A 72,089-nucleotide genomic window follows, 5' to 3' on the forward strand; every position below is an offset into this window, starting at 1 on the left:
TCTGAAACCATTTGCTCACTTTCCAGGAGGGAAAAGGAGTTTTCCATAGACAAGGTGGTTTGGTCTGTGTTTGTTGTGACCGGGTTCTTACTTTGTTGTTGATAATTAGAGGATTCTTTAGGTTTATATTGTAATAATTGTGTATTTAAGAATTTACTTGTATTAGCATTAAAGAGATTTATAGAGATACCTGGGCCTTTGGGATAGTTGGTTGGATTCGTGAGAATTGAACGAGGATTTCTTGGACCTTGTTTTCTTCCTTTGCTAAATGAGACAATTTTCCATTCTTCCTCTGAGTTTTCTGTTGCTGTGATGACTTGGTCCTTGGATGGATTTGTTTTTTCTAGGGATTTTAGGATATTGCTACAATGTCCCATCGTGTGACCAAATCTTTCACATTTTTTGCATAGAAAGTTTTCTCCCTAGTAGTAAATATATTGTTTATGAAGGCCAATATAGACAAAAGGCTGGACTGGGATTTCTAATGGAATTTCCACACAAATTCTTGCATAACGTCCCCTTAGAGTGGCTGATGTACAAACATCAATTTTTAATAAACGTCCAATTGCATTTCCGATTTTTTCTAGAATTTTTGTATCGTAAAATTCTATTGGTAGATGGGCAGCCTAATTCATATTGCTGAGGTTGTTAGTTTCTCCTTTGTAGCCATAAAATTTGATTTCCATTTTGAAACAGATAGGAAATGACCATTGATGAACCATGGACCTTGATGAATTGCTTTCTCCATATTTTCCCTCTATTTGAATTTGATAATGTAGTAGTCTTCTCCAAGATCTATTAGGGAAAAATCCTCCGTTGGATGCCAAAGTTCCTGAATTTTCTTTTTTAAATATTGGTGTAACATACGTTTTCCTACCAATTTAATGATGATAGAGCATTTCCATGACTCATAAATACGCTGTATGTCTTCTTCAGTTAGAGGAATCTGTTTGATGCCTCGTGCACTAGAGATTGATGAGTGCATGAACGTTTCCCCTTCTGTGGAAATCTTTGTCAGGTCCATATCGGACTGTCCTAGGTTTGGGGCAAAACTCATTGGGTCAGAAGCAATTAACATGTCCTTGAAGGAAGATTTGCTCATTAATTCGTTTGGAATAGTTTTGTCATGCTCAATGTCTGAGGGTTTTGGTGGTATTGAGTATTGGGATTCATAGAGTTGTGGATCCATGGTAGCAAATAGAGAGTGTCTATTAAGGAATCCGCTTAAATTTATGTAATTATTATTAATAAGAGATTCAAAATTTTAACATTTTCTTAATTTGGTTGTACAAATAAGTGAGTAACTAATAGTAATGAGTGAGAAAATCTTAACATTTCCTTAATTTAGTGTAAGTATTTTGTTGCATTATCAGTGTAAGTTAACTTTTTGTAATATATGTAATTACTATTTTATCAAGTTACCAATTAATGTGTATCATAAAATTTTAAGATTTTTTAATTAGTACTATTTACGCAACTTGATTGTGTAAGTCTTTGTACAGAACTTAAATTCAAAATACAAATAGGTGGTATACAAATTTAAGTAGATCAGGACCACACAAAACTAAATTTTATAATAGAGAAAGCCAGCCTAGATGAGTAGTTAACAGACAATTATGTTTAGCCACGTTCTTGCCATAATGTCAATGTAGGTCCATTTTGCGATAATCCAACATATATATCGAAATTTAAAATTAAAGGGTATTAACTATTAAGGCCAACAGAGGAAGAAAAAAAGTGGAAATGATCAAACCTACTTCATTCCACAGAAATATTTCTTCTATCTTGAGTGTTGATGCAATATTATGATACTTAACAACTGAAAGATTTCATGGTTGAAATCAATTGATATGGGATCAAAGGCGGATCCAGGATTTGAACTTTATGGGTTCAAATTCAAAATTCTATCGCGTCGCATCTAATTTACTGGGTTCAAACTCTATTTTTGCACTTCTTCAACTGGATTTTTAACATCGGGGCCTAAGCCGAAGTTACTGAGCTCAGATAAACCCGTAACGTCTTCATTAGCTCCGTCCCTAATGGGGATCAATAAATGTTGTTTTTGTATGATGAATTGGAAGAGCAGCAAAACTAAGCAACAAAGCTATGAGGCAACACCAAAAGGAAGAGCTTCACCATATTCAGCGCCAACTCACAAAAGTAGAGGTAATTTTAACACCATGACTGCTGCTGATCACACTGATCAGATCAGCCATGGTGAAGCTGATAATCATGGTGGAAACGACGCGGGAGCAGCTGCCGCTGCAATCATCGCCATCGGTCATATGCATGGCATGGATGGTGGTGGAGGAGAATAGGAGGTAGAAGCGGTAGCAGTGGCAGATTTAGAATTCAAATGATGTGGGGCGTGAGTCGAGTTCTGAAATATATATATTTAACTCTACTTTTAGTTATTTTCGGGTCATGTATATAAAGTTTGACTCTGAAACGAATCCGTGAACTTATTGTTGGATCCGCCACTTCAAGTGTTGAGGTCAATGGGGGTAACATATGAATCGGTTGTTGTTGTTGTTGTTGTATTTTTTTTTATTTTTTTTTGTTGAGGTTGTGGGGTTCTTTTATTTTCCTTATTTAAGATTATGATCTTTTTACAAATAATTGTGGGGTTTCTCATCTTTGTTTGAGACTGAGCTTTAATTGATGTTTTCTTCAAATAGCAAAAACTTATTTCCATCTTCATTTACTAGTGGAGCGGAAATAGTAGACTTGTAGGACAGAAAAAACACAAAGGCCAGACCATCATTTGGCTCATATATGCATTGCTCTACAATTTGAAAGAGAAAAGATCTAGTCTCCAAATTCTTATTGCATTATAGGAGTCGATTGCTTAAATCGTCATCCAACTAATGAAAATTATAGGGTGAAGCCATTTTCTCCTTTATATTATAACAAAATCACATAATCATGGTAGCAACTAGGGGTGGACGCAGATGGGAGGAAGCGGTATCATCCGACACTGCTTCGCCAGAAAAAAATATAAAATTATTTGTACTAATATTCTGCAAAAATAAAGAAATATATAATAAAGACACTGGTCTATTGCAAAGAGTACTTCTTGGTTCATTGATCAAGCTCATATTTTTGCTTGTAAAGATCATCGGTTCAAGGCTAGACCTGACATTCTATTTATAGACTAGATGAAGCATGCTCGTGCTGAGCACGGACCCAACAAAGTGGTGCTGTGACAACCAATAAAAAAACACAAAAACGTACTGCAGATGTATGTAGTTGTGTACACTACATACGGACAAAATTTCACATCCAAATTGACAGGTATATAGTACATTGCAAGAACTTTGCATTACAAAAAAATGTTTCCTCTGTACTTACCCTCAAGAATCAGAAGAAGATACATCATAAAATAAAAACAAAGGAGAAAGTTTCACTAAACAGAAATGTATAATTATTTTAGTAGACATTTTTTAGTTTCTTTCAAGCGTCGCAATTACCCCGAAAACATTTCCTTGCTTGGAGGCATTTGGAGGCTCACGCAGCACAACCGGGATGCATAGCCAAGCCCAACCATTACAGTCAGGAGGCTTGTGGGTGTGACATCCTAGACATGTAAAGCGTATTGCTTTCGCATATCAATTTCCTTGAAGAATCATATTGGGTTCTCTCCATCTCCAATTCTGCCTTAACAAGAAGAATTAAGTTAGGATTTATCAGGATAGCTAATATAGAAATTATGTAAGTCCGGATTAAGTTTGAGCAATAAATACTACAGATCAGTAAGCTAAAGTTGAAGAGTCAACCATTAATCTTCCTCTAATGCAAAAGAAGTTGCAGATTTTTCTAATATGATGCTCTTTTGCATGTCAAAGTTTGAACTATGAGCTTGCTACTAATTGCTATAGCACCTACTAAATTGAATTTTCATTTCCCTTTATTACAATAATAGTGAGAGAACTACTTCCATTTATTTTCCAAAAAGAAACTAACAGAAATCTCAAGTTTTATACCACAAATTGATACCAAAATTTTCTTAAACATTGAGATGGTACAAGATTGATACAACCAAGGAATCGTATGCAAATCTCTAAGAAACCAATGAAGAGAATGGTTCCGAACAAGTATTTGTAGAAAGTAAATTGAGAGTTCTGAGAATAAAGAGGAAGAAGAGTAATTTCATTCGATAAAATCCCCAATCTACAAAGCCCTCAACTATATATTGTGATTAGGCTATTAACGACTCTCAACAGACTAACCCCTCCCGTAACTGACTAACTAATTTGTTATTAACGCTGCAGTATTTGATAACTATACCCCTTACTTATTACTCAATTGACAAGTATACCACCCAGTACAAGATTGAATATGACCATTTATCTAAATACTGCATTGGTAAAACTTCAACTGCCAACACATAGTTTGCGGGAAGAAGTGTCCAGTCCTTGCAATTATTAAAAACAAATGTAGTGGTCCTATATGTAGCACATAAAAGCAGCAGTCTAGGCAACTAATCATCAAATATGAAAAATGAGAAGCAATTTTGTTTCTTTGCTACATATTGTTGAGGTCTGGTCATTCACACAGGAGCTATTATATTAGCGGAAACCCATGGTGCATCAACTTTGGGCAAGAGAAGCAAGAGTTGACATGTCCATATAAATGACTTTGTGTCAGCTGCATTCTCTGCACAAAGAGTATATCCTGCTTCTTTTTTAAGTGTCCTATGAGAAATCTGATACTGCTTGCAGAACATGATCGGTTAATGCATCTCCAACACTACTGATATCTTAGAAACTGTAAGCAAAACAAAAAATAACCATAATGATGCCTAGATCAAGATGTGTGCATGTAAAATTCCATTCTGCACCAAAAAGATTGTACCATTTTTTCCAATTATGTCCTTCTCAACTAAGGCTAAATCATAATATGAGCCGTTAGAAATATCTAAAAAATTTGGGAGAGAATTGATATCCTTCTAGCAGAATAAGCCATGTCCTCTTCATTTGACACCAAGACAAATTCTAGGCACCTAAATTGGAAAATTAACATTATGAAATTTCATAACTTTAGGAGAAAGAGGCTAGATAACGTTCTTGACATCTAAAGTGAAAGAAAATCTTAAATTAACAGATTGCAGTTCCAAAAATAAGATATGCTTACTTTAGTAGTTTAGAGAGCCTGGTTTCATGTTTCCCATAAATAATACCGAGGAAATATACCATTTTCAATGCTCTAGTATTAAAACTTAGAAATTAAGGTAAATTTTTAGTTTAATCAAGTTAAAGTGCACAGTTGGGAAGACAAAACCATAATTTGCAATTTTATAGTACATGAGAGTTCTTTGAGGGAGTCAACTACTTATCGTAGCTGGAATTATTTCACTTGAATCCTTTTTACTTTTATGAGGCAAACAGAGTAGAACAACATTGAAACATGATTAATAAGAAAGTGCAATACTTGCCTCTCTTTTTTTACTGTTTTGAGGCAAACAAAGTAGAAAAATAAAATGTTTACACTAAGATGCAGCACGGAGTTATCCATACAACAGTCATGAAAATTAAGATAACTGATATAATATGTTAATAATGCATTCTTGCTATTCATAGTGGCAGCCACATAAGCAAGTAGGGTGAAAAAGATAACCAAATGAACAGCTCAGTTCAAGATGCATATCTATATCTTACCTCTAGGTGAGCCTACAATAGTGCTATTATTTCCACTCTAATTAAAAAGGTAAACCATAAAGCAAAAAATAAACAAAAAATACAAATGCAAATATAGAATAACGAAACTATAATAATCAAAGTATGAATTTAAGATAAAGACCATGAAGCTAATAGCTATTTCAGTGCTAGCAACAGTTGTCATAGTCATACATTGGTATATTCCTTGTCCCTTTTGTTTAGCTTCTAACAACATTTATTTTAGTTATATATTTTTTTACAAGTTAGCTTCTACTACTGTTACTCACGGCATATCACCAAAATTCCCAAAAATCTCAAATGTCCAATCTTCAATCACTAAATAAACTATTAAAAATTAAGGTCCCTTTGAATGTACAGATATTAATGAATTACTGATGAATTTTTGTGTGCTTGCACAACTATTTTTCTTTGACCCATATATTCATTCTTTTAGGCTTTTTTTAGAATGAAAGATTCATCTGACATGCAAAATTTATTTAATAAAGAAGATCTTCAATTAGTGAAGATCCACAAAACATAAAACAAACTAAATGGAGCAGTTTTGCATAAAGTTTAAAACAAATCAAGCAAAAATACAAGAGTGGAATTCAACCAAAAAATTAAAACATACACAAAATAATACAACTCCAATGATCGTAAAAGAGATGCAAAGAAAATACAGAAGAGACTAACTACACTAAAAATATTTAACCAAAAAATAGAATTTCAGTCAAAGTTAGAATTTAGAAGAACGCGGGTTATTGATAATCAAAAGAATATGTAGAAGAAAGTAATTTAGAGTAAACAGAGTGTAATCAGGAGAAAAACAAGTGAATCAAAGTATATTCCGATTGTGTCTTGTGTTTACAAGTGACCAGATTCCTCCCTTTTATAGGTATCTTGAGGATATGCCTTTTCTCCAAATCATAACGAGACTATTATGAATAATTAAAGACATTGAATGCTACGTTACACAATCATTGTAATCAATACAAATTCTCTAACGTATCTAGTATTTAATGCCTGCCGAATTCCGTATCTGCGCTCTTTATTATGGTCAGATCCATTCCTTTTGATAAATGATTTAAATAGGTACGGGCGCTGAATCCTTCAAATGTCCTCCCGTGCCTCTTCCTTTGCCTTTGTTCGTTTCTACTGCTGTCCGTGCCTCTTGACTAATTATAATTCTTTGACTATTTGACCAGTCCACGTGTCTCAATATGTCACTTGCATATATAAATGCAGTTTTTCCCAATACAGATAGTCTCCCCACTTTCCATTTATTCATCAATTGAATATTTGAGAAGTGGATTTCATTAAAACGAGAATTTTTGTCACCATTAATGCTATGACAAAATTGACGCTTCAATTGTCACTTCCATTTAATATTTCGTATGCGTATCAATTTTTCATTGGCTCTGCAGTTTTTGTAGTCTTTTTCAAGGTTTTTACGGTTTCACTATTAACGAAGTGCCAGTTATCATAATTATGGTCTTTCCACCTCCGCACTTTTACCTTTGGCGGTTGCTTATCGGTATAAATATAATTTTTTCCCCTTGTCTTTTATCACATAAAGCTTATTGAACACTTATTTCTCCAAATCTCTGTTGACTTCTTCCTTAGATCATTCCTCTTCGATATGTCTTCTCCAAGCCCTAACCCTGAGAGAGTTTTCATTACTGACTCCTTCCCCAATGCCCCTGTTAGGCACAAAAGGGGAGGTAGACTTCGTAGTTTAGGATCTACTCGAGGTGGTTCGTCTATGCCTTCTTCTGATTCTGGTCCTTCCTCTAGAACCAGAGGTTCCCTTTCTCACAAATCTTCTTCTAGAGGTAAAGGTCATTCTGAACCTTTACGCGAACCTTTAGTAGATGAGATAGTCCATTCAGAATTTTCTTCTTACCATGACATGGAATCTCTTAGAAACCAGGTTTCCGCATTAGATCGTGTCGATGCTTATCCTACTCAAATTACAGAGGTTTTGACTCCTGTGGTTCGTAAGGACTGTCATTGGAGTAATGATTTTTTCATTATTATCCCTAATCCGAATCAGAGAATTACTTCCTATTTAACTGGGTTCTCTTTTGTTTACACTTACCCTTTTACTTTAGGGTTTAGACCAGCAATCGATCCAGTCATTCTTGAATTTTGTTGTTTCTTCAATATCTGCTTGGGTCAAATTGGCCCAATCATATGGAGGGTTGTTGCCTGTTTAAGGCATTTAGCCACTAAATCTGAAGCTCCTTTTACTTTCCCTCACTTGATTCATCTTTAGTCACCTAGGCTTTTTCGTAATGGTGTTTTTACACTAGTAGCCAGGAGTAAGAGGGTTTTAGTGAGCCCTGAAGATGACAAGGATCGTGGCTGGTATGCCCGATTTGTTGCTGCCCCCACTGTTAGTTTAGTGGGTGAAGATAATGTTCCCTTCCCTGAGAAGTGAAATTTTGCACGTAGGTCTTTTATCCCTCTCGTACCTTCTTCTTTCAAGTTTAGCAGCTTTTCTAATTTTACCCCCCCCCCCTCCTTTTTTTTAGCAACCATGAGAGTTGTGGGGGATGTTACCAATTTCCGTGGTTGGGTAGATAAATTGCTGAAGATCGCGCCAATGGACGGTAGATCTTGGAAAATACTTTCTAACCGCTTTGGTTGGAAGGTAAAGACTCATGGTAAGAGTTCACATTTTGTTCTTTTCGTGCCTATATTCTCCTTTATTGTTTTAACTTTTATCCTTCTTTTTGTCAGTATTTGCTATTCGAGGGGTTATTGCTGAAACAGTTGCAGCCTCTCGTGTCTCTTCAGGGACTCGTACTCCTTCGGGAACCCGTATCTCTTTAGAGAGAGCCCGAGAAATAGTCTTGAGTTCCTCTTCTGCGAAAAGGAAGGCTGCTGAAGAGGAAAATTCTGAAGAAGAGGAAAATGAGAGTTCCTTGGTAACAAGGCCACGAGTTAGGAGACGCATCATTTCCGATGACGAAGCTGAAGTCTCGGTTTCTTTTACCGAACCTGTTGAAACCCCAATAATAATTCCTGATGATGACGTCTCTCCCCACGATACTCGTGAGTCTATCGACCAACTTTTCTTTAGTGGATTTGGTCGTGAAGATGTCGGGCCTGTTTTAGACGAAGTACCTTTATCATCTTTTTCATTACCCATGCCTGCGATTCCTTCTTTACCTGCCCCGGCTATTTATGTTCCTTCTTCTACTGCTCTTACCTCTTCTCCGGCTCCTCCTTTGACTATTCCCCCTCCTATAGTTCATCATACTGAAACAGGCTCTTCAAGTAAAAGTGCTGCTATGAGGCGGGTAACTATTGAAATTCCTGCTGAAAACAGCCTTTTGAGAAAGTCAGATCAGGCGGATGTATGGCTGGAGCCTCTTATTGGCCCAATTGAAAAAGCAAAGCTGGAGAGCCACAGTTCCCTAACTTTAATGAATGATATCGTGCATGCCACTCTGAAGGTATTTTCCTTCACTCCCTTTTTTTACTTTGCAAAATTTGTCATCTTTGGGATTCTTACTTCTTCTCTTTTTTTAGGCCAATCTTATCGGTACAGAATTGATGAAAAGAATTGCTCCTTTTGAGAATATAGCACATGACTCTGAATTGGAAGCAACCAATTGGAAGGGGCAATTTGAGAGTGCTCAGCTTGATATAGAGAGCTTACAAGAGAGCAAGAATACCTTAGAGCAGCGAATACGAGCATTAACTTCAGAATTGGCAGTTACAAAAGCTTCTTCACACCAAGCAGAGAAAGACAAAGAGCGTCTCGAGTCCTCCTTCTCAGAGCAGCTATCTAAAGCTAGTGAAGAGATCAGAGAATTAAAGGCTCTTTTAAATCAAAAGGAAGTTTACGCTGGGGAGCTTGTGCAAAATTTGACTCAAGCACAAGAAGACCTCAGAATATCTGCTGATAAGGTGTGTGCTTTAGAATGCTCCCACGCCTCTCTTAAAGCTTCCCACAGCTCCACCTTGGCTGAAAATAAAGAGCTAAAAAATGAGATCGCTGCTTAGGAAAAGGATTATGAGATCCTTGAAGAAAAATCTGATGTTGAGGCAAGTTGGGATTTTTTGAATTCCCGTCGTGATACCCTACTTGAAGCTGGCCAAGAAAACTTCAACCTGGAGTTGGAGTTAGCTAAAATCAACGAAACCATTGAAAAAGCTCAACAAACTCAGGACTTCCCTTCTCCCGTGGATGAAGTTCCCGTGGCTGAAGCTCTCATGAATGATGAAGTTGATACGAGTATCATGACTATTTCAAACCAGATCGAGCCCATTGCTGCAAGCCAAGTTGAAGCCGCGCCTGCTGGTGCACCTGCCCAAATTGAGCCTGCTGCTATCGACATTCCTGCCTCAATACCACAAACTTCTCAGTGACCAGTTTTAATCATTCAAATGATTTTATTTTTGTTTTGATTTTGGAAGATTGTAATCAAACCCTTAACTTCATTTGAGGGTTGATTTTAGGAACATCAATCCCCAAGTCTTTTAATGGGGTAATCTAAACAATTTCGTAGTTTTATGACTAAGTTCGAACTTAGTCTTAGATTTTTTTTTTTACATATTAAGAAGTTTTTTATCTTAACCTTCTGCTTGCTTTATTCTCGCCTTTATTTTTAAGGACTTACAGAATAATTTGCATTTTTGTTTTCCAAAAAATGCTTCTGTTAACCTCATGATTAATTTAAACATGAGTTTTATAAAAGAGGGCCCTTTTATATTCCAATACTTAATGAAGAAGACGTCTCAACTTCATAATGGTATTATCATACGACAAAAGAAATAGGAATACACATATTTCTCTGAAATAACTTTGACAAGTTTTTATTTTTGAACCTTGTCTAGTTTCGAATAAAACTTAACATGTATTTGAATTACATCTATAACTTTCTCGTAACTGTTTTTCTTATAACAGATTTAAAAGAAGAATAACAGACACAAGGTTTTTCCTTATAACCCGTTTTAGTACATAGACTTTACCCTAACTATAGTGAGGTTTTTCTTTGGCCTTAGCTCGTGGCTTTATGACTTTTACTCTACACTTGACTCTTTCAGGCTTGATTTTTCCTTAATCTTCTTTGTCTTCTTTATACACATGTCCGTGTATATTATGTAGTCCCCCAAGTGTTTGAGTGTTGAAGTATGAAGCCTCGAGCACTTGATAGTTTCTCTCGTTTGGTCCTTTTCCTGAAAATGAAAAACATATGGGACTCGGAGGGACGATTATAGATGAAGACTGCATAACCCGTTTGCATTTCTATCAGAATAATTGGAACCTTAGGCCAGGAATTTTAGGTTACTCCATGTGCCTTACAGGTCATGACTCATCATTTAGTACGGGTTAGCGTTTTGCCTATCATCTAAAATCGTTAGTAAAATTTTAACAATTCAAAAATAAAATTTAAAATGGTTATACCTGACCGTGGGTTTTCCTTAGAAATAGTATCTCTTTAAATGAACAGCATTCCAATGCGAAGGTAGTATCTTGCCATCCATTGTCTCCAGTTCATATGCTCCTTTTCCTGCAACGTTACGCACTCTGTAGGGTCCTTCTCATGTTGGACTTAATTTCCCTATGTTAGCTACCTTTCTAGACTAAAAAACCTTTTTAAGCACGAAGTCCCCAATTTTGAAGAATCTGAGGCGTGCTTTTCTATTGTAATATTGTTCTATGACTTGCTTTTGTGCTGCCATTCTTATTAAAGCAGCTTCTCTTCGCCCCTCGAGTAAATTTAGGTTGACCCGCATCTCCTCGTCATTAGATTCTTGTGTCGCCTGTGTGAACCATGTACTTAGTTCCCCTATCTTAACTAGAATTAAAGCCTCAGCTCCATAAACCAATGAGAACAGTGTTTCACCTGTACTTGTTTTTTCAGTTGTGCGATATGCCCATAAAACTCCAGGTAACACTTCAGGCTAGTTTCCTTTTGATTCCTCTAGTCGTTTCTTTAAATTGTTGATAATGACTTTGTTCGTTGATTCTGCCTGTTAATTACCCACTGGATGATAGGGTGTTGACGCAATCCTTTTAATTTGCCAGCTTTGAAAAAATTCCGTGATCTAAGCTCTAATAAACTGAGGACCATTATCACATACGATCTCATTTGGTACGCCAAATCGACATATGATATTTAGCCAAATAAAGTCTCTGACTTCCTTTTCTCACACCTGTTTGAATGCACATGCCTCTACCCATTTAGTAAAATAATTAGTGAGAACAAGCAAAAATTTTACCTGTCCTTTTGCTTGCGGTAATGGACCTACTATATCCATTCCCCATTTCATAAATGGCCATGGCACAATGACCGGATGTAATAATTCCGCAGGTCTATGCATATTGTTACCGTACCTCTGGCATTTATCACATTTGGCCACGAAACTTTCTGCCTGCTCTTCCATTTCAGGCCAGTAATAACCTTCCCTAATTAAGGTTCTTACTAGTGATCTTCCACCTGCGTGATTCCCGCAATGACCCTCGTGTATTTCTCTGATTACATACTCTGTTTGCGAAGGTCCAAGGCATCTTGCTAAGGGTCCACTGAACATTTTACGATATAGATTGCCTTGTTTTAAGCAGTACCGAGCGGCCTGCCTTCGAAGCGCATAAGCCTTTTTCTTGTCATTAGGGACGGTTCCACACTGCAAAAAAGCAACAATTTCGTTCCTCCAATCCCAGGTTAAGTTATTAAAATTTACCTCATTCGAATCAGGATCAAGAACTGAATGAAATAAATGAATTACTGAGGCATTTGCATCGTTTCCCATGTCGGCCGCAAATGCGAGATTTGCCAGGGCGTCTGCTTCAAGATTTTCGTCCCTGGGTATTTTTCAAATTTTCCAATCTTGAAACTATTTTATCAATTCCCGTACCTTTTTCAAGTACTGCTGCATCCTTGCTTCCCTGGCTGTATAAGTCCACAACATTTGATTAACTATGAGTTGTGAATCACTCTTGATTATAATCTGATTTATGCCAAGTTCCCGTGCCAGTTCTAAACCTGCAATCATAGCCTCATATTCTACCTCATTGTTAGTTATGAAATGACATTTAATAGCTTGCCGAATGGTTTCACCTGTAGGTGGTACCAATACTATCCCCAAACCTGCTCCTCTCACGTTAGATGAGCTATCAGTGAATAAAGTCCAAGTTCCTAGGTTAGCTCCATTGAATACCTGTAATTCTTTTTCTGCTTCTAACTGTATTCCCTGACTAAAATCAACCACGAAATCAGCTAATACTTATGATTTTATAGCAGTTCTACGTTGGTATGCAATTTCGTATTCACTTAACTCTATTGCCCACTTAGCTAACCTACCTGATAACTCATGCTTATGTAATATGTTACGTAAAGGGTAGATAGTTACCACAACTATAGGATGACACTGAAAGTAAGGTCTTAACTTTCTAGATGCCATGATTAACGCAAGTGCAAGTTTTTCTAACTGAGGATACCTTGTTTCTGCATCTAACAAAGATTTACTTACGTAATAGATAGGTGATTGTTTACCTTGCTCCTCTCGGACCAAAACAGCACTTACCGCCACCTCCGAAACAACAAGGTAGAGGAGTAGCTTTTCTCTAGCCTTTGGTTTTGCCAATAAAGGTGGATTTGATAAGTACGTTTTCAAATTCCTAAGTGCTTGTTGACATTCCTCATTCCATTCAAAATGATCCTGCTTCTTAAGAGCTGAGAAGAATTTAAAACACTTCTCTAATGATTTAGAGATGAATCTTCCCAAGGCTGCAATTCTCCCTGTTAATCTTTGAACTTCTTTCTTGTTTGAAAGTATGTCAGAGATTTCCTCAATGCTTTAATCTATGCAGGATTTACTTCAATTCCACTGTTAGAAACAAGAAAACCCAAAAACTTGCCTGATGCAACACCAAATGCACATTTTTCGGGATTTAACTTCATATTGAATTTGCGCAAAATTGAAAATGTGTCAGATAAGTGTGATATGTGATTTTTTGAGTACTAATTTTTAACAAGCATATCATCTATATATACCTACATTGTCTTTCCTAAATGTTCCTGAAACATTTTGGTAACTAACCTCTGATACGTTGCACCTGCATTCTTTAGACCAAAGGGTATTACTTTATAACAATAAGCCCCTTGTCTGTTATGAATGAAGTTTTTTCTTCATCTGCCGGATCCATTTTAATCTGATTATAACCTGAATATGCATCTAAAAACTTAACAATTCGTGACCTGCAGTTGCATCAATCAATTGATCTATGTGTGGTAGTGAAAAAGAATCTTTAGGGCAGGCTTTGTTAAGATTTGTATAAACTACACAAACCCGCCACTTACCATTTATCTTTGGAACCACAATAGTATTGGCTAACCAGTTAGGATATTTCACCTCTCGAATGGAACTAATTTTTAGCAATTTTTGGACTTCTTCTTGAATCACCTCATTCTTGAAAATTCCCTGCTTTCTTTTCTTTTGATTCACAAGAGGATATAACAGATCTTCATTTAGTTTATGAGTCATCACCTCCGGTGGTATTCCTGTCATGTCAGAGTGGGACCAAGCAAAGCAGTCCATGTTAGTTTTCAAAAATTCAATTAACTTACCTTTCATTCCTTGGTCAGGATTAGCTCCGACATAGACTTTTTTTATCAGGCCATTGAGCGAATAACACGACAGGTTCTAATTCCTCTATCGTTGTTTTGATATCTTCATTCTCTTCTGGTTCTTGAATGGTATCAGGCCTTGAGTCTACATCTGTTCGCGCTTGTTCAGTTGAGGTTTGTGTTGTGATGTCCCCAACTGCCTTCTGTGATTGTTGTTTGCCTCCACTTCTCGTGCTTGTATCTGCAACAGAGTTAATAGCCTGGACATATGTTGATCTCCGCGAATTTGACAAATTCCCCATGGCGATGGAAATTTGATAACTTGACGCAAAGTTGAAGGAACAACATCCATTTCATGGATCCATGGTCTCCCCAGAATCATGTTGTAAGCCATCTTCATGTCTACTACCTGGAACTTTGTATCTTTGACGACCCCTTCAACAAAAGTGGTGAGTGTTACCTCTCCTTTTGTGACGACATTGGAATTATCAAATCCAGATAGAGTATGTGCCTTTGGTATTACTCCATCTTCAGCTTGCATCTCACATAGCACTCTTAACAAAATAATGTTCACGGAACTACCTGGATCAATCAAAACTCGTTTCATATTAGTATCATGCACAATTAAAGATATTACCAGTGCATCGTTTTGAGGGATTAATACGCCATATGTATCTGCATCATTGAATGTAATATTGCCTTCTTCTAGAACATGCGACACCCGTTTCCCTTGGATAATAGTTACTTTGGAAGTTTTGTTAGCTGCAGTATATGACACACCATTGATGTCTTCACCCCCACTTATAACGTTAACAGTTCTTTTGGGAGAAGGTGGTTTTGGAGGCTCCTACCTGTTCTTCATGTAAGCTTTCTTGCCTTTCTCGCTGAACAACTCAGTAAGATATCCTTGTTTTAATAAATGATCAACTTCACTTTGTAAAAATCTGCAATCTGCTGTTTTATGCTCGTGATCATTATGAAACTCGCACCAATGGTCAGGGTTGCGCCTGTTTGGATTCGATCTCATTTCCTTGGGCCATCAGACCTTATCTCCCATGCTTCTCAAAATAGCTACGAGCTCGGAGGTGCTGACGTTGAACTTGTAACCTCCGAATCTCGCTTTTAAATTTCTATCATCATCCCGTGACTCATAGTTGTTTCGCTCGTTCCTAAATTTTGATGAAGAACCTGATTCTCTGTTTCTTGATCTGTGATCATGCCTTTGATTATCCTGTTTTGACCGCGAGTCTTTCCCCGCAGGTCCCATATAGGGCTCGTACCTATTTTTACCGGATCATTTTTCATTCTCTGCACGTCTTAAACGTATACTTTCCTCTTTTTGAGATCGGGGAATAATATCTTCCTCAATCCTCAACTTCGTGCTATACCTGTTATAAACATCATTCCACATTGTAGTTGGGAATTCTCGAAGGCTTTCCTTGAGTCTCCTCGTAGCTTTCGAGCTTTTTTCATTCAAATTGCTTGTGAAAGCTATAGCTGCCCAGTTATTGGGTACACGCGGCAATGTCATTCTTTTGCATTGAAATCTGTCCACGAATTCTCTAAGCAATTCTGAATCTCTTTGCTTAATTTTGAAAATATCCTCCATTATTTTTTCCACTTTTTGGGCTCCCGAGTGTGCTTTGATGAAAGAATCTGCAAGCTCAGCAAAAGAATTTATAGAATTTTCAGGCAAAAGGGAATACCATGTTAGTGCTCCTTTGGTGAGTGTTTCACCAAATTTCTTGACTAATACCGATTCGATCTCCTGCTTAGTCAAATCATTGCCTTTTATGCCCGTTGTGAATGCAGTCACATGGTCTCATGGGTCTGTTGTTCCATCATATTTTGAAATATCAGGCATTTGAACTTTTTTGGAATTGGAAGTGGGGCAACACTCGGCTTCCAGGGTTGTTGCGAATATCTATCCATGTCTACCCCTTTGATTATGGGCGGCACCCCGGGTATCTGCTCTATGCGTTCACTTTGCTCCTTGAGTTGTTTCTGCAAGGTTAGTATTAAATTTTGTAAATCAGAATTAATTACATTACCTGGTTCTCTCTCCTGCGATTTACTGGGAGTTCCACCGCTGCCTGTGTTAACAAGCCCGGAACGAGGGTTTTCTATAGTGTTATTATTTGGAGAAGGTGTGGGTGTTGCAATAGGTAACTGGTTAACAAGCGCCTCAACAACTTGTTGACCTGAGCAGTAATTAATTTCTGCAAAGCTTCATCAACAGTTTCAGCATTTTCAAATTGAGCATACTCGTTTATTTGAGATCCATCAGGAGTACCCTCAAGAGATTGCCGTGGAGAGTCCTGCGAAGTAGGAACTTGAATGTTAATATTTTGTGGGCCTCCCTGACTTTGTTGGTTCTCTTGGTTTCCTAGGGTGTTGTCATTGTTATTCGACATAATTGATGTAACAAGGAAGATCAAGTGAAAAGAAAATAGATTATCAGATTCCCGGTAACAGAACCAATTTGTTTAACCAAAAAATAGACTTTCAGTCAAAGTTAGAATTTAGAAGAACGCAGGTTACTGATAATCAAAAGAATATGTAGAAGAAAGTAATTTAGAGTAAACAGAGTGTAATCAGGAGAAAAACAAGTGAATCAAAGTATATTCCGATTGTTTCTTGCTTTTACAAGTGACCAGATTCCTCCCTTTTATAGGTATCTTGAAGATATGCCTTTCTTCCAAATCATAACGAGGCTATTATGAATAATTAAAGACATTCAATGCTACGTTACACAATCGTTGTAATCAATACAAATTCTCTAACGTATCCAGTATTTAATGCCTGTCGAATTCCGTATCTGCGCTCTTTATTATGGTCAGATCCATTCCTTTTGATAAATGATTTAAATAGGTACGGGCGCTGAATCTTTCAAATGTCCTCCCCCGCCTCTTTATTTGCCTTTGCTCGTTTCTACTGCTACCCGTGCCGCTTGACTAATTATAATTCTTTGACTATTTGATCAGTCCACATGTCTCAATATGTCACTTGCATATATAAATGCAATTTTTCCTAATACAAAAAAGTTAAGAAAAGCGACAATGGAAAGAAAGCAACAACACCAACTAGGTAATGATGAAGGAAAACAAAAGAAGAGAAAACTAAAAGAAATATAAAATACGCATAACAAATAAAGGGGGAAAAAGAAGCAAAACTCCACTGCAACAAGCAACAAGCAACAAAAAATGAAAAACAAATTAAAAAGAGAGTAAATACTAACATGAACATTGTGAGACCCAACAAAGAAGACAACGAAGATGCTAGAGATGGGGAACTGAAGTGAGGGAAAATTCTAGTTCTAGTTCTAGATGAAGAAGAAAAATAAAGAATTTGAGAGTTCGATGAGTGGCCACGTCTATTATAAGCTATGAAAAGTCAAAAATGCCCTCAGATGGTGGACCATCTTCGCTTTTCAATATAATAATAATAATAAATATAAATATAAAATAGAAAACATCTTTGATTGAACATTTTTGCTTAAAAATATTGAGGCTGAGGAGAATTAAACCTACACCTCCCTTAGCAATAATCTTCAACTAAACCATTGCACCAAGGCTCTTCAGCTTGTGGAAAAAATGCTACTCCCTCTGTTTTAATTTATGTGAACCTATTTTTTTTTTGGTCCGTGCCAAAAAATGACCTCTTTCCTTATTTGGAAACAATATACCTTTATACAATGATTTATAGCCACACAAAATTTATATACCTCATTTTACACCACAAGTTCAAAAGTCTTCTATCTTTTCTTAAACTTCGTACCCAGTTAAATGAGTTCACATAAATTGAAACGGAGAGAGTATTAAATAGTACTACTTATATTTTTTTTTATGTAAATACGATATCACTTACGAAATTTTTTGTATATGCCCCTGGTAGCAATGACACGAGAGTTGGTGCTGCGATCATCGCCACTGCTTATATACATGGCATGGATGGCGGTGGAGGAAAATAGGAGACGTAAGTGGCGGAATTAGAATTTAAATGATGTTAACTGTGATATGAGAGAGTTCGTTCTGAAATATATGTCTGAATCAATTTATATTTGTTTCTTGTTAATATATAGAAAATTCGACTTTGAAGCACTCTATTCCCATATGTACTAACTTTTTAATTGAGTGACATATTTACAACTTTTTCTGTTAAAGATTGTGGGGTTCTTTTCTTGTTTGAGCTTAATTGTGAGATTTTGATGGGATTTTTCTGTGAAATAATTGTGGCGTTATTTTCTTGTTTGAGATTTTGAATTAAATTTGATGTTTTTGAAGAGAAATAGACTGATTGTAGCTTTGCCTATGATATTCAAATAGCAGAAACTTAATTATTTTCTGTATTCATTCACTTGTGGAGAGGAAGGAGTAGACTTGTAGGTCAGGAAAACCACAAAAGCCAGACCATAATTTGGTAATGATATTAATTGAGAGAGTCTTACAATGACATAAATGATTCCACCAACCCATGGAATAATCTATAGACCTAAGTGATGATACCTAACCCAATCCGTTAGGTAAGTCAATTAATAATTATTCATTTCCATTTAACTTAATAATACATTAAACAAAGGAATTATTCAAATCTTATATATTTCCCAAGGACTAATAGTACAAATCATGACTTTCTAAGGGTAGAGATTTCAAAACTGATAGGAAACAAATACATCTTCTATTTGAAAAGTACATAAACAGGGTTATATAATCTAAGGCTACCGTGAACAAGAGGCAGCTACAGCAGGAACGCAGGTACACCTTCAAATCCAGCAACCATCGAACGCAGCAACACCGACATCCGAGATCTGCACGCAATGTGCAGGAAGTGCAGTATGAGTACAACCGACCCCATGTACTCAAAAAGTAACAAACCTAACCTCAGGTTGAAAGCAGTGACGAGCTGGAACATAGGGTCGGGTCCAATAAAAATAACCAACAGCAGTTCATACAACGTAAAGCATATAAATAAGGAAATAATTACAGAGATAAGAAAATGTTCAGCTTTTGCACAATTTTCCAAAAATAATTTTGCTTTTCAAGAATAATAGTGAAAACCCAAATTCTTTATTGAAATCATCGAAATTTTTTGAGATAATTTGAAACCTGTAGTTTTCTTGAAAAATACTTTCCACGGTAAATAAAAAATGTTTCATTTCCTTTCCAAATAACAAGTGTGAAATACCACTCCATGCCCACATATGAATGTGTGTAAAAAGTCACGAATGATGTGATACCGTACATCATCATGAGGAAAATGCGTCTCTATGCATGTATGCTAATACCATATATCTCATAGATGAATCATGTACTCACACTCTCAGAGTACTCAACCTGACTATATCAAATTTTCAACTCATCATAATCAACAACTCGATGTTGTATATGGCTCATACGGCCCAGGAAAGATCCATCCCGGAATATATAAATCACTGACTATAAGTCATCCAGTACCAAGAAAACTGGCCAATCCAGCCTCATGGAGAAGATCCATCTCTATACCAAGGGAAGATCAATTATTGAATATAATCAATCGCGCTCACTAGGGGGTGTGTAGACTCCGGAGGGACTCCTTCAACCCAAGCGCTATAGCAAGCCAGTTATGGCATAAATCAATCAGGCCCTCGGCCATACTCAATAATCAATAAAACATGCTACGGCGTGCAGCCCGATTCCATAACTGTCACTCATAATCAGACTCTCGGCCTCACTTAGTCATCAATCTCTCCAGTCTCACCCACGGGCTCACAATGTCATAAAAACTGACCCGGAATAATGATATGATGTATCAATAAGTAACAACTGAGACCGAGATATAATATGAATGTATGAATGTGACTGAGTACTAAATATCAATAAATTCAATGAGATGACAGCAAGAAACGACCACTATGGATCCCAACAATATCAGCATAAAGCCTAAACATGATATCTAGCATGATGTACATCACATTTATCTTATCACATGGTGAAAACACATATATCAATAAAATAGGGCCACTATTCAGTGCCCTTGAAACAACAGAGTCACAACTCACAGGGTGCACGCCGACACGCCCATCATCTAACATGTGCATCATCTCAACATCAATCACGTAACATATAATTTAGGGTTTCATACCCTCAACACTAAGTTTAGAAGAGTTACTTATGTTAAACAAGCCAATTCCGACACCGAGCAAGCCAAGCGATGCTCCAAGAATGCCATTACGCGTGTTCCAACTTCCAAACGACTCGAAACTAATTAAAAACAACTTAAATACATCAAACAATGTTAAAGGAACCAATCCCAATCGAAAAAAGTCGAATCTTTAATCAAAAGTCCAACCTGGGACCGCACCTCGGAACCTGACAAAACTCACAAAATCTATCAACTAATTCAATTACAAGTTCAGCCATACTAGTTTCACTCAAATCTGACTCCGAATCAGCGTTCAAAACTCAAAAATTCATATTATGAAACTTTAGGCCAAAACCCCAATTTCTTCTTTAAAATTCATCAACCAAATGCTTAAATTGAAGATAGATTCAGAAAATATAATCAAATCCGAGTAAAGAACACTTACTCCAATACATATGCTGAAAATCGCCTCGAACATTGCCCAATTCCGAGCTCCCCAACTCAAAATATGTTAAATGAACAAAACTCTTGTTTAACACTATTATACCTCGTTTCTTATGCCACAAGATCTCAAAACTTACTTTTGATACCTCCAATGGATTTCTTGTAAAATTCTAGTCAAGTTAGGCTTTTGAATCACTCCATTTGACCTTATATTGAAGAAGATATGTTGGTTTCAATATTTGAAAATAATACAGATTTTTAAATACGCAGCAATAACAATTTCGTAATTAATTTGTAAAAATCTATCAACCCAATACTTAGTAAAATGACCATAAAATCCTCATACGATGTCCAAATTTGATGATTCTTTTTGCTATGGATCCGTAATTACGATACGGATCTAATGCTTCAATCAAAACAGAAACCGGAGCTCATTTGTTAAATGTGATACCATTTATGCTTGAAGAAACGACGTCGGAACATAAGAAAAACAAGCGCAACACAACCCAAACTTATCTGAAACTCACCCGAGCCCCTCGGCACCCCGTACAAACATACCAACAAGTTCCATAATATAATACGGACCTACTCGAGGCCTCAAATCATGTATAACAACATCAAAACAATGAAATACACCTCAAATCAAACTTCATGAACTTTCGACTTCCAAAACTCATGCTGAAACATATCAAATCAACTCGAAATGAACTCAACTTTTGCACACAAGTCCTAATACATCATATAGAGCTACTCGTGCCCCCAAACTATCGAGAAAATTGTAAATTTTCAAAATGACCGGTCGAGACTTTACATTCTCCCCCACTTAAATATACGTTTGTCTTCGAACGTGCCAAAAGTTGTTCCTAAGCCATCAAACCAATGTGTAACCTTACCATGCACATACCCCGGGGTAATCCCATGTCACCCTATACTATATAGGCCTGACAAGATGACATAACTGAATATCATTACTTCAATCTTAGTCCGTAAACCACAAAATCCAATTTTCGTCATCCGAAATTTACTACAAGACCCGAAATTCGCATCTACACACTATATAAGCCTCAAAAAGTTATATCAAACCATAACCACAACCCAAGATGTAATCACCCGATATACCACACGACTCACATACTCGTAGCAAAATTTCTAATCATAGTAGCTGTTCAAAATAACCCAATACCGGTAATAAACCTCATGTCAAACAAAGCCTCGTTCTAACACCTTCATATACTGCCAATGATGAAACACACATAAACTCGTAACCATTCGTTAGACCAACAAGTTGTGGAACTCCCTCTCCTTTGATAGGAACTATAGCAAATTTCTAAGCCGACTTTCGATATCATCCTTCCAACCATGCTGTAATCAAATTCTGATAGTATCCATTCTAGGTCTAATGACCTCATCTCATCCAACACGACCACTTTGGTGACATAACATATCAATACAATCTAAAACCATAACCTGTGCAATCCGTGCACCCAATAGCAACATTCCAAATGTACTAAAACATGAAAAAAGGACAACAAACAAGAGAACCATCCCACCAGCTTAACAAGTACCATCACAACACCATGCTAAGAGCCTAGCACACACCGTAGAATCAAAACACACGAATCCAACACAAAGGATCATATCTCAACATAACTTCGCTGCAATGCGCGACCCTATCCAAACGCTGCTCCATATTATATACCTCAAGCCACCTGCTCAAAAATCCATAACCACTCGAAATTCGACATCAAGTACCCAAAGTGCATTACCATAACCACAGAGAGAAAATAACACAATACCACCATCCGCAAAGAACATAGCCAACGCGCAATCAATCATTCAACACCCAAATACCCATCTCGCTAAAATTCCGCTATAAATCCTGAATAAAACTGCACCGTGTGTGTATGTAACCAACGAATCACAATTCCTCGTAGCATAGTAGAGTAACTCACAGATCATTTCAGAACAAAAATAAGCTCAACAACAACCAAATGGCACATCCCTCAGCAACAGCTGTATGGAACCAACCAATCCGACCCGGTGTAAAACACACATCCTCATTGGGCCTACTAGTGGACTTTAAACCAACTCCGATCACCCAAAAATAGATACATAACACTCTGAAAGTCCACAATCACTGAACCATAAAGCATACTATCATCTATCTAGCTTTGGAAACATCCTCACAATCCACAACCACGAAATAATATGTTTCTAAGAACTCCCGTTCTGCAAATTCATAGAACACACGAATCACCTTATCCGATCCCAACTACACCGCTCGAATGTCTAACACATCTCTCACACGGTCATCCCATGAGGAATACCTATATAATTCCTTCATGCCACATAGAAAAATATGAATATCAGCAATCGATCTACCAAACGAGTGCCACAATACTAATGAAGTATTCATAAATCAAAATAGAGTGCCCCTTCTGAAATTTATACTCTCATCAAGCCATATCTAATAGTAATATCATTTATCTAGTCCTCTGAAACCGTCCATGCTGCTTAAGGTTTCATGACCTTCCCTTTAAAATTGAACCGTGACCTTGCACATGTCAATCTCAATCCCAAACAAAACACTGCACATACCATGCCATTATATGAAAAAAATACGAGAACTTCATAATCCGCTCCGAGTCACAAGCAACTACTCACTCAATCAGCTAAGAGCTTTCCATTTGATTTCATCTAGAGAAAATCACTATACATCACATGCTCCTTACGCCAATAGAAAATACACTCCCCTAACCATGGTAGAAACTATTGAGATCTCTTCGTAAGCCATTTGCACATAATTAAGCCATCAGGAGTGAATCTCTCTAACTCAGCCAATCTATGCAGGCCGTCAAAACTCAAGAGTATCGCCATAAAACACCTGTAGAAACTCACTACATCATAAGAATCAGAAGAGCCAATCACATCCGTTACTATGCTGATCGAACCGGTTACCAAGTTGTCCTAATTCTCCGAGTTCCTTTCGACTTGCCTTCAAATTGATACATTTCCTTGCTAGAACACTACTATCCAAAACTTGCCCCACGAACTCTAGCATAGAATCACACCGCCCTAAGGCTTATAAGCCATTGAATTCCCTATTTAAGTATCCCAAAAGTACACAACCAAAATACTTACTCTGAAGAGACTTCCTCCGAATCTAAAGCCATTACCTTCTCCTTTCCCGACATTGATATGTAGAATCCATAATGATATAGAAATGCCACAAGTCTTGACACCATCCAATGTAAATCTCAGTTTCTAGCCGAATAAACATCCTTAAAATTTCCAGTTGTTCCATATAAATCTTAAATCAATTAGAACCATTCTCGAGAGTCATCCACTATACTCAACTCTCAATAACACCGCCCAAATGGACCGAACGACCTGTGCCCTATTAGCACACCAACCCTCTGAGAAGTAATCCACACCTCTAAGCAACCGAGCAAATTTCTACTCCATGAACACTACATCCTTCATGAATAACCAATCAATCATTCCATGATTTTCATATACCCATAGAGTGTAATACAACCCGTATCTAGAAAGTCCCTTACTCGAGTCATCCTCGACCTCAAACTCTATAAGCCATAGCTAATTTACATGTATACCTCAAAATGAACCCAATACAACACACAACTATGCAATCAACCCATCGATAACAGACTCCCCCACTTGGGGCAAAGGCAAGGAATAAAGCATAGGATAACTTATAGTACCCTTACTCTATTGCTGCCAAAACCCCGCACTGAAATTCAACTAAATCCTTCATAAGCTCATGTAACACAACCCATCTAATATATCAGATCATCTACAAATTCTCGCATTCACCCTTGTAACAGTCAAGCCAACTCTCATAATGATCCAAACTCAAATTGCAACACGTATAACTCACTTGTAAAAGAGAACTCGCTATAGAACAACATAGGTATCACACAACCTTAGGACACCTCGCAGGAGATAACCCACATGCTTAGCCTCAAATCGATATCTTTCCACACCATTCCACAATCACAAATACTATGCAATTACTTAATCTTCCTGATTCTGAACTCATCAACAAGACATGAGAATTTAATTCATTCCATAATTAAACAACATGAAAGATCCTCCAATATGCTCATAACTCGATATTATACATCATATCAAGGCAGAAGTCAAGCACCTAATTCACATCTCAATCGCTCTTTTGGTCCAATTCAAACCATATGAACACCTCGCAGCCACATCATACCCATCACGTAGCCATCTAGCCATAAATCCCACTAATAGGGACACTATCAGACATATAAATGCAACACACATGCTTACACAATTACCATGTCTGAGCTCAAGCTATAGTCTAAACCCGACCTCAAGTCCTTGAGACTAGCCCATCATCAACACACAGAAATCACATCTCGCACTTCATCCAGGGAATCACAAGCCGTCGTTGCACAGCAGATACCAAGCGCTCAAGTGAGCATACTAATGCGTCAAAGGAATTCAAAGTATTACGCTTCAAACTAAATCAATGTCACACGATAAGGAAAGAAAGATGGGAAGTATATCCAAAATTCCCTATAGCCTCTCGAATATAGGTATGGACATCATCATACCGATTCGCGAGACGCTACAAGACACTTGCTCATGACATGTACAATCTATGAACCTATAACTCTGATACCAATCTATCAAAATCCAAATCCATTAGTCGTGATGGAACCTAACCCAACTCGATAGGTAAGCCAATTAACAATTATCCATTTCCATTTAACTTAATAATACATTAAACAAAGGAATTATCTAAATCTTATATATTTTCCAAGGACTGGTAGTACAAATCCTAAGCTTCTAAGAGTAGAGATTTCAAAATTGACAGGCAACAAATACATCTTATGTTTGAAAAGTACATAAACAAGGGTTATATAATCTAAGGCTACAGTGAATAAGAGGCAGCTACAGCAGGAATGCAGGTATGCCGTCAAATCCAGCAACCATCGAATGTAGCAACATCGGCATTTGGGATCTGCACGCAATGTGCAGGAAATGCAGTATGAGTACAACCTACCCCATATACTCAAAAAGTAACAAACCTAATCTTAGGTTGAAAGTAGTGACGAGCTGGAACATAGGTCGGATCCAACACAAATAACCAACAACAGTTCATACAATGTAGAGCATATAAATAAGGAAATAATTTCAGAGATAAAAAAATGTTCAGCTTTTGCACAGTTTTCCAAAAATAGTTTCGTTTTTTAAGAATAACAGTGAAAACCCAAATTCTTTATCGAAATCATCAAAAATATATGAGATAGTTTGAAACCTGTAGTTTTCTTGAAAAATCCTTTCCACAGTAAATAAAAAATGTTTTATTTCCTTTCCAAATAACACGTGTGAAATACCACTCTATGCCCACATATCAATGTGTGTAAAAAGTCACGAGTGATGTGATACCGTGCAACATGAGGAAAATGTGTCTCTATGCATGTATGCCATATATGTATGCCAATTCTATGTATCTCATAGATGAATCATGTACTCACACTCTCAGAGTACTCAACCACACTATATCATACTTTCAACCCATCATAATCAACCACTCGGTACTGTATATGGCCCATGCGGACCAGGAAAGATCCATCCCAGAATATATATAAAAAAACTGACTATAAGTCACCCAATATCGAGGAAATAGGGCAATCCAGCCTCATGGAGAAGATCCATCTCCATACCAAGGGAAGATCCATCCCTGAATATAATCAATCGCGCTCACTAGGGGGTGTGTAGCCTCCGGAGGGGCTCCTTTAGCCCAAGCACTATAGCAAGCCAATCATGGCATAAATCAATCAGGCCCTCGGCCTTACTCAATAATCAATAAAACATGTTGCGGCGTGCAGCCTGATCCCATAACTATCAGTCAAAATAAGTCTCTCGGCCTCACTTAGTCATCAAACTCTCCAATCTCACCCATAGGCTCACAATATCATGAAAATTGACCCGGAACAATGATATGATGTATCAATAAGTAACAACTGAGACTAAAATATTATATGAATGGATGAATGTGACTGAGTATGGAATATCAATAAATTCAATGAGATGACAGCAAGAAACATCCACTATGGGTCCTAATAATATCAGCATAAAGCCTAAACATGATATCTAGCATGATGTACAACTCATTTATCTTATCACATGGTGAAAACACAGATATCAATAAAATAGGGCCGCTAATCAGTGCCCTAAAAACAACAGAGTCACAACTCACAGGGTGCACGCCCACAGGGTGCACGCCCACACACCCGTCACCTAGCATGTGCATCACCTCAACATCAATCACGTAACACATAATGCGGTATTTCATACCCTCAGCACTAAGCTTAGAAAAGTTACTTATCTTAAACAAGCCAATTCCGACACCGAGCAAGCCAAACGATGCTCCAAGAATGCCATCACGTCTGTTCCGACTTCTGAACGGCTCGAAACTAATTAGAAACAACTTAAATACTTCAAACAATGCTAAAGGAACCAATCCCAATCAAAAAAGGTCGAATCTTTAATCAAAAGCCACAAATCGGCCGAAAAGCCCAACCCGGGGCCGCACCTCAGAACCCCACAAAACTCAAAATATCATTCAACCCATTCAATTACGAGTTCAACAATACTAGTTTTACTCAAATCCGTCTCCGAATCGGCGTTCAAACCTCAAAAATTCATTTTATGAAACTTTAGGCCAAAACCCCAATTTTTTCTTTAAAATTCATCAACCAAAAGCTTAAATAGAAGATAGATTCAGAAAATATAATAAAAACCGAGTAGAGAACACCTACCCCAATACATATGCTGAAAATTGCCTCGAAAATTTCCCAATTCCGAGCTCCCCAACTCAAAATATGTTAAATGAACAAAACTCTCGTTTTAACAATGTCCTACCTCGTTTCTTGTGCCAAAAGATCTCGAAACTTACTTTTGATGCCTCCAATGGATTCTTTGTAAGATTCTAGTCAAATTAGGCTCTTGAATCACTCCATTTGATCTTATATTGAAGGAGACATGTTGGTTTCAATATTTAAAAATAATGCAAATTTTTAAATACGCAGCAGTGACAATTTCATAATTAATCTAAAAAAAATCTAGCAACCCAATTCTTAGTAAAATGACCATAAAATCCTCATAAAGTGTCCAAATTTGATGATTCTTTTTTGCTATGGCTCGTTAATTACGATACGGATTTAATACTTCAATCAAAACATAAATCGGAGCTCATTTATTCAATGTGGTACCATTTATGCTTGAAGAAACAACGTCGAAACATAAGAAAAACAAGCGCAACACAACCTAAACCTATCCGAAACTCACCCAAGCCCTTCGACACCCTGTACGAACATACCAACAGGTCCATAATGTAATACGGACCTACTCGAGGCCTCAAATCATGAATAACAATATCAAAATGACGCAACTCACCTCAAATCAAACTTCATGAACTTTCGACTTCCAAAACTCGAGTTAAAACATATCAAATCAACTTGAAATGAACTCAAATTTTGCTCACAAGTCCTAGTACATCATACGGAGATACTCGTGCCCCCAAATTATTGAGCGAAGCGTAAATGCTCAAAATGACCGGCCGGGTCTTTACATTCTCCCCCACTTAAACATACGCTCTTCTTCGAACGTGCCAAGAGTTTTTCCTAAGCCGTCAAACCGCTGTGTAACCTTACCATACACATACCCCAGGGTGATCCCACGTCACCCTATACCATATAGGCCTGACAAGACGACATAACTGAATATCATTACTTCAACCTTAGTTCGTAAACCACAAAATCTAATTTCCATCATCTGATATTAACTACAAGAACCGAACTTCGCATCTACACACTATACAAGCCTGAAAAAGTTGTATCAAGCCATAACCACAACCCAAGAATACTTGTAGTGAAATTTCGGATCACAGTAGCTGCTCAAAATAACCCAATACCTATAATAAACCTTATGTCAAATAGAGTCTCGTTCTAACACCTTCATATACTGCTAACGATAAAAGAAACACGCTTAAACTCATAACCATTTGTTATACCAACAAGTTGTGGAACTCCCTCTGCTTTGATAGGAACTATAGCAAATTTCTAAGCCGACTTTCGATATTATCCTTCCAACCATGTTGTAATCAAATTCCGATAGTATCCATTCTAGGTCTAATGACCTCATCTCATCTAACATGACCACTCTGGTGACATGACACATCAATACAATCTAAAGCCATAACCTGTGCAATTTGTGCACCCAATAGCAATATTCCAAATGTACTCAAACATGAAAAAATGACATCAAACAAGAGAACCGTCCCGCCAGCTTAACAAGTACCATCACAACACCATGCTAAGAGCCTAGAACACACCGTAGAACAAAAACACACAAATCCAACACAAAGGATCATATCTCAACATAACTTCACTGCAATGCGTGACCCCATCCAAACACTGGTCCATATTATATACCTCAATCCACCTGCTCAAAAATCTATAACCACTCAAAATTCGACATCAAGTACCCAAAGTGCATTACCATAACCACTGAGAGCAAATAACACAATGCTACTATCCGCAAAGAACATAGCCAACACGCAATCAATCATTCAACACTCAAATACCCATCTCACTCAAATTCCACTATAAAGCCCGAATAAAACCGCACCGTGTTTGTATGTAACCAACGAATCACAACTCCTCGTGGCATAGAAGAGTAACTCACAGATCATTTCAGAACAAAAATAAGCTCAACAACAACTAAATGACATATCCATTAGCAATAGTAGCATGGAGCCAACCAATCCGACCAGGTGTAAAACACACATCCTTATTGGGCCTACCAATGGACCCTAAACCAACTCTGATAGTCCACAATGACTGAATCATAAAGCATGTTATCATATGTCTAGCTTTGGAAAAATCTTCACAGTCCACAACCACGAAACAATCTGTTTCTGAGAACTCATGTTCTCCAAATTTATAGAACACACGAATCACCTTATCTGATCCTAACTACACCGCTCGAATGTCTAACACATCTCTCATACACAGTCATCCCATGAGGAATACTTATATAATTCTTTCATGCCACATAGAAAAATATGAATATTAGCAATCGATCAACCAAGAGAGTGCCACAATACTAATGAAGTATTCATAAATTAAAACACACTGCCTCTTCTGAAATTTACACTTTCATCAAGCCATATCTAATAGTTATATCATTTATCTAGTGCTCTAATACCATCCATGTTGCTTAAGGATTCATGACCTTCCCTTTAAAATTGAATCGTGACCTTGCACATGTCAATCTCAATCTTACTCAACACACTGCACATACAATTCCATTATATGAAAAAATACGAGAACTTTATGATACACTCCGAGTCACAAGCAACTACTCGCTTATTCAGCCAAGAACTTTCCATTTGATTTCATCCGGAGAAAATCACTATACATCACATGCACCTCACGTTAGTAGAAAATATACTCCTTGAACCGTGGTAGAAACTGTTGAGATATCTTCGAAACCCATTTGCACATAATTAAGCCATCATGACTGAAGGCCGTCAAAACCCAAGAGTATCACCACAAAACACCTGTAGAAACTCAATAAATTATAAGAACTAGAGGAGCCAATCACATCTGTTACCATGTTGATCAAACCCGTTACCAAGCTGTCCTAATACTCCGAGTTCCTTTCGAATTGTCTTCAAATTGATACTTTTCCTTGGTAGATCGCTACTATCCAAAACTTGCCCCACAAACTCTAGCATAGAATCACACCGCCCTAAGGCTTATAAGCCGTTGAATTCCCTCTTTAAGTATCCCAAAAGTACCACACCCAAAATACTTACCCTGAAGAGGCTTTATGCGAATCTAAAGCCATTACCTTCGCCTTCCCAATATTGATATGTAGAATTCATACTGATATAGAAATGCCACAAGTCTTGGCACCATCCAATGTAAATCTCAGTTTCTAGCCAAATAAACATCCTGAAAATTCCCAATTATTACATATAAATCTTGAATCCATTAGAACCATTCTCGAGAGTTATCCACTCTACTCAACTCTTAATAGCACCGCCCAAATGGACCGAACGATTTGTGCCCCTTTAGCATACCAACCCTTTGAGAAGTAATCTACACCTCTAAGCAACCGAGCAAATTGCTAATCCATGAACACTACATCCTTCACGAATAACCACTCAATCATCTCATGATTTCTATATACCCATATCTAGAAATTCCCTTACTCGAGTCATCATCGGCTTCAAACTTTATAAGCCATAACTAATTCACTAGTATACCTCAAAATGAACCCAATACAACACACAACTGTGCAACTAACCCGTCGATAATAGACTCCCCCACTTGGGGCAAAGCCAAGGAATAAAACATAGGATAACTTATAGTACCCTTACTCTGTTGCTGCCAAAATCCCGCACTGAAATTCAACTAAATCTTTCATAAGCTCATGTAACACAAATCATCTAATATCTCAGATCATCTACAAATTCTCATATTCACCCTTGTAATAGTCAATCCAACTCTCATAATGAGCCAAACTCAAATTGCAACACATATAATTCAATTGTAAAAGAGAACTCGCTACAAAATAACATAGGGATCACATAACCTCAGGACACCCCACAGGAGATAACCCACATGCTTAGCTTCAAACTGTTATCTTTCCATACCTTTCCACAGTCACAAATACTATCTAATTACTTAATCTTCCTGATTCTGAACTTATCAACAAGACATGAGGATCTAATTCATTCCACAATTAAACAACATGAAAGATCCTCCAATATGCTCATAACTCGATACTATACATCATATCAAGGCAGAAGTCAAGCACCCAATTGACATCTGAATCTCTCTTTTGGTCAAATTCAACCCATATGAAAACACAGAAATCACATCTCGCACTTCATACATGGAATCACAAGCCGTCGATGCACAGTAGATACCAAGCGCTCAAGTGATACGAATGCGTGGAAGGAATTCAAAGGATTATACTTCAAGCTAAATCAATGTCGCACGATAAGGAAAGAAATATGGGAAGTATATCCTAAATGCTCGTAGCCTCTCGAAGATAGGTATGGACATCATCATACTGATTCGCAAGACTCTACTAGACACTTGATCATGACTTGTAGAACCTATGAACCTAGAGATCTTATACCAATCTGTCACGACCCAAATACATTAGTCGTGATGGCACCTAACCTAATCCGCTAGGTAAGACAATTAACAATTATCCATTTCCATTTAACTTAATAACACAATAAACAACAGAATTATCCAAATCTTATATATTTCCCAATGACTGGTAGTACAAATCATGAGCTTTTAAGAGTAGAGATTTCAAAACTAATAGGAAAAAAATACATCCTCTATTTGAAAAGTACATAAATAGGGTTAAATAATCTAATGCTACCGTGAATAAAAGGCAACTACAACAAGAATGCAGGTACGCCTTCAAATCTATCAACCATCGAACGCAACAACATCAACATCTGGGATCTGCACGCAATGTGCAGGAAGTGTAGTATGAGTACAACCGACCCAATGTACTCAAAAAGAAACAAATCTAACCTCAGGTTGAAAGCAGTAACAAGCTGGAACATAGGTCGGGTCCAACACAAATAACCAACAACAGTTCATACAACATAGAGCATATAAATAAGTAAATAATTTAAAAGATAAAAAAAATGTTCAGCTTTCGCACAATTTTCCAAAAATAGTTTTGCTTTTCAAGAATAACAGTGAAAACCCAATTTTTTATCGAAATCATCGAAAATTATTGAGATAGTTTGAAACCTGTAGTTTTCTTGAAAAATCTTTTCCACAGTAAATAAAAAATGTTTCATTTCCTTTCCAAATAACAAGTGTGAAATACCACTCTATGCCCACATATCATTGTGTGTAAAAATTCACGAATGATGTGATACCGTATAGCATGAGGAAAATGCGTTTCTATGCATGTATGCCATATATGTATGACAATGCCATGTATTTCATAGATGAATCATGTACTCACACTCTCAGAGTACACAACCTCACTATATCATACTTTCCACTCATCATAATCAACCACTCGGTACTGTATATGGCCCATGCGACCCATGGATGATCCATCCCGGAAAATATATATACATCATTGAATATAAGTAAACCAGTACCGAGGAAACATGCCAATCCAGCCTCATGGAGAATATCCATCTCCATACCATGGGAAGATCCATCCCTAAATATAATCAACCACACTCACTAGGGGTGTACAGATTCTGGAGGCGCTCCTTCAGTCCAAGTGCCATAACAAGCGAATCATGGCATAAATCAATCAGGCCCTCGACCTTACTCAATAATCAACAAAACATGTTACGACGTGCAGTCTGATCCTATAACTGTCACTCATAATCAGGCTCTCGGCCTCACTTAGTCATCAATCTCTCCAGTCTCACCCACAGGCTCACAATGTCATGAAAACTGACCCGGAACAATGATATGACATATCAATAAGTAACAACTGAGACTGAGATATAATATGAATGCATGAATGAGACTGAGTACGAAATATCAATAAATTCAATGAAATGACAACAAGAAATGACCACTATGGATCCCAACAATATCAGCATAAAGCCTAAACATGATATCTAGCATGATGTACAACTCATTTATCTTATCACATGGTGAAAACATAGATATCAATAAAATAAGGCCACTATTCAGTGCCTTGGAAACAACAGAGTCACAACTCACAGGGTGCACGCCCACACACCTGTCACCTAGCATGTGCGTCACCTCAACATCAATCATGTAACACATAATTCGGGGTTTCATACTCTCAGCACTAAGTTTAGAAGAGTTACTTATCTTAAACAAGCCAATTCCGACACCGAGCAAGCCAAGCGATGCTCCAAGAATGCCATCATGCACATTCCGACCTCCAAATGGCTCTAAACTAATAAAAAACAACTCAAATACATCAAACAATGCTAAAGGAGCCAATCCTAATAAAAAATGTCGAATCTTTAATCAAAAGCCTAAAATCGGCCAAAAGCCCAACCAGGACCGCAACTCGAAACCCGACAAAACTTACAAAATCCATCAACACATTCAATTACGAGTTTAACCATTCTAGTTTTACTTACATCTGACTCCGTATCAGTGTTCAAAACTCAAAAATTCATATTATGAAACTTTAGGCCAAACCTCCAATTTCTTCTTTAAAATTCATCAACTAAAATCTAAAATCGAAGATAGATTCACAAAATATAACCAAAATCGAGTATAGAATCACATCAAAAATTGTCCAATTCCGAGCTCCCAACACAAAATATGTTAAATAAACAAAACCCTTATTTTAACATTGTTCTGCCTCGTTTCTTGTGCCAAAAGATCTCAAAACTCACTTTTGATGCCTTCAAGGGATTCCTTGTGAAATTCTTGTCAAGTTAGGCACTTGAATAACTCCATTTGACCTTATATTGAAGGGGATATGTTGGTTTCAATATTTGAAAATAAAGCAAATTTTTAAATACGCAACAGTGACAATTTCTTAATTAATCTGAAAAATCTGGCAACCCAATTCTTAGTAAAATGACCATAAATCCTCATACGATGTCCAAATTTGACGATTCTTTTCGCTATGAGTCCGTAATTATGATACGGATATAATAATTCAATCAAAATAGAAACAACGGAGCTCATTTGTTCAATGTGGTACCACTTATGCTTGAAGAAACGACGTCGGAACATAAAAAAAACGAGAGCAACACTGCCCAACCTATTCAAAACTCACCCAAGCCCCTCGACACCCCGTACGAACATACCAACAAGTCCCATAATATAATACGGACCTACTCGAGGCCTCAAATCATGTATAACAACATCGAAACGATGAAATGCACCTCAAATCAAACTTAATTAATTTTCAAACTTTTGACTTCCAAGACTCGCGTCGAAACATATCAAATCAACTCGAAATGAACTCAAATTTTGCACACAAGTCCTAATACATCATACAGAGCTACTCGTTCCCCCAAACTACCGAGCGAAATGCAAATACTCAAAATGACTGGTTGGGTCGTTACACATTGATTATCAACCTACCTAAGCTAAAATATTATTCAATCCATCCGAATTTATGTGGCGTTGTTCAAATTTTCGATATCAAACGAGTCTTTATTTACCATGATTTTTTCATATGATTTTTATATATTTTAATTGGTCATTACTATGACTTATAGCACTTTTTACATAGTTGTCAAATATATAAATTTTATTTCAAAAAAAAAAATTAAAGATCTTATGTCCAAATTTAAGGTCCAAAATTAAGAAGTTTGATTCTTGAATTCGAATTGTGCCACATAATTGGGACAAAGGGAGTAATCTTGAATCTAACAAGAAGAAATAAATCACCACAAAGGTTAAAGAAAAAATTGATTATTATCTTGCTAAAACCAATGAACTTCTCAAATCTGCGATTGTAATCATAATCTATGTGATTGTAGCTGAACTGCAGTGATGACCTTTAGGTCATCACTTGTTTTAAAAATAAATTATGTGTTCCGAGGCCTTAAAAACCTCTTTTTATTTCTTCTCGATTTGTGTCCGCAGTCTGGACGCATATCTGAAAAGCCATTATGTGAAAATCTATGACAAAATGGAAAATTTTGTTTCTAAAATGAATTTGAGTTGACTTTGGTCAACATTTTGGGTAAATGGACCCGGACCTATGATTCGATGGCCCCGAAGGGTCCGTAGGAAAATATGGAATTTGGGCGTATGCCCGAAATCGAATTTCGAGGTCCCAAGCCTGAGAAATGAATTTTTAAAGAAAATTATTTCCTGGAATATATATATGAGTTTTTGAAAATGAAATATGTTTGGAATTTGATGGTATCGGGCCCGTATTTTGGTTCTGGAGCCCGATACAGGTCTTATATGTGATTTAAGTCGAGCCTGTAAAATTTGGTAAGAAACGGAGGTCATATGACGTGATTCAGAACCTTAGTTGTAAAATTTGAAACTTTGAAAGTTCTTGAGATTTTCTTTGATTTTGAATTGGTGGTGGAAATAAGAGGTAAAACGGTAATTGAGGCTTGAATTGTGTTCATGGCATTGAGTTAAGTGTTTGGTCTAACCTTAGCCTGAGGGATTAAGAGTTGTGTCCTATTTTCTATATGCTAGTTGTTGAGTACGACGTATAGGCATGGTGACGAGTATCTATATGATGGTGTCAAGCATGCCCGTGAGTCTTATATTATGACTAATGTGACTCCATTTGTATTGTTCATGCTTTATGTGATGATTTCTATTGTTGAGCAAGGCTTGTGGAAGTAATATTTGTATTTGAATATTAAAGAGCGTTGCCTCAAGTTGTAAAGTGATTTGTGGAAGTATAATTGGCAATTGAACCTTATAGAGCATTGGCTCAAATTGTGAATTGAGTTGTGACGAAAAGGTGAAAAATAAAAGAGGATTATGATATCGTCTCCCTTGCCAGGATGTTGTTTAATGTGGTCTCCCTTGCCAGGATGTTATTATTGATATTGTTTCCCTTGCCGGTATATGACTGTTGTACTATTGTTCCCTTGTTGGGATTTAATTGTAAATTTGTTGATTTCCTTGCCCTTACTGCTTTGTGATTGTTGTTTGGGTGAGGAAGAGTGTTAAAGCACAAAGGGTGATGTCGTGCATTGTTTTGGTAAGAGAGTGTTAAAGCACGAAGGGTGATGTCGTGCCGCACGATGTACCATTTGGTGCTTTTATATGAGTGATAATACACGAAGGATCATTCCGTGTCATAATTATGTGAGGTAAAAGCATGAAGGGTGATGCCATGCCATTTATATTGATTTTATGGTGAGGACAAGCGTAAAAACACAAAGGGTGATGCCGTGCACTTGTCCTTGATTTTCCTGATTCTTGCTGATAATTGAGTTATGGTGTTCTTTATGTTTATTTACTGATTTTCTTTTGTTACTTGATTTTATTGTGATGTTATTGATTCCCTTGGCCAAATTGCTTTGTGATTGTTGCTTGGGTGAGGAAGAGTTTAAAGCACGAAGGGTGATGACGTACATGATATTTGTGAGAGAGTGTTAAAGCATGAAGGGTGATGTCATGCATGTTATTTGTGAGATATTGTTAAAGCACGAAGGGTGATGCTGTGCACTTGTCTTTGATTTCCTGATTTTTATTGATAACTGAGTTATGTTTTCTCTACATTTAATTGTTGGTTTTTTTGATACTTTGTACCCCGCAACATGTTATTATTCGATGTCCCCGCAACATGTTTCCCCCTCCCATCCTTAACTGTACATTTCTGCTGTTATTTTCCGCTATATATGATTTAATTGCACAAGTTTATTTGGTAGTCGGGTCCTAGCCTCGTCACTACTTTGCCAACGTTAGGCTAGGCACTTACCAGCACATGGGGTCGGTTGTGCTGATACTACACTCTACACTGTGTGTAGATCCCAATGCTGTAGCTGTTGGACTGTAGTGAGATTGCTGCCTTCAGTCCAACAGGCAAACCGAGGTAGTCCTGCAGGCGTCCGCATGCCTTGGTATCTCCTTCCATCCTTTCATTCTATTTTTTTTATGTATTTCAGAGACAGTGTTGTAATAAATTTTTCGGACCTTTATTTGTAGCATTCCTAGACTGTCTGTGAAATTTTGACACCAGTCTTGGGTAGTTTACGTATGGATTGGTATTGGCATCTTTATTAATATAACATTTCAGTCTTCCGCTTTTAATATCTACTGTTTATATAATGTTGGTTCTTAATTGTTAAGGGATTAAAAATGGTAAAAAAGGTAAATAATTCAAATGGTTGGCTTGCCTAGCTTTCACTAGTAGGCGCCATCACGATTCCCGAGGGTGGAAAATCCGGGTCGTGACAAGTTGGTATCAGAGCTTTAGGTAACATAGGTTTCACAATTCACGGGCAAGCTTAGTAGTGTCTGAGGGATCGATATGGAGATGTCTGTATTTATCCCCTAGAGGCTACAGAGTTAGGGAAAAGCTTCACTTCTATTCTTCTCTGTCGTGCGATTTTGTTCTCTCACTGCTAAATTGAAACTTCTACCCTTGTCCTTTCACGAATGGAAAAGTTATGTACCGCTTCTTCAGCTGAGCAGCAGCATAGACCGGTGATAGATCAGCTACATCTTCGGAGGCTTTTCGGAGGTTGGATAGGTTTCACCAAGCTCTTCACTACCACTTACAGTGGTGCATTTTCTAAGGATCCCCAGGATTTTTAAGACGGCTGTCATGAGGTTCTCAAGAACATGGGGATAGTGGAGACCAATGGGGTCGACTTTGCTGCTTTTCGTTTGTCTGGATCCACCAAGACTTGGTGGCGAGATTGTTGTTTGGCTAGAATAGTTGGGTTACCAGCTTTGACTTGGGATCAGTTTTCTCAGCTATTTCTAGAGAGGTTTCTTCCTATCACTCAGAGGGAGATCCATCAGTGGCAGTTTGATCGTCTCTAGTAGGGTTCCATGACTGTTACTCAGTACGAAACTGGGTTTATTGATTTGACTAGTCATGCTCTTCTTATATTTCCCACTGAGAGAGAGAGAGAGTGAGGATGTTCATTGAGGGACTAGTTCAGCTCGCTCAGCCAACTAGAAGTGGAGGTAGAGGTATTAGAGGTAGAGGTCAGACTGCTAGAGGTGGAGGTAGAGGTATTAGAGGTGGAGGTCAGGCTGCTAAAGGTGGAGGCAAGCTAGAAGCAGGCCGTCTCAGAGTGGTGGGGCCCAGCTCCAATGTTATGGTTTTCCAGCTAGGCTTGAGGCTGAGGCTTCCGATGCAGTAATCACAGCTACTGTTTTGGTTTGTAGTAGAGATGCTTCAGTTCTATTTGATCCAGGATCCTCACTCCTATGTGTCATCTTATTTTGCATCGTATCTGGTCATGCCTAGTGATTCCTTAAGTGCTCCTGTATATGTGTCTAAACCGGTGGGTGATTCTATTGTGGTAGATCGTGTCCATCGTTCATGTATAGTTGTGATTGGGGGTCTTGCGACTCGTGTAGATTTGTTACTTTTGGACATGGTTGATTTCGATGTCATATTGGGGATGGACTAGTTATCACCTTACCACGCAATCTTAGATTGTCATGCCAAGACCTTGAACTTAGCCTTGCCGGGGTTGCCTCATTTAGAGTGGAGAGGGACTCCTGGTCATTCTACTCAAAGTGTTATCTCATATATGAAGGTTTGGCGTATGGTCGAGAATGGGTGTTTGGCCTATTTGGCATATGTTCATGATTCTAGTGCTGGGGTTCCTTCTATAGATTTTGTGCCTGTTGTTCGTGAGTTTCCTGAGGTATTTCCATTAGACCTGCTTGGTATGCCACCCGATAGAGATATTGACTTCTACATTTACTTGGCCCGGGGCACTCATCCTATTTCTATTCCGCCATATCATATGGCCCCACCAGAGTTAGAAGAATTGAAGGAGTAGCTTCAAGACTTGCTAGATAAGGGCTTTCTTAGACCTAGTGTCTCACCTTAGGGTGCGCCAGTGTTGTTTGTTAAGAAGAAGGACAAATCGATGAGGATGTGTATAGATTACCGGCAGTTGAACAAGGTTACGATCAAGAACATGTATCCATTGCCGAGGATTGATGATTTGTTTGATCAGCTTCAGGGTGCCAAGGTATTTTTGAAGATTGACTTGAGATCTGGCTACCATCAATTGAGGATTAGGGCATCTGATGTCCCTAAGACAGCTTTCCGCACTTGGTACGAGCATTATGAGTTCTTGGTAATGTCATTTGGGTTGACAAATGCCCCTACAGCTTTTATGGATTTGATGAACTGAGTGTTCAGGCCTTACTTAGATTCGTTCGTGATAGTCTTCATTGATGATATTTTGATCTATTCCCGCAGCCGGGAGGAGCATGAGCAACATCTAAGAGTGGTCCTCTAGACTTTGAAACATAGTAGTTGTATGCTAAGTTTTCGAAGTGTGAGTTCTGGTTGAGTTCAATTTCATTCTTGGGTCATGTTGTATCAGTAGAGGGTATTCAGGCAGATCCGAAGAAGATAGAGGCAGTCAAGAACTGGCCTAGACCCGCATCAGCTACAAAGATCCGAAGTTTTTTGGGTTTGGTAGGCTATTATCATCGGTTTTTGGAGGGGTTTTCATCTATTGCAGCCCCGATGAACAGGTTGACCCAACAGGGTGCCCAATTCAGGTGGTCGGACGAGTGTGTGGCGAGCTTTCTGAAGCTCAAGACAGCTTTGACTACGGCACCGATGTTGGTTTTTCCCACATGTTCAGGGCCATATATAGTTTATTATGATGCATCTCGTGTTAGACATGGTGCGGCGTTGATGCAGGATGACAAGGTCATTGTTTATGCTTCGCGGCTATGACGACCCGGTTGGTTGTCTTAAGAATTAATGCCCCGATCCCCTATTAACTACTTTCCCCATATTTATTTCTACTATTTTGAATTGCCGAGATATTTGGTTTCGAGTTTCAGAGAGTGTTGGGACACTTAGTCCTTAAATGAGAGTTTAAGTTCTACAAATTATACTGTAGTCGGAGCAGTGTGAAGACAGCCTCAGAATGGAATTTTGTCCATTCCGTTAGCTCCGTTGAGTGATTTTGGGCTTAGGGGCGTGATCAGATTGTGTTTTGGAGGTCCGTAGCTAATTTAGGCTTAAAATGCCGAAAGTCAAATTTTTAAAGTTTTCGGTTCGACGGTGAGATTTTGATCCAAGGGTCAGAATGGAATTTTGAAAGTTGGAGTATCTCCGTAGGGTTGAATGACGTATGTGTAAAAGTTCAGGTCATTCGGACGAGGTTTGATAGACTTTCTGATTTAAAGAGTAATCTGCACATTTTGAAAATCCTTAGGCTTGGATTGAAGAGTGATTTGTGGTTTTAGCATTGTTTGATGTGATTCGAGGGTAGGAATAAGTTCATTTGATGTTTTAAGACTGGTTGGTATAGTTGGTTGAGGATCCGGGGGCCTCAGGATGGTTTCGGAAGGTTGTCGGAAGAATTTGGGATTTGTTTGAGCAGCTTCAGCTGCTAGTTTCCTGTCATAATCGCACCTGCGAGTGTGGGACTGTAGGTGTGGCGCCACAGGTGCGAGATTTGGCCCAAGCTCCAGGATTCGCAGGTGCGACTGGGTTTTCGCAGATGCAGTGCTGCAGATATGGCTATCGACCGCAGATGCGGACCCAGCCCGTTAAGTGACTTTTCGTACCTGCAATGATTCTTTTGCAGGTGTGCTCCCTTGACCGCAGATGTGGTAATCGCTGGGCAGAAATATGAAATTTTGAGGGTTTGGTTCAAAACTTGGAAAAATCAAATTAGAGCTCGGTAGAGGGCAATTTTCGGAGGAAATTGAAGAGGAAATCATTGCATAACTATTCTTTAACCCTTTCTAGTTATATTCCATCAATCTATACTTAGCTTCATCTTTTAATTTCGGATTTGAGATGAAAATTGGGGAAAAGTTGGAAGAAAGTTCTTAGACCTAGAATTCGAATTTTGATTGGAAATTTTACCTAAGATTTGGATAATTTTTGTATTCATAAACTCGTGAGAGTATGAGGATTCTGAAAATATAAATGTTACTCGATTCCGAGACGTGGTCCTGAGGGGCGTTTTGGTTATCTTACCTAATTTTGCGTATTAGCTTAGAATTTAATTGTAGAATCAGTTACTTGAAGTGTTATTTACATTATGCAATTGAATTGAATAGATTTGGGCCATTTGGAGTCGAGTACTCATGGCAAGAATGTGGTTTTGAGTTGATTTTGAGCCAATTCGAGGTAAGTGGCTTGCCTAACCTTGTGTAGGGGACCTTCCCCTTAGGAGTTGGTATTACTGCTAATTGAAATGCCTTATACGCGAGGTGACGAGTGCATACTTGTGCTAATTGTTGAAAATCCGATTTTCATTAAGTAACTACTAGTATGTTTCTTTTCCTATTTATATTACATGCACTTAAAGCCTGTTGTTAGCTTAGGAAAGCATGTCTAAGTGTTCTAATTGCCTTATTTGTTCAAACTGCTTTACTTGAATTCTGTGTAGCATGCTAGGCTAGAATTACTTGCCTGCCTTAATATGAAATTGACATTTTCTGAATATTTTCCTGATGCTACTGTGTAATTACATTTTGGAATATGGATGTTGGATTCCGGTAGCTCCTCCTTGTCTGTTTATTTGGGACTACGGATGTGGTATTCCAGTAAATCCCCCATGCATAGTTATATGGAACTACGGGACTATACCTGGTAGATTCCCCCAATACTGGGTATTTACATTTGGGACTACAGAACAGAATTTCGGTAGATCCCCGCGCACTATGAGTTGGACTACGGGACGATATCCTGGGAGATCCATCGGATATGTATATTTGGGATTACAGGACGGTATCCTAGGAGATCCTCGATTGTTATTTTGGTGTTGAGCCGTATTTCTTTCTGTGTTTACCTTGCCTCTGTAATATTTGTTGTTGCTTTTATTATATCTTGTGTTACTTTCACAGCTGTACTTATTTATACTATTCTACACTGTCGAACTTTATATTTTATTTAATCTCAGTAGGTCCCTGACCTTTCTCGTCACTACCCAACCGATGTTAGGCTTGACACTTACAGAGTACCGCTGTGGTGTACTCATGCACTTTCTATGCATGTTTTTCATGTGCAGATCTATGTACTTTGACTCAGTCCTATCACCCTTGAGGTGAGGAGACTGTTCCAGAGACTTCGAGGTATATCTGCCGTGTCCGCAAACCAAGGAGTCCCTTTCTACTCTCCCTATTGTATTAGCCCTTTCTTTATTTTCTTTTCCTTGTTAGATATTTTGGAGTTAGATATTGGTAGACATTCCAAGGCTTGTATTTTTATGAGATTCCGGGTTTTGGGAAATGTTATTAGTTTCGAGAAATTGTATTGTATATGTTGAGCGGCATTTTAAATACTGTTTCATTTGGTTATCTTGGATTTTAATTATTTCTTCTGCAAGTTTTGTTTAGTTTCCCCATTTGTTAGGCTTACCTAGTCGTAGAGATTAGGTGCCGTCATGGCAGTTCACAGAGGGTGAACTGGGGCCATGACAATGGCAGTTGAAGATCTATAAAAAGAATTATCCTATTCATGATTTGGAGTTAGCAACCATTGTTCACGCGATGAAGATTTGGAGGCATTATCTATATGGGGTGTCATGTAAGGTGTTCACGGATCTCAAGAGTTTGCAGTATTTGTTCAAGCAGAAGAAGCTAAATTTGAGGCAGAGAAGGTGGTTGGAGCTATTGAAGGACTATGATATCACCATTTTATATCATCCGGGAAAGGCCAATGTGGTGGCCGATGCTTTGAGTAGGAAGTTAGTCAGTATAGGCAGTCTTGGTTATATTTTGGTCGGAGAGAAACCGCTTGCTTTGGATGTTCAGGCTTTGGCAAATCAGTTCGTGAGGTTGGATGTTTCTAAGCCTAGCCGTATGTTAGCTTGCACAACCGCTCATTCTTCTTTATTGGAGAGTATCGGAGATTGGTAGTATGATGATCCTCATTTGTGTGTCCTTAGGGACACGGCGCTTCACGGTAGTGCCAAGCAGGTTACATTAGGTGATGATGGAGTTTTGAGGCTACAGGATTGAGTTTTTGTGCCTAATGTGGATGGACTTTGAGAGTTGATTTTAGAGGAGACCCATAGTTCCCAATACTCTATTCATCCGAGCGCCGCTAAGATGTATTATTGGTGGAGGAGGATGAAGAAGGATATTGTTGCATATGTGGCTCGGTGTTTGGATTGTCAGCAGGTTAAGTACGAGCAATAGAGGTCTGGTGGTTTGTTCCAGAAGATTGAGATTCCTGAGTGGAAGTGAGAGTGTATCACTATGGACTTCGTTGTTGGACTCCCACAGACTCAGAGGAAGTTCGATGCAGTATGGGTTATTATTGATAGGCTGACCAAGGAAGCACATTACATTCCTGTGGCAGTCTCCTATTCTTCTGAGAGGTTAGATGAGATCTATATCCGGGAGATTGTTTGTCTTCATGGTGTGCCCGTATCTATCATTTCAGACCGAGGTACGCAGTTTACCTCACATTTCTGGAGAGCAGTCCAGTGTGAGTTGGGGTTGAGTTAAGCATAACGTTTCATCCTCAGATGGACGGGCAGTCCCAACGTACTATTCAGATTCTAAAGGATATGCTCCGAGCTTGTGTTATTAACTTTGGAGGCTTGTGGGATCAGTTTTTGCCTTTAGCAGAGTTTGCCTACAACAACAGTTACCAGTCGAGCTTCTAAATGGCTCCTTGTGAGGCTTTATATGGTAGGTGGTATCGATCGCCGATTAGATGGTTTGAGCCAGGAGAGGCTCGATTGTTGGGTACGGATCTAGTACAGGATGCCTTGGACAATATTACGATCATTCAGGATAGGCTTTGTATAGCCCAGTCCAGGCAAAAGAGTTATGCCGACCGTAAGGTTCGAGATGTGGCATTCATGGTAGGCGAGCGGGTGTTGCTTCGAGTGTCGCCTGTGAAGGGCATGATGAGATTTGGAAAGAAAGGCAAGCTTAGCCCTAGGTTCATTGGCCCATTTGAGATTCTTGATCGAGTAGGAGAGGTGGCTTACAGACTTGCGTTGCCACCGAGCTTATCAGCCGTGCATCTAGTGTTTCATATGTCCATGCTTTGGAAGTATCACAACGATCTATCCCACGTGTTAGACTTAAGAACTATCCAGTTGGACAAGGACTTGTCCTATGAGAAGGAGCCGATAGCTATTCTAGATCGGCAGGTTCGTTAGTTGAGATCGAAGAGTTGCCCTTATGTTCGTGTTCAGTGGAGAGATCAGCCGGTTGAGGCATCAACCTGAGAGTCAGAGTCCGATATGCGAAGCAGTTATACCCCTCTTTTCTCCGACACAGGTACTTCCTTCTTATGTCCGTTCGAGGATGAATGATTGTTTTAGAGGTGGATAATGTGATGATCCAAATGGTCATCACTTGTTTTAGAAATAAATTCTATGTTCCGAGGCCTTAAAAATCTCTTTTTGTCTCACCTCGATTTGCATGTGCAGTCCTGACACGTATCCGGAAAGCCATTATGTGAAAATCTAAAAAAAATGGTAAATTTGTTTCTAAAATGAATTTGAGTTTACTTCGGTCAACACTTTGGGTAAACGGACCCAGACCCATGATTTGACAATCCCGGAGGGTCTGTAGGAAAATATGGGACTTGGGTGTATGCGCAGAATCGAATTCCGAAGTCTCAAGCCCGAGAAATATATTTTTAAAGAAAATTGTTCTCTGTAATATATATGAGTTTTTGAAAATGAAATATGTTTGGAATTTGATGGTATCGGGCCCGTATTTTAGTTCCGGAGCACGGTACAGGTCTTATATGTCATTTAAGTCGAGCCTGTAAAATTTGGTAAGAAAGGGAGGTCATATGACATGATTCGGAACCTTAGTTGTAAAATTTGAAACTTTGAAAGTTCTTGAGATTTTCTTTGATTTTGATGCTAAATTCAAAGTTGTTGATGTTATTTTGGTGATTTGATTGCATGAGCAAGTCCGTATGATATTTTGGGTTAGTGTGCTTGTTTGGTTTGGAGCCCCGAGGGCTCGAGTGAGTTTTGGATAGGCCACGAAGTGAAATTTGGACTAAGGAATTTCTGGTATGTTGCAGGTCTGCAGGCTTCGCAAATGCAAATAAAGCATCGCAAATGCGAAAGAAGTCCTGGGCAGGGCTGATTGCAAATGCGATCATTTGGTCACAAATGTAGAAGACCCAAGTCACAAATGCGACGTCTGCCTCGCAAATGCAAACCCCTCAGAGATATGGGGTGGTCGCAAATATGAAGAGGACAGTCTTCTAAAGGGTTCGCAATTGCGAACCCTGGTCGTAATTGCGACATCTGCGACCTGCAAATTCATAACTTAGCCGAAAATCTTTCATTTTTCAAATTCTTCCAAAATATAAACTCTCTTGGGCGATTTTCCAAAGAAAATTTCTTCTCCAAATCGATTGTAAGTCATTTCTAACTCGTTTTCTTCAATCTTTAACGTCTTTTCACATGATTTCAACTCAAAATCAAGGATTTTCATGGGAAAATTGGGTGTTTTGGGTAGAACCTAGTTTTTTTAAAATTTTGGGGATTTGAACCTCGATTTGAGGTCTGATTTCAAAACAAATTATTTATTTGGGTTCTTGGGGGAATAGGTAATCGGGTTTTGGTTCGAACCTCGGGTTTTGACCATGTGGGCCAGGGGCAATTTTTGACTTTTTGGGAAAAACTTTAGAAAACCTATCTTCATGCATTAGAATTTATTCATTTAGCATTTATTGATATAGTTAAGTAAATTGTGGCTAGATACAAGTATAGCGGTGGTGGAAACAAGAGGTAAGCGGTAGTTAAGGCTTAAATTGTGTTCGTGGCATCGAGGTAAGTGTTTGGTCTAACCTTAGCTTGAGGGATTAGGAGTTGTGTCCTATTTGCTATGTGCTAGTTGTTGAGTACGATGTATAGGCATGGTGACGAGTATCTATATGTTGGTGTCAAGGATGCCCGTGAGTCTTATATTATGCCTATTTTGACTCCGTTTGTATTGTTCATGCTTTATATGACGATTTCTATTGTTGAGAAAGGCTTGTGGAAGTAATATTTTTGTTTGAACATTAAAGAGAGTTGGCTCAAGTTGTAAAGTGATTTGTGGAAGTATAATTGACAATTGAACCTTATAGAGCATTGGCTCAAATTATGAATTGAGTTGTGAAGAAAAAGTGAAAAAAAGAGGATTATGATAGTCTCCCTTGTCGGGATGTTGTTTAATGTGGTCTCCCTTGCCAGGATGGTATTATTGATATTGTTTCCCTTACCGGGATATGACTGTTGTAATATTGTTCCCTTGCCGAAATTTAATTGTAAATTTGTTGATTTCCTTGCCCTTACTGCTTTGTGATTGTTGTTTGGGTGAGGAAGAGTATTAAAGCACAAAGGGTGATGCCGTGCATTGTTTTGGTGAGAGAGTGTTAAAGCACGAAGGATGATGTCGTGCCGCACGATGTACCATTTGGTGCCTTTATATGAGTGATAATGCACGAAGGATCATTCCGTGTCATAATTATGTGAGGTAAAAAACGAAGGGTGATGCCATGCCATTTATATTGATTTTATGGTGAGGAGGAGAATAAAAACATGAAGGGTGATGTCGTGCACTTGTCCTTGATTTTCCTGATTCTTGCTGATAATTGAGTTATGGTGTTCTTTACGTTTATTTTCTGATTTTCTTTTGTTACTTGATTTTATCGTGATGTTATTGATTCCCTTTGCCAAATTGCTTTGTGATTGTTGCTTGTGTGAGTAAAGGTGTAAAGCACGAAGGGTGATGTCGTGCATGTTATTTGTGAGATAGTGTTAAAACACGAAGGGTGATGTCGTGCACTTGTCTTTGATTTCCTGATTTTTATTGATAACTGAGTTATGGTTTCTCTACATTTTATTGTTGGTTTTCTGTTGATACTTTTTGTATCCCACAACATGACTCCCCTTTCTTATCTTCAATTGAACTGTGGGGATCCTTATATTTATTTGTTGTTCTTCTGTTATTATTCGATGTCCCCGCAACATGTTCCCCCTCCCATCCTTAACTGTATATTTCTGCTTTTATTTTCCGATGTATATGATTTAACTGCACAGGTTTATTTGGTAGTCTAGTCTTAGCCTCGTCACTACTTCACTGAGGTTAGGCTAGGCACTTACCAACACATGGGTCTGTTGCGCTGATACTACACTCTGCACTGTGTGCAGATCCCAGTGCTGTAGCTTTTGGACCGCAGTGAGATTGCTGCCTTCAGTCCAACAGGCTACCCGAGGTAGTCTTGCATGCATCCACAGGCCTTGGAATTTCCTTCCATCCTTTCGTTCTGTTTCTTTTATGTATTTCAGAGACAGTGTTGTAATAAATCTTTCGGACCTTTATTTGTAGCATTCCTAGACAGTGTATGAAATTTTGACACCAGTCTTGGGTAGTTTATGTATGGATTGGTATTGGCAACTTTATTAATATATTACATTTTAGTCTTCCGCTTTTAATTTCCACTGTTTATATAATGTTGGCTCTTAATTATTAAGGGATTAAAAATGGGAAAAAGTTAAATAAGTCAAATGGTTGGCTTGCCAAGCTTTCCCTAGTAGGCGCCATCACGACTCTCGAGGATGGATAATTCGGGTCATAACAAGTTGGTATCATAGCTCTAGGTAACATAGGTCCCACAATTCACGGACAAGCTTAGTAGAGTCTGAGGGATCAGTACGGAGACATCTGTATTTATCCCCTAGAGGCTACAGAGTTAGGAAAAAGCTTCACTTTTATTCTTCTCTGTCGTGCGATTTTGTTCTCTCACTGCTAAATTGAAACCTCAACTCTTGTTCTTTCACGAATGGTGAAGTTACGTTCCGCTTCTTCAGCCGAGCAACAGCACAGACCGGTTATAGATCAGCTACGTCTTCAGAGGCTTTGTGGAGGTTAGATAGGTTTCACCAAGCTCTTCACTACCACTTATAGCGGTGCATCTTCTGAGGATCCCCAGGATTTTTAAGACGGCTGTCATGAGGTTCTCAAGAACATGGGGATAGTGGAGACCAATGGGGTCGACTTTGCTGCTATTCATTTGTCTGGATCTACCAAGACTTGGTGGAGAGATTATTGTTTGGCTAGACCAGTTGGGTCACCAGCTTTGACTTGGGATCAGTTTTCCCAGCTATTTCTGGAGAGGTTTCTTCCTATCACTTAGAGGGAGATCCATCGGAGGCAGTTTGAGCGTCTCCGGCAGGGTTCCATGACTGTTACTCAGTACGAGACCAGGTTTATTGATTTGACCCGTCATGCACTTCTTATACTTTCTACTGAGAGAGAGAGAGAGAGAGTGAGGATGTTCATTGAGGGACTCGTTCAGCCCGCTCAACTAGCTAGAGGTAGAGGTAAAGGTATTAGAGGTGGAGGTCAGGTGCTAGAGGTGGAGGCCAGCCAGCAGCAGGCTGTCTCAGAGATGTAGTTCAGAATGGTGGGGCCCACCCCCGATGTTATGCTTTTCCAGCAAGGCCTGAGGCTGAGGCTCCCAATGTAGTTATCACAGGTACTGTTCTGGTTTGTAGTAGCGATGCTTCAGTTCTATTTGATCCAAGATCTATATACTCCTTTGTGTCATCTTATTTTGCACCGTATCTGTTCATGCCTAGTGATTCCTTGAGTTCTCTTATATATGTGTCTACACTGGTGAGTATATTTATTATGGTAGATCGTGTCCATCGTTCATGTATAGTTGTGAATGGGGGTCTTGCGATTCATATAGATTTGTTACTTTTGGGCATGGTTGGTTTCGATGTCATATTGGGGATGGACTGGTTATCACCTTACCACGCTATCTTGGACTGTCATGCCAATATTGTGACCTTAGCCTTGCCGGGGTTACCTCGTTTGAAGTAGAGAGAAACTCATGGTCATTCTACCCGTAGTGTTATCTCATATATGAAGGCTCGGCGTATGGTTGAGAAGGGGTGTTTGGCCTATTTGGCATATGTTCGTGATTCTAGTGCTGAGGTTCTTTCTATGGATTCTGCGCCTGTTGTTCATAAAATCCTGAGATATTTCCTTCAGACCTGCTGGGTATGCCACCCGACAGAGATATTAACTTCTGCATTTACTTGGCCCCCAACACTCAGCCCATTTGTATTACGCCATATCATATGGCCCCGCTAGATTTAAAAGAATAGAACTAGCAGCTGCAAGACTTGCTTGATAAACGCTTTATTAGACCTAGTGTCTCTCCTTGGGGTGCACCGATGTTGTTTGTTAGGAAGAAGGACGGATCGATGAGGATGTGTATAGATTACCGGCAGTTGAACTAGGTTACGATCAAGAACAAGTATCCATTGCCGAGGATTGATGATTTGCTAGATCAACTTCTGGGTGCCAAGGTATTTTTGAAGATTGACTTGAGATCTGGCTACCATCAATTGAGGATTAGGGTATCTGATATCCTTAAGATAGCTTTTCGCACTCGGTACTGGCATTATGAGTTCTTGGTGATGTCATTTGGGTTGACAAATGGCCCAACAACTTTTATGGATTTGATGAACCGAGTGTTCAGGCCTTACTTGGATTCGTTCGTGATAATCTTCATTGATGATATTTTAATCTTTTCTCGTAGCCGGGAGGAGCATGAGCAACATCTAAGAGTGGTCCTCCAGACTTTTGAGAGATAGTAGTTGTATGCTAAGTTTTCGAAGTGTGAGTTCTGGTTGAGTTCAGTTGCATTCTTGGGTCATGTTGTATCAGTAGAGGGTATTCAGGTAGATTTGAAGAAGATAGAGGCAGTCAAGAACTGGCCTAGACCCGCATCAGCTACAGAGATCTGGAGTTTCTTGGGTTTGGCAAGCTATTATCGTCGGTTTGTGGAGGGGTTTTCATCTATTACAACCCCAATGAACAGGTGACCCAGAAGGGTGCCCAGTTCAGGTGGTCAGACGAGTGTGAGACGAGCTTTCTAAAGCTCAAGACAGATTTGACTATAGCACTAGTGTTGGTTTTGCCCATATGTTCAGGGCCATATGCAGTTAATTGTGATGCATCTCGTATTAGACATGGTGCGGTGTTGATGCAGGATGGCAAGGTCATTGCTTATGCTTCACGGCTATGACAATCCGGCCGGTTGTCTTAAGAATTAACGCCCCGATCCCCTATTAACTACTTTCCCCGTATTTATTTCTGCTATTTTGAATTGCCGAGATGTTCGGTTTCGAGTTTCGGAGAGTGTTAGGACACTTAGTCCCTAAATTAGAGTTTAATTTCTACAATTGGACTGTAGTCCCTAAAGAGTGATTTGTGGTTTTAGCATTGTTTGATGTGATTCGAGGGTTGGAATAAGTTTGTTTGATGTTTTATGACTGGTTGGTATATTTAGTTGAGGTCCCGGGGGCCTCGGGATGGTTTCGGAAGGATGTTGGAAGAATTAAGGATTTGTTTGAGCAGCTTCAGCTGCTGGTTTCCTGTCAAAACCGCACCTGCGAGTGTGGGACCGCAGGTGCGGCGCCGTAGGAGCGAGATTTGGCCCAAACTTTAGGATCCGCAGATGCGACTGGGTTTTCGCAGATGCGGCCATCGACCACATATGCGGACCGAGCCCATTAAGTGACTTTTTGCACCTACGATACATTCTTTCGCATGGGCGCTCCTTGACCGCAAATGCGGTAATCGCTGGGCGGAAATATGAAATTTCGAGGGTTTGGTTCAAAACTTGGAAAAATCAAATTGGAGATCGAGAGAGGGCAATTTTGGGAGGAAATTGAAGAGGAAATCATTGTGTAACAATTCTTTAACCCTTTCAAATTATATTCCATCAATCTATACCTGGCTTCATCATTTAATTTCGGATTTGAGATGAAAATTGGGGATAAGTTGGAAGAACGTTCTTAGACCTAGAATTCGAATTTTGATTGGGAATTTGACCTTAGATTTGGATAATTTTTGTATGCAGGAACTCGTGAGAGTATAAGGATTCAATATAAATGTTACCCGATTCCGAAACGTGGGCCTGAGGGGCGTTTTGGTTATTTTACCTAATTTCGCGTATTAGCTTAGAATGTATTTGTAGAATCAGTTACATGATGTGTTATTTACATTATGCAACTGAATTGAATAGATTTGGGACATTTGGAGTTGAGTACTCGTGGCAAGAACGTGGTTTCGAGTTGATTTTGAGTCGGTTCGAGGTAAGTGGCTTGCCTACCCTTGTGTGGGGGACCTTCCCCTTAGGATTTGGTATTACTGTTAATTGAAATGCCTTATATGCGAGGTGACGAGTGTGTACTTGTGCTTATTGTTAAAAATCCGATTTTCATTAAGTAACTACTAGTATGTTTCCTTTCATGTCTATATTACCTGCATTTAAAGCCTGTTGTTAGCTTAGGAAAGCATGTCTAAGTGTTTTAATTGCCTTATTTGCTCAAACTGCTTTACTTAAATTCTGTGTAGCATGTTAGGCTAGAATTACTTGTTTGCCTTAATATGAAATTGACATTTTCTGAATATTTTCTTGATGCTGCTGTGTAATTACATTTGGGACTACGGATGTGGGATTCCGGTAGCTTCCCCTTGTCTGTTTATTTGGGACTATGGATGTGGGATTCTGGTAGATCCCCCTGCACAGTTATATGGAACTACGGGACTATACCCGGTAGATTCCCCCAGTAATGGGTATTTACATTTGGGACTATGGAACGGGATTCCGGTAGATCCCCGTGCACTATGAGTTGGACTACGGGATGGGATCTCGGAAGATCCATTGGATATGTATATTTGGGAATACCTGACGGTATCCTGGGAGATCCCTGATTGTTATTTTGGTGCTAAGACATATTTCTTTCTGTGTTTATCTTGCCTCTGTAATAGTTGTTGTTGCCCTTATTATATCTTGTGTTACTTTTACTGTTATACTTATTTATACTGTTCTGTTCTACACTGTCGAACTTTATATTTTATTTAACCTTAGTAGGGCCCTGACCTTCCTCGTCACTACCCGACCGAGATTAGGCTTGGCACTTACTGAGTACCGTTGTGGTGTACTCATGCCCTTTCTGTGCATGTTTTTCATGTGCAGATCCAGGTACTTTGACTCAGTCCTATCACCTCTAAGGTGAGGCGACTGTTCTAGAGACTTTGAGATATATCTGCCACGTCCGCAGACCGAGGAGTCCATTTCTACTCTCCCTATTGTATTAGCCCTTATGTATTTTCTTGTCCTTGTTAGATATTTTGGAGTTAGACACTGGTAGACATTCCAAGGCTTGTGGTTTTATGACATTTCGGGTTTTGGGAAATGTTGTTAGTTTCGAAAAATTGTATTGTATATGCCGAGCGACATTTTTTATACTGTTTCATTTGGTTATCTTGGCTTTTAATTATTTCTTCCACAAGTTCTTTTTAATTTTCACATTTTTAGGCTTACCTAGTCATAGAGACTAGGTGTCGTCACGACAGTTCATAGAGGGCAAACTGGGGTCGTGACTACGGCAGTTGAAGATTCATAAAAAGAATTATCATGTTCATGAATTGGAGTTAGCAGCCATTGTTCACGCGTTGAAGATTTGGAGGCATTATCTATATGGCATGTCATGTAAGGTGTTCACAGATCACAAGAGTTTGTAGTACTTGTTCAAGTAGAAGGAGAAAAATTTCAGGCAGAGAAGGTGGTTGGAGCTATTGAAGGACTATGATATCACCATTTTATATCATCCGAAAAAGGCCAATGTGGTGGTCGATGCTTTGAGTAGGAAGTCAGCCAGTATAGGCAGTCTTGCTTATATTTCGGTCGGTGAGAAACCGCTTGCTTTGGATGTTCAGGCTTTGGCTAATCAGTTCGTGAGGTTGGATGTTTCTGAGCCCAGCAGTGTGTTAGCTCGCACAACCGCTTGTTGTTCTTTATTGGAGAGTATCCGAGATCGACAGTATGATGATCCTCATTTGTGTGTCCTTAGGGACACGGTGCTGCACAGTGGTGCCAATCAGGTTACATTAGGTGATGATAAAGTTTTGATGATGCAGGGTCGACTTTTTTGTGCCTAATGTGGATGGACTTCGAGAGTTGATTTTAGAGGAGGCCCATTGTTCCCAGTACTCCATTCATCCGGGCGCCGCTAAGATATATCAGGACTTGCGACAACATTATTGGTGGATGAGGATGAAGAAGGATATTGTTGCGTATGTGGCTCGGTGTTTGGATTGTCATCAGGTTAAGTACGAGCATCAGAGGCCTGGTGGTTTGTTCCAGACGATTGAGATTCCTGAGTGGAAGTGGGAGCGTATCACTATGGACTTCGTTGTTAGACTCCCATAGACTCAGAGGAAGTTCGATGCAGTGTGGGTTATTGTTGATAGGCTGACCAAGTAAGCACATTTCATTCCTGTGGCAGTCTCCTATTTTTCTGAGAGGTTAGCTGAGATCTATATCCGGGAGATTGTTCGTCTTCATGGTGTGCCCGCATCTATCATTTCGGACTGAGGTACACAGTTTACCTCACATTTTTGGAGAGCCGTTCAGTGTAATTTGGGCACAGGGGTTGAGTTGAGCACAGCGTTTCATTCTCAGACGGACAGGCAGACCAACGTACTATTCAGATTCTGGAGGATATGCTCCGAGCTTGTGTCATTGACTTGGAGGCTCGTGGGATCAGTTTTTGCCTTTAGCAGAGTTTGCCTACAAAAATAGTTACCAATCGAGCATCCAGATGGCTCCTTATGAGGCTTTATATGGTAGGCTATATCGGTCGCCGATTAGATAGTTTGAGCTGGGAGAGGCTCGGTTGTTGGGTACGGATCTAGTACAGGATGCCTTGGACAAGGTCAGGATCATTCAGGATAGGCTTCGTACAGCCCAGTTCAGGAAAAAGATTTATGCCGACCGTAAGGTTTGAGATGTGGCATTCATAGTTAGCGAGCAGGTGTTGCTTCGAGTGTCGCCTATGAAGGGTGTGATGAGATTTGGAAAGAAGGGCAAACATAGCCCTAGGTTCATTGGCCCGTTTGAGATTCTTGATCGAGTGGGAGAGGTGGCTTACTGACTTACGTTGCTGCCGAGCTTATCAGCCATGCATCTAGTGTTTCATATGTCCATGCTTCAGAAGTATTATGGCAATCCATCCCACGTGTTAGACTTCAGAACTGTCTAGTTGGACAAGGACTTGTCCTATGAGGAGGAGCCGATAACTATTCTAGACTGACAAGTTCGTCAGCTGAGATCGAAGAGTTTCCCTTCTGTTCGTGTTCAGTGGAGAGGTCAACCGGTTGAGGCATCAACCTGGGAGTCCGAGTCCGATATGCGGAGCCATTATCCCCATCTTTCCTCCGACTCAGGTACTTCCTTCTTATGTCTGTTCGAGGACGAGGTTTTAAAGGTGGAGAATTCATCTCTTGTTTTAAAAATAAATTCTATGTTCCGAGGCCTTAAAACCTCTTTTTGACTCACCTCGATTTGCGTGTGCAGTCCGGGCGCATATCTTGAAAGCCATTATATGAAAATCTGTGAAAATGGTAAATTTTGTTTCTAAAATGAATTTGAGTTTACTTCGGTCAACATTTTGGGTAAACAGATCTAGACCCGTGATTTGACGGTCCCAGAGGGTCCATAGGAAAATATGGGACTTAGGCGTATGCTCGGAATCGAATTCCGAGGTGCCAAGCCCGAGAAATAAATTTTTAAAGAAAATTGTTCTCTGGAATATATATGAGTTTTTGAAAATGAAATATGTTTGGAATTTGAAGGTATGAGGCCCGTATTTTGGTTCTGGAGCCCGGTACAGATGTTATATGTCAGTTAAGTCGAGCCTGTAAAATTTGGTAAGAAACGGGGGTCATATGACGTGATTCGGAACCTTAGTTGTAAAATTTGAAAATTTGAAAGTTCTTGAGATTTTCTTTGATTTTGATGCTAAATTTATAGTTGTTGATGTTATTTTGGTGCTTTGATTGCATGATCAAGTCCGTATGATGTTTTTGGGTTAGTGTGCTTGTTTGGTTTCGAGCTCCGAGGGCTCGGGTGAGTTTTGGATAGGCCACGAAGTGAAATTTGGACTAAGGAATTTCTGGTATGTTGCAGGACTGCAGGCTTTGCAAATGCGAATCTTATCTCGCAAATGCTAATAAAACATCGCAAATACGAAAGAATTCCTGGGCATGCCTGATTGCAAATGCGATCATTTGGTCGCAAATGCAGAAGACCCAAGTCACAAATGCGACGTCTGCCTCGCAAATGCGAACCCCTCAGAAATATGGGGTGGTCGCAAATGCGAAGAGGGCAGTCTTCTGAAGGGTCGCAATTGCGAACCTTGGTCACAATTGTGACATCTGCGACCTGCAAATTCATAGCTTAGCCGAAAATCTTTCATTTGTTCAAATTTTTTCAAAACATAAACTCTCTTGGGCGATTTTCCAAAGAAACGTTCTTCTACAAATCGATTGTAAGTCATTTCTAACTCGTTTTCTTCAATCTTTAACATCTTTTCACACGATTTCAACTCAAAATCAAGGATTTTCATGGGGGAAATTGGGTGTTTTGGGTAGAACCTAGTTTTTTAAAATTTTGGGGATTTGGACCTGGATTTGAGATCCGATTTCAAAACAAATTATATATTTGTGTTCGTGGGGGAATGGGCAATCGGATATTGGTTCGAACCTCGAATTTTGACCATGTGGGCCCAGGGGCAATTTTTGACTTATTGGAAAAAACTTTAGAAAACCTATTTTCATGCATTATAATTTATTCATTTAGCATTTGTTGATATATTTAAGTAAATTGTGGCTAGATAAAAGCGAATTAGTGGTGGAAACAAGAGGTAAAGCGGTAGTTGAGGCTTGAATTATGTTCGTGGTATCGAGGTAAGTGTTTGGTCTATCCTTAGCTTGAGAGATTAGGAGTTGTGTCCTATTTGCTATGTGCTAGTTGTTGAGTATGACGTATAGTCATGGTGATGAGTATCTATACGTTGGTGTCAAGAATGTCCGTGAGTCTTATATTATGACTAGTGTGACTCTGTTTGTGTTTTTCATGCTTTATGTGATGATTTCTATTGTTGAGCAAGGCTTGTGGAAGTAATATATATATTTGAACATTGAAAAGTGTTGGCTCAAGATGCAAAGTGATTTGTGGAAGTATAATTGGCAATTGAAACTTATAGATCATTGGCTCAAATTGTGAATTGAGTTGTGAAGTAAAGGTGAAAAAGAAAAGAGGATTATGATATTTGTCGGGATGTTGTTGTTTAATGTGGTCTCCCTTGCCGGGATGTTATTGTTGATATTGTTTCCTTTGACGGGATATGACTATTGTACTATTGTTCCCTTCCGAGATTTAATTGTAAATTTGTTGATTTCCTTGCCCTTACTGCTTTGTGATTGTTGTTTGGGTGAGGAAGAGTGTTAAAGCACGAAGGGTGATGTCGTGCAATGTTTTGGTGAGAGAGTGTTAAAGCACGAAGGGTGATGTCGTGCCGCACGATGTACCATTCCGTGCCTTTATATGAGTGATAATGCACGAAGTATCATTTCGGCATAATTATGTGAGATAAAAGCATGAAGGGTGATGCTGTGCTCTTGTTCTTGATTTTCCTGATTCTTGCTGATAATTGAGTTATGGTGTTCTTTACGTTTATTTACTGATTTCTTGTTGTTACTTGATTTTATTGTGATGTAATTTATTCCCTTGCCCAAATTGCTTTGTGATTGTTGCTTGGGTGAGGAAGAGTATAAAGCACGAAGGGTGATGTCGTGCATGATATTTGTGAGAGAGTGTTAAAGCACGAAAGGTGATGTCATGCATGTTATTTGTAAAAGAGTGTTAAAGCACGAAGGGTGATGTCATGCACTTGTATTTGATTTCCTGATTTTATTGATAACTGAGTTATGGTTTCTCTACATTTAATTGTTGGTTTTCTATTGATACTTGTTGTACCCCGCAGCATGATTCCCCCTTCCTATCTTCAATTGAATTGTGGTGATCCCTATATTTATTTGTTGTTCTTCTGTTATTATTCAATGTCCCCGCAACATGTTTTCCCCTCCCATCCTTAACTGTACATTTCTGCTTTTATTTTTCGCTGTATATGATTTAACTTCACATGTTTATTTGATAGTCTGGTCCTAGCCTCGTCACTACTTCGCCGAGGTTAGGCTAGGCACTTACCAACACATGGGGTCGGTTGTGTTGATACTACACTCTGCACTATGTACAGATCCCAGTGCTGTAGCTTTTGGACCGCAGTGAGATTGTTGCCTTCAGTCCAACAGGCGACCCGAGGTAGTCCTGCAGGCGTCCGTAGGCCTTGGCATCTCTTTCCATCCTTTCATTCTGTTTCTTTTATGTATTTCAGAGACAGTGTTGTAATAAATCTTTCGGACCTTTATTTGTAGAATTCCTAGATAGTCTATGAAATTATGACACCAGTCTTGGGTAGTTTACGTATGGATTGGTATTGGCATCTTTATTAAAATATTACGTTTCAGTCTTCCGCTTTTAATTTCCGCTGTTTATATAATGTTGGCTCTTAATTGTTAAGGGACTCAAAAATGGGAAAAAGGTAAATAATTCAAATGGTTGGCTTGCCCAGCTTTCACTAATAGGCGCCATCACGACTCCCGAGGGTGGGAAATCCGGGTCGTGACAACTGCAACCTGGACACTTCCCCTTGTATATTAAAAAATGAAAAACATAGCCATGAATTTGGCGATAATAATTTACGTAGTTCAATCAATTAAATCGTTCACATCTTAAACAGAACAAATCCACTGTATAATAATGTACAAAATAGAGTATAAAATTACTCTAATTATGCCCAAATACTCTTAGAAATAACTTCGCATTATATATACTTATAAAGAGGTTTATTTAGGCCATGTTTCTTTCTATTGAACATTGAATAATTAAGAATTTTTATTTTAAAGCAATTTATCTTCGATTGGAAATTACTATATATAACAAAATATTAGAGATTTTTTTTGGTGCTACAACAAAATGTTTGTCTAATAATGTACACCCTAAAAGCTAGCGAAGATGATGATTATGTGAGTGGCTAGTGGTGGCGCTTGGCGGTTGTAGCAGGTTGGAATAGTCATGCAGTGATAGAGGTTGGTGGAGATAGTTAGAGATGGTGGTTGTGTAGTGGTGGCGAATGTTGGTTGGTGCTACATTGGCTAGTGGTGATGGTTGTGAGGTAGAATCTGATGATGATGACTGCATGCGGTAGTGATTGGTGGTAGCTATTACTGACTAGCAATGGTGATCGTGGGGTGGAGGTTGTTAGTGGTGGTTGTGTAGAGTTGTAGCAATTAGTGGTAGTAAAAAGTCATATTTACACATGAAATTTTAAGTGACTAATGCTTTAACGAGTTTAAGACTCTATTCAAGATTTGAATGAGTATGTATTTAGATAATTAATGGTAAGCTAGGAACTCGTATTTTAGATACATTTTGTATTGTAATTAGTACTTTATTTGTGTTTGAGCTTAAATGACAACGATTTGCACTTATTAGGTGTATTATGCTTTGTCGGAGGTGATTTTGCATAAAAAGAGATTTGAATTTAGGTTGGATAATTTGGAGCTTTGAAGTCTGAGTAAAAAGCTAAGAATTTAATCCGGGATCGCGTTTGGGGGTCAAGGACCAAGTCCGAATGAAAAACAATTAAGAAAAAATTCCAACACTGAGAAATTTGCACTACCGTGCCGCATGGTGCGGTGCGACAGTGTAAACGCAGGCTTCTGACAAATAAACAACTCTCTTAAAAATTCCACTAGCGCAGCGCATGGCGCAGCGCGCCTGCGTATTTTTGCTGCTTAATTTTCCCACTTTAACTTGGAAAGGGTAGTTTTGTTCGTTCCTATTCCTACATGGTATAAATACACTAGAAACATAATATTTAGAGAATTTTTGTTCTAGGAACGATTGAGAGAGTATTGGAGGCTTCAAGACATAAGATTTCATCATTCCTCCACCAATTCAATGCATGAGTTTGGATTGTAACGTTAGATTAATATTTCCTATTTTTTAAACTTTATTTGTGATGGTTTTCTCCATGATTATAGGGTAGTTTACCTTTGGCTTTGACATGATTTGGTGAATTGATTGTTATCTATGAATCTGATTATTGTTTAACTGCTTGAATTTGTTGGAGGAGCTTTAACTCTAGTTGTGATTTTATTCATTATCGTGTTTAATCGGAAGATGTGCATAATATTGAATATTGTTACAACGTATGCCTTAATTTATTTTGGTACTTCTTTAAAGTAATTGAAAGAGATTTGTAATCTACCGTTTAAATTAAGATTGAGAAATATTTGCGAGAAGTTTCTCTTAGATCATTCCTACCAATAGATTCTTGCAAGTTTCACCACACTTCATATTAGCTTATTTAAACGGTGTAGGTATAATCGAGAGAGTACCCTATATGAGAATAATAGGATAATAACTGTGAGCACGTGATTTTTTCCCTATATGAATTACTCCCATAAATTCAAGAAAATAATTTTTTTCCATTATTTGCAATTTCGTAGCTTTTTTGTAGGATTTTCGTTAATTGTTTGCATTTTTCTATGCATGTTTGTTTTATTTAAATCATGAAAAATACAAAAAAATACCCTGCATTGCATTTGGGATTTATTTAACATTTTTAGGTTAATTAGTAAATTATTTTTTTTGTTAAAAAATGAAAATCACCAAAATGGTTTACTTTTGCATTTTTAGCCTTTTAATTTTAAATTAGTAATTTTTTTTAATTTAGCAGTAATTAATTTTTATAATTATTATGGTGGATTATTAGCTTAATTATGTTAAGTTAATTTAGTTAAAGAGTTTAATTTAGGTTTACATTGATTGAAAAGGAAAAGAAAACAATTATAAAAGGAAAACAAAAGAAAAAGAAAGGAAATTGAGAATTTGAATAAAACACTGAAATTGGGCAAGTTCAGTTGAAAACTCGCCCAAAGTATTTCCCCAATCCAGGCCCAAATCGGAGTAACCCAGATTCAACCAGCCCCTCTCAAATCGAAACGACCCTGTTTCCTTGGGTCAATCCTAGCCATCGATCTAAGTTAATCCAAGGGATGGGAACAGAGGTCGGAATCTAGGATCCCCCCCAGTCCAAACCCCTCCCCTTCAGTCTCTCATCACCTCAGCCCAGAAACCCTAGCGCTGCCCTAAAATTCTCCACCCTCTCCACCGGCGGCGGGATCCAAACCACCCCAAATTCATACCACACAACCCCCAGGCCATCCTAAATCATATTCCCACATTTATTTCCCAAAAATTCCAATGCAATTCCCCTAATTTCGAATCTAGAAATTCAAACCCTAATTTATTCTATTTTTTCTAATTCTGCACAAGTCCCGGCTCGCTTTGACCTATAATCTACGTTAGTCGATTGCTCTTAACAAGAGCAATCGATTGCCGTTGGTTTTAATTCATTCTGAGAACACCAGATTTAGACGAACTCACCATATTTCGGCCAAATGTCTTTTACCGTCATCGTTCGACGATTCGTTTCGTTTTGTCAAGACATTCCGGCGTAAATTGGTATTTTCCACTCTCTTTTCCGCCAACTCTGCTAATTGTAGTATTTTTGTTCTTTATTTACTTACTTTATTTTAATCTTGTTTTTCTTTAATAATGGAGTCCATCTTAGTTGGTAGTTAAAATTAGGTTTAATCGTAAAATTTTGAATTATTGTTTCTTTTTCTTGTTCTGAATTTGATTTTCTTTGTTCGATCATTTGTGATGGTTTAGACTCTTGAATTAACTGTGGTCAGTGATGACCCGGTTAAGAGGCCCATTCATTTACTTGTCCCAGGTTGGCCTGCTGAGCGTAAAAATAAGGATGTCAGGGTGTGTTTTGGGCATTTGGGGTTTAAGAGAATCATTTTCTGTTGGGGGGAAGGTTCTGGAGGATAAAATGAGAGCTGGTTTGTTAAGGGTAGGGGGTTTCAGATATTTTTAAAAGGATAAAAGGGGTAAAACAACCAAGAATTCAAGGGTAGAAAGGGAATTGGTTAAGTTGGACTAGGGTTGCCTTAGGCATGCCTATATAAGACCTCTTCCCCTTCATCTTTAGGCAGCTTTAGATACTCGAAAAATACTGAAAATTTCCTGGACTTTTTTGGTTGAAATTTGCTTTGGTTCTGCTTTTGATCTTCATAGTTAGTCAGAATTTTCCAAAATTTCAAAGAATTTCTGTTGTCTGGGTTACAAATGGCCTAAGGGAGCTTGAATATTGCTGTGTTTGGCTTGCTGATTCATTCAATCCATTGCTACTACTGAAAATCTTCATTCTCTTTTGGTTTACTTTGGTATACAGGTACATCTTTGGACTTTATTGATGTGAAGCTTGAATCTGAAGCATGTTGGAGATGTAAACCTTAGTTAGTTGAATATCAAGTTGTGTTATTGAAAACTTATCCTTGTTCTACATTAAATTTTGTTCTATTACTTGATTCATTGTATTTATTCATGCCATGGACATTACAATTTGTATTGGGTTATATTTGGACTTTCATGTGTTATTTTGGTTCGATCCTAGTTTAAACTATTTCTACCGAGTCCTTGGATGTTTGCACTGTCATAGTATAGATTCAATTTGGATAAGTAACACTACTTTTGGATTTTGATTAGTTCAATATTAGTGAATAAATTATACGGTGACTTGGGACATCATAAATTATCCCAAGTGTCGACTCTGAATAAATAAATAAATCTCATTTCGATTGTCACTTAAATTGGAAAAAAGTCTCTTATATACTCCCTCCGGGGGGGTAGTAAAAAGGAGGTGTTATAGCTCTGGCGACTCTGCTGGAGACATGAACCTAGAATCACTGGTTCATGGTTCAAGAATTCGACCTTAGAATGATTGTTATATGTGGCTTTATTTATTATGGGGTTTTACTTGGGCCTAATGTGCTAAATATTGCTTTTTATCGCTTTGATATGGTTGAACTGTAAATAAATTGTTACCAATCCCTCCTCTCTCTGAGTCTTCTAAATCATCTAGGAAGTGTGCACTTCATGTGACTTCTTTTCTGTTAGAGTCATATCCCAATTGTAGAACGAGGTTCGAACAAGTTGCAAAGCCGGTGAAGCTTCTGTATTCCTGGTACGCTGCTCCCTGGCTCAAGTTGTCCGCTCGGGTAAGCCAGGTCTAGAACAAATAAACCTAGATTTTTAAACCTAGTATAACATAGCCTCATTCCAGATCCCTAGTAGGAACGCTAGTTTGAATCATGTGCATTTTGACTTTGGTGACTCAACACAGGGGTTGGGTCCGTCTAGGACAGGTGCACCCGAAATCAAAAGACCATCCTGATGCATTTTACTTGCTACTTGCGCATTTATTTTACTCGGATTACATGTTGACCGAATTCTAGAATAAGGGAGAAAATTGAGAAAAACCAAATTGAGAGGAAATTACCCACCTATGGAAAAACCTAGTGTCCAAAATACCCCGAAACTTTGCTGAAATTTTCGGAAAAAGGGGGAAAAAAGGAAAAAAGAAAAAGCTATTTCAAAAGTTTGTGTTTTCTATTGCGTCAAAATCGCCCGAACTATGCAAGTTTGATTCTCACCGGATGTGGGATACGTAGGCAACCCCCATCGGGTTCAACTCCTTTTTGCGAAAATAACCAAAAATATGAAGTGTTGCTATTTTGCCATAAATAAATTAGGTGACGCCGTTCTTGTACAGAATAGCCAAATGCCCAAAAGGGTGTCGGAAGGCTATTTATTCAAGAATATCCACCTAGGGTCCTTTTTCAAAAATTTTGGTTGATTAACAAAAACAATCCTAAAAAAAATTCTTTCTTGAGGTGTTGAAAGGCTGTATGCGCAAAAATGTTTTTGTTTAAATTTTGTGAAAATTGGTGCTTTTCTCTTGAGGAAAAGTAAACCACAGTATTTTAATCAATCACATTAAATAAATGTGTAGGTTGAGCACAATTGAAAATAAACCTTTCACATTCCGCGAGGAAATCCCGTTAGAAATACATATATGGTTGAATGATTCGGGAGAAGTCAGCAGAAAAACTATGATAAAAGCTTTGGGTGGCCTTGTTGGGCTTCTGAAGATCAAGCCGAGGAAGGATATAATTGAGGATTTAATACCCTTCTGGGACCCAGCATATAATGTATTCCATTTTGCTGATTTTGAGCTAACCCCTACGCTAGAGGAAATAGCGGGCTACGCTGGTTTTAGTGGGAATCTCAGAAATCAATACCAGGTGTCACCCAGAACAGTGACTCCTCATATATTTCTGGACCTTCTAAGCATCCGTCGGGAAGTTCAAGACGGAAATCTGGCCAAGGGATTCTGCACATTCGACTTCTTGTACCGACGTTACGGGAATCCTCGCGGTTTTGAGATGCCCGATACTGGTCTTACTCATTCGGGGAACAAACTCGGCGTGGATTGGCTTTCATAGTGGCATTCTTGGGTGTTTTGATTTGCCCAAGAAAGGATAGAAACATAGAATTGGGGCTTGTGGGGATAGCCGACTTCATGACTAAAAAGGCAAATGACACCATTGTACCGATGATCTTGGCGGAAATCTACCGAGCACTGACTCTTTGCCGAAAAGGAGAAAGTTTTTTAGGGATGCAATATGCTTCTACAACTCTGGATGTAGGAACACCTGTGTCACTGCCCGGGGTACATGAACCTTGGTATGACCGGTCTTCAATGCATTGAAAAACATGAACAACGGGTGGAGGGCTATGAGTTTCCGGAGGGTATAGAAGCATGGTTTGCACACTTGAGCTCCCTGACTGCAAACAAGATTGAATGGACATTCGGGTGGCTCTCGATCAGTGAAGTCATTTACATGTTGGCCGAGCTGTGTTTTCTTCTATTGATGGGTCTCCGGAGCATTCAGCCTTATGCCCCGCACAGAGTTCTACGCCAGTTAGGCAGGTACCAGACTATCCCACATGATGAGGATTTGAGTCAGTAGGTCATCGAATTGGAACTAAAAGTTGCTTTCCCAGAAGAAAGGGTGCGTCGGATTTGGCATCAATGTAGGTTCTTAGAGTCAAACACTCAGGTACGAGATCTGTCCAAAGGCGAGTTGGAGTCTAGTTACCCAACTTGGTACAATAAAAGGTCCCAAGTCCATCTAGAGTCCGAACGTCCCGCGAAAAGGCCCCATGTCCAACAATTCACTGACGAAGTACAGGATCAATGGGATTGGTTGGCAAAAGAGGCAAGCTACAGAGCCACCATAAGCAAATTGTAAGCAAGTGTACAGTCCGCTGCTGATGAAGGGGAAAAGAAGAATTAGCTCAAGAAAACAAAGCCCTTCGAGCACAGATCCAAAAAATGAAAATACCTGCTGAGAATCAAGAAAGGAGCCGAAAGGATGAAAGACTCATAAGTGGTCTTAAAAGGAAAATAGCTGAGTGTGAGGATGATCTGGAAAAATCTGAGGATAATCTAGCGAGGGCCCGGGCATAGTTAGCAAAGAACGTAGAGGGACGAGCAGAGTTTGTCCGGCGGTTGAAAAGGAAATATGAGGGAACAGTCACCAATTTAAAGAAAAGGCTAACTACCCTAAAAAATGAGTTGGCCAAGCAAACTAAGAATTTTAAATCAGAAAGGGAACATTGCTATGCATTAATGTCCCAGCTAGAGGAAGACATGGAACAGTTGCAGGGTCAAAACCATCATGATGCCTAGGTGCTAGAAGCTAGGACTCGGCAAATAGGGCGTTTTCTCCAAGAAAAGGGTATCGTCAGGGAGAGGGTTAGAGCAATTGGTGACTACATCGTCATGAAGTGACATGAATGTGAAGACATGACGAGAACCACCTTCTTTGCCGCGGTAATGACCTTTGTTTATCAAATAATGAGTGACCTGGAGCGTCTTCAAGGGGATCTTGTGCATAGGCCTGTGGCGAGACCGACTGATGTCCCACGGGCCCCTTGAGCAGTTGAGGCATTGATGTATTCATGATTTTCATTCGAGCATGTATTTTCATTTTCTTTATTGGAGTTTGTTAGTCTGTTTTCGAGTCTGTATTTTTCATCTATCTGTTGGAGCCTGTTAGTCCCCCTTTTCGAGTCTGCTAGTTTTTATGATTAAATTTTGTAGGATGAGTCATTGTAATCAAGACATTTTTATTTTATGAAAATTTGAAAACCCCAAAATGTTTTTTTATTTATTTTTACACTTATCCCCCAGAACTACGCTTGGTCTGATTCATGCAACATCATGATATGTAGGAAATCCCCATAGGATTCGATCATAACCATGAAATGAAAAAAAAAAAGAAAACAAAATAGAGAAAACAAGAGTATTGTGGGAGGGAAACAATAGCAAAACAAGAGAGAAAAATGAGGGAATAAAAGAAAAACAAGAATCAAGCAAAGAAAAGCAGGAATGAAAAAAAGGGAGAAGTTGCAAAATGAAAATTAGGGAAAGCCGGGATGACGCAAGCAACCGACCAAATGCATAATAGAAATGGTTAACTGCTAAGGTGCATTGCATCCCCAACGTGCGGTTGCCTATCTGTTAAGCCATAATCTCTAACAAGTTTATTGTTGTCATCAAGTCTAGGCAGGTGGTTAGTTTGTTTGGCATTCTGCCAACTCATCCGTACAACACCAGGTCCAAAGACAAGTTGATCATGGATAACCAAGAACTGGATGCAAGTGTTATTGACCCATCAAGAGAAGGGGAGGAGTCTGATGTTAACCTGAAAGAGGAGTTGTGTAAGTTGAAACACTAGATGGCAGAGATGTACCAGGCATGGGTAATAGGGCACCCATCACCATCCTACTCCGCCAACCCTACTTTCGTCCCGCCGCTAGCTCAATCCTAAGAACCTCCCACTATTGATTCATCTCCAGGCTTCCCCATTTACCACCACTATCAGAGCACCACTTCCCAAACACCACAAGCTCTACCACCCAAACCAGTTCCATACCATCCTCCACCAGACACCCCTGTTTTCGTGGCACCCCTACCCGCTACACTCCACCGATCCTTTAGTGAGCCTTTATGTCAGACCCAAGATAACCAATACTATCCACCGGAGCCTACTTTCAAGGCCCCAGAACCTTACTCCTACACTCCTCATTTCGACCTCCCTGTTGAGACTAAGAAACCACCTAAAAACCCAGAACAGGAGGAGATACTCAGGAAGGTTAGAAGCCTAGAAGAGTCGTTCAAAAACATGCAGGGATTGGGAGGCCAGGTGAGCGTGGCCTACAAAGATTTGTGTCTATTTCCTGATGTTCAGTTGCCGGTGGGATTTAAGATGCCGAAGTTTGATTTGTATGATGGGCACGGAGACCTGATGGCCCACTTGAGGGGATTCTGTAGCAAAATGAGAGGAATAGGCAGGAAAGATGAGCTATTGATGGCATACTTTAGCCAGAGTTTGAGTGGCTCGGTATTGGAGTGGTACACTCATCAGGATCACAGCACATGGTATACTTGGGATGATTTGGCCCAAGCATTCTCTCGCCATTTCCAATACAAAATCGAGATTGTCCCAGATCGTTTGTCTTTGACTAAGATTGAGAAGAAGCCTAGTGAACATTTCAGAGAATATGGTTTTCGTTGGAGAGAACAAGCGGCAAGAGTTAACCCCCGATGGAGGAGAGCAAAATAGTGGAGTACTTTCTGCAGGCCTTGGAGCCCTCTTACTTACGCCATCTGATATCGGCCATAGGCAAATCGTTTAATGAGGTAGTGAAAATGGGTGGTATGGTGGAAGAAGGGCTTAAATCAAGCAAAATCGTGAGTTACTCGGCTATAAAGGCAACTACCCAAGCCATTCAGAATGGTACTAGGGGAGTGATTGGAAAGAAGAATAAAGAAGACGTGGCGAAAATTGATTCAGGATCATGGTTTAGACCCAGAGGCCCGTCACCAATATACCCAGCCTCGACCCCATCATCGAACCTACGCCCAAACCCCATATAGTCCACCCCCAACACTACTTCTCATCACCAGATCCTCATATTTCTGTCCACCACGCCTAGACATATACTCAACCTCCTGCCTACGCACAATGGCGTGCCCCAGCCCCACAAAACACCTACCCAACTCTACAAAATGCTTACCCACCCCCACGAGCCTACCGAAACCCTGCCGGTCCAGGTTTCCAACCCAATCCAACATTCAAAAATGAGAGGTTGTAGAGGAAGAAAACATTCACCCCATTGGGAAAGTCCTATAGTAGTTTATTCCATAGATTGAGGCAATTGGATATGCTGAGGCCAATTGAGTCGAATTTGCCAAACCCTCTCCTAAAGAATCTTGATTATTCTGTGAGATGTGAATATTGTTCTAGTACTCCGGGGCATGATATGGAGAAGTGCTGGCACCTGAAAAATGCTATTCAGGAGCTCATTGACATGAACCGGATTGAAGTCTAAACTCTAGAGGCACCCAACATCAACCAGAACCCACTGCCAACCCATCAGGAAATAAACATGATTGAGATAGTACATAAGGAAGGGGAGCCCAAGAAGCTTTCACAGACTGTCATGATGATTAGGTCCAGTGGGGTCAAGCTAGTTAAAAAATCAACAATTGAAGGATCAGTGAACAAGTTGAGCATGACAAACGGCAAGCCATATGTAGTAGCTAAGAAAGGATCCCAAGGTGATGTTATAGCAAAGCAATAAAAGTCAAAAGGGGTTGTGCCAGGAGTGGCCAACAAGCCTATCATAATTGTGGAAGGTGCCCGTACGGATCTTGCCATCATCAAGCCTGTAACCCAGTTGCCGGTAATCAGCACCAAGGCCATCCCATGGAACTATGAATGGGTGATAGTGACATATAAGGGAAAGGAAGTGAAATAAGAAGTCAATGAGGCCCAGAGATTAACTCGTTCGGGGATATGCTTTGCCCGGAAGAGTTAAGAAAAGCTAAAATATCTAGATGTAACCCAGTTCTAGTGAAGAAAACAGTGACTGAAGAAGAGGCGGAGGAGTTTCTGCGGAAAATGAAGGTACAAGATTATTCCATCATGGAGCAGTTAAGAAAGACGCCTGCTTAGATTTTATTGTTGTCATTGTTAATCCACTCATATGAGCATCGTCGGTCCTTGATGGAAATTCTGAACGAGGCTCACGTTCTCGACAAAATTTTAGTGAACCATCTAGAAAAATCGCCAACAAAATATTTGAGGTGAATATGGTCACATTCTCTGATGATGAGTTGCCTGTAGAAGGTACTGAACACAGCAGAACTCTCTATCTTACGGTAAAATGTGAAGATTCTGTGGTTACCAGGGTATTAGTTGACAATGGGTCCAGTGCAAACATATGCCAACTCTCTACTCTGAACAAGTTGAAAGTTGATGATGAGAGGATTCATAAAAATAGCATATGCTTCCGAGGTTTTGATGGTGGAGGAAAAGACTCGGTCAGTGATATAGTGCTTGAGTTGACAATAGGACCGGTGGAATTCACCATAGAGTTCCAGGTGCTGGACGAGGCCATCTCCTACAATTTGTTGTTAGGTTGCCCTTGGATTCATGCTACTAAAGCAGTCCCATCCACTTTGCACCAGATGGTCAAGTTTTAATGGGATAGGCAGGAGATCGTCATGCATGGCAAAGATAATTTGTGTGCTCACAGTGATGCTCTGTCCCGTTCATTGAGGTTGAATATGACAAAGGGCGCTGGGTCTATAAAGTTTTTGAAACAGTGCCGATCGAGAAAGTTCCAGAAGGGAAATGTGTTCCAACTCCAAAGATAACCTCCGCATCAGACATGGTGGCCTTTGAAATGTTGAAAAATGGCTTCTTGCCCGGTAAAGGTCTAGGTGCATCTCTATAGGGTAGCATACAGCCTGTGTCCCTCCATGAAAATTTGGGTACGTTCGGCCTTAGATTCAAACCTACAACGACAGATGTGAAAAGGACTAAAAGGTTAAAATAGAAGGCGTGGGCACTTCCAAAGCCTGTTCCACGTCTCTCCAGGTCTTTTGTCAAGCCCGGTGCCAGGAAACGTCTAGTGATGACGGTTCCAAGTTCTGTGGTTGACATTGATGAGGAGTTAATTAAAAGGGTCCAGATGTTGGTTGATGACGTGAACATGGTGGAGGTTGGAGAAGGTTCTAGCAAGCAGACGTGCAGTTCGTTGGGCCGAATGCAAAGCTTAACAATTGGAAGGCTACTTCTCTCCCTACCCGAAAGGAGTCTTGGTAGTTTGTTTTGTTTTCCTTTCTATCTGGGTCATTCCAGGGTTGTGAACCAGACTTTTATTTTTTCGCTTGTTGATGTACAAACCCTGTTATCCTTTATTTTCAATGAAATGCAATTTCCATTTTCCATCATTCTTGATAGTTTTATTTTTGTTTTTCTTTTTCTTATTTGTACAATTCTTTTTATTCTGGTTTCAATGACATGACATGCATGAGGAATCTTCGGCCTAGTCTTAAAAGTCAATCTAATTCTGAAATAATAATCTAAGAAATAGAGTGTGATGATGAATCAGAATATGATGAGGATAAGGCCTTTGAAGAGATTAGTAAGGAACTAAGTTATTTTGAAGAAAAACCCAAGCCTAATCTGATTGATACGGAAGCAATCAATCTAGGAGACCCAGATAATGTCAAAGAAACTAAGATAAGTGTCCATATTGAACCACAAATCAGGGAAGAAATAAACCATTGTTTGAGTATAAGGATATTTTTGCATGGTCGTATGATGACATGCCAGGATTAAGTACCGATTTGGTGGTCCATAAATCGCCAATTGATCCAGCATTCCCTCCCGTCAAGCAAAAGTTGAGAAAATTCAAAATTGACATGAGTGTGAAGATTAAAGAAGAGATCACAAAGCAGCTTGATGCAAAGGTCATTCGGGTCACGCGGTATCCCACATGGTTAGCCAATGTTGTGCCTGTGCCAAAAAAGGATGGTAAGACCAGAGTGTGTGTTGATTACTGTGATCTCAACAAGGCAAGTCCAAAGGACAACTTCCCATTGCCAAATATCCACATTTTGATTGATAATTGTGCCAAGCATGAGATTGGGTCTTTTGTGGATTACTATGCGGGCTATCATTAGATTTTAATGGATGAGGAAGATGCGGAAAAGATGACATTCATCACGCTATAGTGAACATATTGCTACAGGGTCATGTCTTTTGGTTTGAAAAATGCTGGGGCAACTTACATGAGGAGAATTATGACCATATTCCATGACATGATACACAAGAAGATTGAGATTTACGTGGATGATGTGATCATAAAGTCCAGGAAGCAGTCTGACCACATCAAAGATTTGAGAAAGTTCTTCCAAAGGCTCTGTAGGTACAATCTTAAGCTCAACCCTACAAAGTGCATATTTGGTATTCCATCGGGGAAATTGTTGGGATTCATAGTCAATCGGCGGGGCATTGAATTTGATACGTCAAAGATCAAGGTTATCCAGGAATTGCCACTGCAGAGAACAAGACCGAGGTGATGAGTCTGCTAGGGAGGCTGAACTACATCAGCAGGTTTATTTCTCAGCTCACAACAACTTGTGAGCGCATCTTTAAGCTGTTAAAGAAGGATGATGCGGTCAAATGGACTGATGAATGCGAGGATGCCTTCGATAAGATCAAGGAGTATTTGTCGAATCCACCTGTATTGGTCCTACCAGAACCCGGGAGACCTCTGATTCTGTATTTGATGGTCTTGGATAACTCATTTGGTTGTGTATTGGGTCAGCATGACATCACTAGCAGGAAAGAGCAAGCCATCTACTATCTCAGCAAGAAATTCACATCTTATGAGGTTAACCATACTCCCCTTGAGAGGACGTGCTATGCCTTAACTTGGGTAGCAGAGAAGTTGAAGCATTACTTGTCGTCCTACACTACTTACCTCATCTCTCGCCTGGATCCCTGGAAGTATATTTTTTAGAGGCCCATGCACACAGGAAGGCTCGTAAAGTGGCAAATCTTGCTCACAGAGTTTGATATCGTATATGTGACTCGGACGATAATGAAATCCCAAGCTTTGGCCGATCACTTGGCTGAGAACCAGGTGGACGAGGAATATGAACCTTTGAAGACTTATTTTCCTGATGAAGAGGTAATGCACATTGACGAGGTCGAGAAGGAGGAAAAGCCCAGTTGGAAACTCTTCTTTGATGGGACTGCTAACATGAAAGGCATTGGGATATGAGCTGTACTCATTTCTGAAACAGGGCATCACTACCCTGTTACAACCCAACTGTGATTCTACTATACCAACAACATGGCTCAGTACAAGGCATGCATTCTTTAACTAAGGATGGTTGTAGGTATGGGAATCCAGGAAGTCTTGGTCATGGGAGACTCGGACCTTCTGGTGCACTAGATTCAAGGAGAATAGGAGACGCGGGATTTAAAGCTTATACCATATTGACAATGTTTGCATGATCTTTGTCAATGGTTTCAATCTATAGAATTCAGGCACATTCTAAGGATCCATAATGAGGATGTTGATGCCTTGGCTACCTTGGCGTCAATGTTGCACCATCTGGACAAAGCTTATGTTGACCCTCTGCATATTCAATTTTGTGATCAGCATGCCTACTACAATATGATTGAGGAGGAACTTGATGGTGAACCATGGTTCCATGACATCGGGGAGTATATCAGGATGGGGATGTATCCAGTAGAAGCCGTAGGTGATCAAAAGAGAACAATTCGTCGTTTGGCAAGTGAATTTTTCT

General features: G+C 39.1%; 1 long non-coding RNA gene across 1 annotated transcript; it reads right to left on the reverse strand.

The window, feature by feature from the left end:
* Window positions 1-10,405: 10,405 nt before the first annotated feature.
* LOC138886555 (uncharacterized) lies at window positions 10,406-17,604 on the reverse strand. The gene is made up of 3 exons (XR_011405580.1): window positions 17,481-17,604; window positions 11,077-16,560; window positions 10,406-10,847 (listed from the first exon to the last, which is right to left on the reverse strand). It is a non-coding gene; the product is annotated as an uncharacterized lncRNA (long non-coding RNA).
* Window positions 17,605-72,089: the final 54,485 nt, after the last annotated feature.

This window comes from Nicotiana sylvestris, chromosome 2, assembly GCF_000393655.2.
Source record: "Nicotiana sylvestris chromosome 2, ASM39365v2, whole genome shotgun sequence".
Taxonomy (NCBI): Eukaryota; Viridiplantae; Streptophyta; class Magnoliopsida; order Solanales; family Solanaceae; genus Nicotiana; species Nicotiana sylvestris.